The sequence below is a fragment of the Lontra canadensis genome, unplaced genomic scaffold, assembly GCF_010015895.1.
Source record: "Lontra canadensis isolate GAN:19392208 unplaced genomic scaffold, GSC_riverotter_1.0 scaffold67, whole genome shotgun sequence".
NCBI lineage: Eukaryota > Metazoa > Chordata > Mammalia > Carnivora > Mustelidae > Lontra > Lontra canadensis.
The window spans coordinates 8,897,007-8,969,095 of NW_022631061.1; the positions used below are offsets into that span (position 1 = coordinate 8,897,007).

Genomic DNA, 72,089 nt, shown 5'->3' on the forward strand with positions numbered 1-72,089 from the left:
GAGGAGAGATAAAGTGTTTCCCAGACAACTAAAAGCTAAAGGAGTTCATGATCACTAAACCAGTTCAATAAGAAATATTAAAAGAGAATCTTTGCATGGAAAGGAGAGACCAACAGTGCCAGTATAGAGGTAGGAAAGAAAGCAGTAAAAATGAATATTTCTGTAAAAATACAGTGAAGGAATTCACAAAAAAAGGACATAAATAAAATATGATAACATACCTAAAACATGGAGAGGAGAGGAGAAAAGAACAGGTTCAAACTTAAATGACCATGAACTTAGTATAGACTACTATATGCAGAAGAGGTTATTACAAACCTAGTGGTAATTGTATATTAAAAACCACTATGCAAAGATTAAAGAGGAAGAAATTCATATATATCACCAAAAATCAGCAAAACATGAAAGAGAGAAAGACAGAAACAGAAACAACCACAAAATATGTAATAAAATGGCAACAAATACATATCTATCAATAATTACTTTGAATGTAAATGGACTTAATGCTCCAATCAAAAGACACAGGGTGGGGGAATGGATAAAAAAATAAGACCCATCTATATGCTGCCTACAAGAGACCCATTTTAGATCTAAAGACACCTGCAGATCGAAAGTGAGAAGATGGAGAAACTTCTATCATGCCAGTGGATGTCAAAAGAAAGCTGAAGTAGCAGTGTTTATATTGGACAAAAGAAACTTTAAAACAAGAGACAAAAAGGACACTATATAATCATAATCTTCCAACAGAAGATATAATAATTCTAAATATTTATGCATCCCCACATAGGAGCACCTAAATACATAAAACAGTTAATAAAAAAATGAAAGGAACTAATTGGTAATAATACAATAATAGTAGGGAACTTGAATACCCCACTTATATCAATGGACAGAACATCAACAAATAAAAAATGGCTTTGAATGACACATTGGAACAGATGGATTTAACAGATATATTTGGAACACTCTATCCTAACGCAACAAAATACACATTTTTTTTAAGTGCACATGGAACATTCTCCAGAATTGATCACATATTAGTACACAAAGCAAACCTCAACAAATTCAAGATTGAAATCATATCATGCATATTTTCTAGCCACAACACTATGAAACTAGAAGTCAATCACCAGAGAAAATCTGTAAAGAGCACAATGCATGGAGGTTAAATAATATGCTATAAAACAATGAATGGGTCAATTAGTAAATAAAAGAAGAAATAAAAATGTACACATAAACAAATGAAAATGAAAACACAGTGGCCCAAAACCTTTGGGATGTAGCAAAAGAAATTTTAAGAGGGAAGTTTATAGTAACAGAAGCCTACCTCAAGAAGCCAGAAAAATCTCAAATGAACAACCTAACCTGCACTTATACAAGCTAGAAAAGAACAAGCAAAATCTAATACCAGCAGAAGGAAAGAAAGAAAAAGATTAGAGCAGAAATAAATGATAAAGAAATTAAAAAAATAATAGAGCAAACTAATGAAACCAGAAGCCAGTTCTTTGTTAAAAGCAATAAAATTGATAAACCTCATGCCAGACCTATCAAGAAGAAAAGAGAAAGGACTCAAATAAATAAGATCACAAATGAGTGAGGAGAAATAACAACCAACACCACAGGAATACAAACAATTATAAGACAATATTATGAAAAACTATATGGCAACAAATTGGATAACCTGCAAAAAGTGGATAAATTCCTAGAAACATATAAACTACCAAAATTGAAACAGGAAGAAATAGAAAATTTGTACAGACCAGCAGCCAGCAAGGAAATTGAGTCAATAATCAAAAAATTCCCAATGAACAAAAGTCTAGGACCAGATGGCTTCAGAGATGAGTTCTACCAAGCATGTAAAGAAGAGTTAATACATGTTCTTCTTAAATTATTCCAAAAAATAGAAAAGGAAGGAAAACTTCCAAATTCATTTTGAGGCCAGCATTACCCTGATACTGAAACCAAATAATGATATCACTGAAAAAGGAAACTACAGACCAACATCACTGATGAATATAGATTCAAAAATTTGTAATAAGATACTAGCAAACTGAATTCAACAATACATTAAAATAATCATTCACCACAATCAAATGGGATTTATTCCTTGGTTGCAGGGGTGGCTTAATATTCACCCAAATATTGATATTTGGATCCATTTATAATAAAAACCTACACTAAAATGGGTTTAGAGGGAACATATTTCAACATAATAAAGGGCATCTATGAAAAAACTACAACTAACATTATCCTTAATGGGGAGAAACTGAGAGCTTTTCCTTTAAGGTCAGGAGTAAGACAAGGATATCTACTCTTGTCACCTTTAATCAACACAGTACTGGATGTTCTAGCCATAGCCATCAGACCAGAAGGAAAAAAAAAAAAAAAAGGAATCCAAATCGGTAAGGAAGAAGTAAAACTTTCATTCTGTGCAGATGATATGATACTCTATATAAAAAACCCCAAAGACTCCACTAACAAACTTATAGAACTGACAAACAAATTAAATAATGTCACATACAAAATCAATATATGGAAATCTGTAGTATTTCTATACACCAATAATAAAGCAGCAGAAAGAGAAATCAAGGAATCAATCACATTTACAATCACACCAAAAATAATAAGATACTTAGGAATAAACCTAACCAAGGAGTTGAAAGACTTTTTCAGAGAGGTAATATATTCACGTGTACATTTTAAATTTTGAACTAAGAGTTACCTCCTATCCCCAGTTCCCCTTCCAGAGAAAGAGTATAAGCAGACCTAACCAAATGTGGTATGATTAAAAAAAAAAAAAAAAAAAAAAAAAAAAAAAAAGTGTTATTTAAAAAAAAAAAAAAAAAAAAATATATATATGGATTTGGTCTTTGTCCCCTCTCCCCGGTTCCTGGCCCAGACTTACTAAAATCCTTACAATGTTCTGAGTCACAGGAGTGAATTTTGTTACTCACCGTGAGTCCCTTTGAACCACAACTGAGTTCATGCTAATGAAGTAACTCCATGTGGGACCCCTCCTTACCCCAGAAAAACCAATCAGGAGCAGGAATTTTCAGCTTCCCCACCTCCTGCAGGGAGGAGAGGGGGTCAGGAAATCGGAGTAGTTCTGGATGGGTGGACACAGAGGTGCTGGGACGGTGGGCTGTCTAGAGAGGGCACAGAAGTTCTGTGTCCTTCCCTGCCATCCCTTCTCCTAGGCACATCTTTTATTTGGCTGCTTCAGAGTTGTGTCTTTTAAAATAAAACTCCTAAGTAAAGTAAAAAAACAAACAAAACAAAACAAAACAAAACAAAAAAACCCCTGTTCTCTGAAAAGTATTAAAAACTAATGAAGAAAATTCAAGACAACAGAAAGAAATGGAGGGACATTCCATGCTTATGGACCAGTAGAACAAAAATTATTAAAATGTCTATACTACTCCATCTATGGACTTAATGCAGTCCTTACCAAAACACCAACAGCACTTTTTTTTTTTACAGAATGAGAACAAACTCCTAAAATTTGTATGGAACCACAAAAATCCTGAATAGCCAAAAGCAGTCTTGAAAAAGAAAAACAAAGCTGGAGGCATCATACTTCCATACTTCAAATTATATTACAAAGCTGCAGTAATAAAAACAGTATGGTACTGGCACAAAAATAGATGCATAGATCAATGGAACAGAATAGAAAAATCCAGAAATAAACCCACAACGATATGGCCAACTAATCTTGACAAGGCAGAAAAGAATATGGAATGGAAAAAAGCCAGTATCTTCATCAAATAGTGTTGGGGAAATTGGACAGCAATATGCAAAAGAATGAAACTGGACCACTTTCTTATACCATACAAAAAATGAATTCAAAATGAATTAAAAACCTAAATTTGAGACCTAAAACCATAAAAATTCTAGAAGAGAACACAGCAGTAACTTTTTTGACATTAGTCATAGCAACTTTTTCTAGATATTTCTCTTGAGGCAAGGGAGACCAAAGCATAAGTAAACTATTGGGACTACATCAAAATAAGAAGCTTTTGCACAATTAAGAAAACAATCAACAAAACCAAAAGGTGACTTACTGAATGGGAGAAGATATTTGCAAATGACGTATCCAATAAAGGGGTACTATCCAAAATACATAAAGAACTTACAAAACTCCAAAAAATAACCAAATTAAAAAATGGGCAGAAGACATGAACAGACATTTCTCCAAAGAAGACATCCAGATAGCCAACAGACATGTGAAAATATGCTCATCATCACTCATCATCAGGGAAATGCCAATCAAAACTATGAGATATCACTTCATACCTGTGAGAATGGCTAAAATAAAAAATAAGAAAAGGCAGGTGTCAACAAGGATGTAGAGAGAAAGGAACACTTGTTGATGGGAAGGCAAGCTGATGCAGCCATTGTGGAAAACAGTGTGGAGGTTCCTCAGCAAGTTAAAAATAGAACTACCTTACAATCTAGTAATTGCAGTACTGGGTATTTACCCAAAGAATATAAAAACACTAAGTCAAAGGGATATATGCACCCCTGTGTTTGTAGCAGCTTTATGTACAATAGCCAAGATATGGAACTAGTCCCTGTGTCCATCGATTAATGAGTGGATAAAGAAGTGATATATGTATATCATCCATAAGTTATATATATATATATATATATATATATATATATATATATATCAGCCATAAAAAGAATGAAATCTTGCCATTTGCAATGATGTGGATGGAGCTAGAGAGTATAATGCTAAGTGAAATAAGTCAGATAGAGAAAGACAAATATCATATAATTCCACTCATACATGGAATTTAAGAAACAAAACAAACGAGCAAAGGAAAAAAACAAGAGAGAGAGTCAAAGCAAGAAACAGACTTTCAATTATAGAGAACTATCTGATGATTACCAGAGAGGTTGCGGGTGGTGGGATGGATGAAATAGGTGATGGAAATTAAGGAGTGCAGTTGTGATGAACACTGAGTGATGTACGGAAGTGTTGAATTACTATATTTTGCACCTGAAACTAATATTACACTGTCTGTTAACTAACTGGAATTAAAATAAAAATGAAGAAAATAAAAACATCTATTTCACTTATGGAGCCATTTTGTATGACATTTATACATAGGAGACTCTCAAGAATGATTTCCTCACTAAAAAAAAAAAAACAATAAAAACAAAAAAACCTCTCTTCCACTGAAATGTACTGGTATAACTAAAAAATTAGGAAAAATAAAGACTTTGGCATAAAAATGTTGGCATGAATTAACAATGCAAACAAAGGGCTTGTGGCTAGTGAAGGAAGAAGTGAAGTTTCCACAAGTTAGGATGGCATTGCTTAGAGCAGCTTCTGACTTTCTCATGCAGGAGTATTGGAAGTGAAGGTCAAGCAAGATGGAAGTGAGGAAAGGGCTATGCCTAAACAAAATCCTGAAAAATCCAATGCCTCTTCATGTAGTAGTGGCAGAAGCAGAGAAAGAGAGAAGATGTGGGCAGCCATGGAAGATGTAGAACCATACTTGAAATTAAAAACCTCTTTTCTGCCTTTCTATTTGCCCTTCAGGGTCAGGGAAAAAAGTTGATATTTGGAGCCTGCTGTTGGGGATGAAAGAGTAAGAAAAAAGATAAAAGGATCCTAAAAATACTTAATATCTATTAACATAGGAATAAATAGAAATAAGGGAGAAAAGGAGATCTAAGACTAGATCTTCTGAGGGAGGCAGGGAAAAGATGAGCTTAGAGCTTAGAGCTAGCTGGTAAATTCCCTTCACCAAACCATAGACTTGTAATGCAGGGGCCAAAAGACAACACAACTCCACCCCCTGCAAACCCCAATGTCCTCTCTTCCTTTTGGAGAATAGGAGCGGCTGATGGAAGAGTAAAAGTGAAACGCGGTCAGGGAAAAATTCAGGCTGACTTGATGGAGCTAAGTTTCTAGAGATTCATATTGAATTGGAGGAATTATTTGAATTTCAAATTATTCACACTGGATTAAGATAAACTCAAGATTAGGTAGAGAGAACTGGGGCAAAGAATATTTGACAGAATCTCTGAAGACAGAGAAGAACCCAGTCTTGCTAACAAAAAATACAGCCCCAATTGAAACTTAATTTTCTCCAAATCAAAGCAATAAGGCCTGATGTTATAGTAAATAAAACTGAAAGTTCAGTGTGGAAAGGAAGTCAAAAAGAGTTGATCCAGATCTTAGCAGACCAAACAAAAGATGTTGACTCAGTTGTTCAGTCACCCTCCTTGCATGAGCAACATACAAATAAAACAAAAACCATTTTCCCAGCCTGGGGTATATATAAATAAATTATTGTAAATCTATTGTGGACAAGGTGGGGGAAAAAGAAAGAAAACATCACTGAAGCCAAGAAATGGATTTAAAAAATTTATTTGAAAAGTAAGTAAGAGCCAGCAAAAAGAAGAAACATCTCCATGAAAGTATCTTATTATTAAAGAATTTACAAAGAATATGGACTTAACAAGACATTTTCAAAGATAAGAGCATAAATCAGACTCAGAATAAAAAAAGATTGTCCAGAATAGGAGTCACATCCTATTCCAGAACTAATAAAAAAATTGCAAGCAGAAAAGATATGACTTAAAGTTTTTTTTATAATAAAATACTTAAGGTAATGAAAATAAAGGTAAGAAAAACACATGAAGATTAAAGCAATTAAAGAGAACTTCATTAATAGAAAGGAGAGATAAAGATGATCCAACAAAAGGATAAATGATGTCCCTGAAGCAGAGAATTCAACAACTGGAACAGTGAATATATTCAAGGCATATTATGAAAGACTTTTTCTTTAATTGAACAGAAAACTGCCTCTGTAGATTGAAAGGAACACTATGTTCCAGGAAAAATTGATTACATTATGAAATCTACTTATATGGACTCTAAACCAATAAATTTTCATGGTAATGAACCTAATTTTGAAAATATATGTTCTCTTCTGCCATTTTATTGCTAGTACATTTAATTTGAAGAGAACACAAAATAAGACCCCACCCAAAACATTTTATAATTGATATTTGAGGCTAACTTGGATTTTCTAAAAATGTTAGAACTTGAGCTAGTTAATTCTAAGGGGAAAATCAATAAAATGTTAAATTGTTGTTAATATTTGATGTACAGATTTGGTGACCATATTTTCTGGACTTAAAGTGAGATGACACATGTGTCAGAAATATGTTCACATTTTTTTCTACCAGTTCTTTTTGGTCTTTGAACTTTTTTAACAGACCATTTTAAACAGGGGTTCATTAAAGTTTATTAAAGTTGAGGCAACTGTGGTATTTAGATATGCAAAGACAAGTAAATCATTGGCAGATTCAGTATTCAAAAGCTCCTTGCTAGATGCTTACTATGTACAAGGATTTGTGTCAGAATTTCTCACATTAGTTATCTCAAATTGTAATATGTGAGGCAACTCAGAAGAGGCAGTTGCAATGCTATGTGGTAAGCAGCATAGTGTGCTTGGTATAGGAGCACAGCTCTATAGGGCCAGGGTGTGCATTATTCTAGAGAAGTTGACTTTTAAGTAGGATCTGACTCAGGAGATGATTTCCATTATACCACATAGCTTCCTTTAAAAACTGAGCTTAAAAGGATAAAGGGGGGCACCTGGGTGGCTCAGTGTGTTAAGCCTCTGCCTTTGGGTCAGGTCATGGTCTCAGGGTCCTGGGGATGGAGCCCTGCATTGGGCTCTCTGCTCAGCAGGGAGCCTGCTTCCCCTTCTCCCTCTGCCTGCCTCTTTGCCTACTTGTGATCTCTCTGTAAATAAATAAATAATAATAAAATAATAAATAAATAAATAATCAAATAAATTTATTTAAATAAATAAATAAAATCTTAAAAAAATAAAGAAATAAAAGGATAAAGTTTTAATATTTAACTGAGGATTTGACTTTCGTTGTAACTTTCGATGTACTTCTGTATATCTGAAAAAAATAACAGAGTTCCACTTGTTTTACAAATAAACTCTAATTTAGATTTTTCTATATGTAGGACAAGCCTTTTTTTCCTCGTTTCTACGAGAAAAATTATTTTTTTTTTTTTTTTTTTTTTTTTTAGTTATAAAATTTAATTGTAAAGATCAAGCAGTGGTATTGGTCAAACCGATCCACATTAATAGCTTCCAAAGTGTGCAGATACTACTTCTTAAATAAAGGTGACAAATATCAATCAGATTCTTATAACACTGTTCAGGATCTAAATAAATGTGATTCTAGACATAATTCAATCTACAAGGCTAACTGAATGATAGTGCAATCATCAATAATTAAACCAAAGGCATAATCTTCCAAATCACTTTTAGTTAAACAGAATAAAGTCTAGCTTTTTTAAAGTCTAAAGCTATAAAAAACTCAAGGCAATCTAACTATTTTTCTACCTGAGATCAAAACAAGTTTCTTTTTTCCTATCTAAACATAATTCTTGACATTGAGGTAAATCTGAATTCACGTAATATATTTTGTCAAACTTTTCCAAAAAAATTTTAAGTCCTGCTTTAGAGAGAAATTCTCGTGTTACAATACATATTTACATATTTTTTTCCTCAAAGACTAATAACAAATTTACGAGGTTAATAGGCATGTAATGGGACCATGATACTACTAATGTAAAAATAAAAAGTCATTCATTTATACAAAGTGTTCCCGTATGGTGCAGTGTGAAATGGGATCACTGTCTATGTACATACATAAATCACCAAACGTTCAGAAACTAAGCCCACTTTGAAAAAGTCATTCTATTTTTTTTGGAGCAGAGGTTGCCAAGTTGTGACGTATAACAAAAATATTGTGTATAAAAGCTCCGAAACCAAGTAGTAGCCTAAACTGGCAATAACTCCAACTTAAATTGAAAAATTAAACCCAACTAGATCTTTACTGTGGCTATGCAACTTTTGCTTTGTGGCCTGCAGGTTTTACTGAGGTAACAACCTCTTATCTCTTGCCTCTCCTCCTTGTGCTCGCTCCCCCTGCCTCTAGCTTCCTTCTTCATGGCTGTCTTTGGCAATGCTTCCAAATCTTGAAAGCAAAAGAACCTGCTAAAGTAAATGAGGAGGATGAAAAGTGATACTTTATATCATGTATAAAAACCAATCTAAGACTATGAACCAAGGGACAAAAAATACTAGAAGGAAGTCTGAGCAGTAGTATACCCTCAAGGGAAAGAGATCATAAAAGAATAGGGGGTCTGTACTCCTGGCCCTTCTTGCACATTATCTCCTGATTGAGAAGAGCATGGAACCAAAATGTTAAACTCTGAAAAGGTAATAACTTTGAAGGAGGAGCTAGAGAAGTGAATACACGATAAAGAAGTACAGCAGCAGTGTTAGCTGTCAATGAGTTTCTTTGCTCTGGCATTGGCAACATCAATACGATCTTTGTTGGTGTCAGCCTTTTCTGTGATCCTGTCTATTTGTCGGTTTTGAGCCTCGATCTCATTGCCCATGTCCAGGGCCATGTTCTTTAGGTTTCCTAGGATACTGCCCACTTGAGTCAGGTTCTCTTCCATCTCATCTTCTCTGGCATCATTAGTTATACGTTTAATGTATCCACCGCTAGCTGCTCCAGTGGTTGTTTGTTGAGGCTGACCGTTTGTCACTCGGCCTGGCTGCTTAGATACTACATTGCTGGGAGAGTTGTCTCCACCATCTCCCCATGTTGCCTTGTAGGCCTTACCAGACTCAAAGTTCTTTGTCCTATTACATGGGCAGACGCAGAGGCCACAGCACTTGTTGAGTTCCGTTAAAGTCTTCTCAGCCTCTCTCATGTCTTTATTTATTTGGTCCATGCCTTCCTCTATGCGGTTTAGTTGTTCCCCTTGTTCATCCAGCATAGTGATAGTCTTGATTCCTGCATCCTGAGACTCAAGGGCTAAACCCAGGATTCTCCTTGTACTTTCCAGAGACTCATCAGTAACCTGGTGGGCTCTCAGTTGAATTTCTTCTGATGACAGATTATCCATGATGAATTAAAACTTTTGATAAGCACGAAAAGTGAAATGTGGATATTCAAGCAGTTCCGGCCACTCCTCTCGCGCCCCAGCCGCTCGGACACCCCCCACACTGGACCTGGAGCTGAATCCTCCCAGCGCCTGCGCCCAAGGAGACATATAATTAAGAATGATTTAATTATGGAGAAGTTACTGAAGATACCCCTACCCTGAGAACAATTTGTTCTCTCTATGATGCTCCTACAGTATACTGTTCATTATCCTTTTACAGTGCTTATAGATTGTGTTTAATTATGTATGCGCATACTGATTCATCCTTCATCCACCAAAGACTGTTATGTGCTTCCAAGGAAAGGGAGATACCATACTTAATTTTGTACCTTATCATGTAGTAGAGAGCCTAACACATAAGTGTTCTCAGACATCTTGCCAATACAAGCCTTAGGTGGCCAAAAGAGTGTCTTATCTTTCAATAACCATTAAAGTATAATATCTTAGACTAAAGAGATTACATTTCTGTAATACCTTCAGGTGACCAGAGAATTATTTTATATGTAAAGTAAAAAGAAAATCACAAAAAATAGTGATTTTTTTTTTTTTTTAAATTCAGTGGCAGGGGAAATGTTTCCCCATTGAAATGGAAACACAAGAAAGTTGTTTTCATTATATCTCAATTTTCTTCTTATTTAATGTAATGTAATTATTATTATTTCTTTCAGTAAGTTTTCTATCTTCCCTCCCCTCCTTTCAGTTTGGCCAGAGCCTCAGTTAAAGAGATCTTGTTTTGTTGAGAAGAAACCTGATAACCTCTCTGTTCAGCTGTTTTGAGCATGTAGGAGACCAAGCGGACATATCTGGATGATTAGATATAGGAATAGGAAGCCAACTTTCCAAAAAGCAGGGCAAAGAAGGAGGAAGAGGCTGTTTGTGCATCTACTATATATCTTCCGTAGCTCTCTGAGTCCTAGATAGACTCTGTAGTAAACTCCCAGTCACAGGCTTGGAGCATAGCTTCAAAAACACTTTTGAAATTAAGATTAAAGACTAACCAGGTGGGCAGAGTGCTGGGCAATCATATTTTCCTTTAGGCTGTTCTTTTGCAACTTTTTAAATTTTTAGACAAATCGTCTGCTCCAAACTTAAAATAGCAAAATGTCTGTGGAAAAAACATGTGCATACTAAGCCAATGGTAAGATAGAGCATGTGTTGCCCTGGGAATGCCAGCAGGTCTCATGTCCTATCAGTCTCATAATTAACTTTGTGATTTTATCTCATGCCAACTTGTGGTCTTTATCTTTCAGACTTGGAAATGAGATTTTGGCAGCACCAACATCAGATCTATATCACAGAAGAGTGTCTCAGAAACCAAGTTCAAAACACTGATATCTAAAACTAAAATGATAACTTAATAATTCACAAGGAGAAGAGAAAAAATCTCATGGGGAATAGAATATTTGTATTGACATCAGTGCTCTTTTCTTTCTGCCATCAGGAAACCTGGGTAATAAAAGTATAACCTAAGGTTGCTTCGTACAAAGACTCAGCATGAAGCGACATTGATTGTGGGCTTCTGCAATCCCAGGAGTGCCCCCACGGGATGGTGGTTATGAGGCTGTTCCTCTTTATCTATTTGTTAGCTGCACAATCATTTTATGCATTCTTCTGTATGCCCAATATTTCACAAAAGATGTTTAAAAAGGAGTATACACATATGAAATTATAAAGATACTGTTTATGTATGAAAAAACTATAAGGAAATACATTAACATAGTGAAACCATTGATTCCTGCTGGTATAATTTTCTTCTTTATAATTTTTACAGAGTCTTTACAATTATTATATGTTTTTTTTTTTTTTTTTTTTTTAATTTGACAGAGAGAGCACAAGTAGGCAGAAAGGCAAGCAGAGAGAGGGGGGAAGCAGGCTCCCCACTGAGCTGAGAGCCTGATGCGATGCAGGGTTGGATCCCAGGACCCTGAGATCATGACCTGAGCTGAAGGCAGAGGCCTAACCCAGTGAGCCACCCAGGTGCCCCTACATGTGGGTTTTTAAAAAATTATTTTGATATAGTTTAACTTCATTGGCTTCTTTTTAAAATTTTCAAATTTAAATCAATTTAATTAACATATGCTATATTATTAGTTTCAGAGGTAGAATTCGTGATTCATCAGTTGTATGCAACACCCAGTGCACTTTAGTTCATGTTCCCTCCTTAATATCCATCAAATTACCTCATCCCTCCCAGCCCCCTCCAGCAACCTTAGTTTTTTCCCTATAGTTAAGAGTCTCTTGTGGTTTGCCTTCCTCTCTGTTCATTTGTTTCTATTTGTAAAATCCTATTTTAGAAAGGGAAATGTGTCTAAAAGTTTTGAGCAAAGGAAGAAAATTTTATGAAATTTTGTATGCCTTTATATTGTACCAAAAACTCTCTCAAATATTTAAGATTCATTGAAGGCTTGAAGAATGAGAAATAATGAGTGTAAGCTTTACACTATTTTTCACTGCAATGAGCACTGCTAATTTTAGTTCTGTGTTTACCTAAATCATTTTTTCTCATTCATCAGTTTTTTTAAGGCTCACACTATGTCTCAAGTCAGGGAAACTATAATGAAAGGAAAGAAAATAATGGAATAGAATACATCGTTCAAACATCCCTTAAAATGCCAGAGCTTTTATTTTCAGCTTTTGAACATTTTCTTAATATTTCAGTGCTATGGGTAGAAGAGGAACTCACAAGCTAAGACAAATCAAGCCTACTAACTGGCAGCCAGGTCCTTTGCCTGGTGTGATTTCCATTTTTCCCTGGCTTATATTAACACAAATTATATTTATATATACTTCTTCCTTCAAATGGCACAGCTTCAGGCCTGCAGCTCTAAAAGTGGGAAGGATAAACAAAAAGCTAAGAAGAGATTCTTCAAAGTAGCTTTTGTGCTGGGTTGTACTCTTTCCTCCCAAGGAACAGCCTGTTTCCTGATGGTGGGAAGGTTCTGAGCCCTGCTGGGACTCTGCTTCACTGCATCTCAGGTTAGGCTGGCAGCAAATTCTCCACCTGCTGTGACTCCCCCAGACTGACAAGCAGTAGCACCAGCTGGTCTTCATAACAGGGTCTGACTGTTGGGAGAACTTCTGTCCTCCTACTTAGCTCACTTTTTTCTGGGGCAACCTAGGTTCTCAACAACTAGAGCAGGACTGATCCACAGTGAAGAAGGGGTGAGAAGTACAAAGTATCTAAGGATACCAAGTAGAAGAAGAAAGGAGGTCCTGATGAGTAGTTTGTCTCATCCCTGGCTCCCTTTCTTAAAGCAACAATTCTTCTCATTCTTTTAGTCTTTTTATGCTCACAGTCATTTTACATGAGCATAAGATATAAATGCTAACCATAGCTATAGATTATAATCTCTAAAACCAGAAAAAAAAACTTCTGACAAAAATAGCCCAGTACTTTTAATGATAAACATGATGATATTGCACTGTATGGTAATTTAGAATTAATGAATGCTAAGATGTTCATAAAAGCTACTGTAATTTCTGCTACTTTTTTTTCTTACATCTTTTAACCTTGTGACTTCTCTAACCTCTATTATTACCATAATCAATATTGATGTTATAGCTTGTGGCATTTAATTATCTTGTGTACAGAACACCACATCCTGCACAGGTAGTTTTCTTGGCTTTTACTTCTACTCCCAGCACATTTCAAGGCCTCATCCTGTATCCACATATTCGTTTTCTGTACTGGCCATTCTGCTCCATCTGAGAGCCTCTGTACCATGTAGGGAACTTTGGAGATGCTGAGTGATTTGGGTGAGGAGAAACATGAGGCTGTGGACTCCCTGACCAGAGAATGATAGTCTGATCACCTTGCTCAGGAGTAGTAAGAGAAGATTCAGGCAGAGTGATGGTATAGGAGAGAGGGTATTTTTGAGGAGGTTGAGTAGGGAAAATGGGCCTTCATGTTAGGAATATAGCATGAACAAAAAGACCAGGAGATGTAAGAGCTTTTCCTGTTCAGATGATATTGTGAATTGAACTCTGTTCCCCCGTAAAAGATATATTGCAGTTATAATGCCTAGTACTTTAGAATATGGCCTTATTTGGGGTCAGCTGGGTGGCTCAGTGGGTTAAGCATCTGCTTTCAGCTCAGGTCATGATCTCAGGGTCCTGGGATCGAGCCCCACATCTGGCTCTCTGCTCAGCAGGAAGCCTATTTTCTCCTCTCTCTCTGCCTGCCTCCCTGCCTACTTGTTATCTCTGTTTGTCAAATAAACAAACTCTTAAAAAAAAAAGAATATGACCTTATTTGGAGATAAGGTTTTTACACAGATAATCAAGTAAAAACGTGGTTCTTAGGGTGGGCTCTAATTTAGTATGACTGGCAGAGGGGAAATGATATGAAGAGACAAAACATGTGAAGGCAGGCAGAGATTGGAGTTATGCAGTCATAAGCCAAGGAACCTCTGGGGTTACCAGAAACTAGAAGAGACAAAGAGGAAGCTTTCCTAAGCATCTTCAGAACGAGTGTGTCCTTAGCGACACTTTGATTTCACACTTCTGGCTTCCAGGTCTCTGAAACAATATATTTCTGCTTTAATCCAGTCAGTTTATGGTACTTTGTTACAGCAGCTCCAGGAAATAAATACAGGTGGGTATAGGTGGGGTTCTAGTGCTGGAAGGTAAGGCATGCAGGATCAAAGTCATAAGGGCTTTGAATGACATGTTAAAGACATTATATTTTATCTTACAGACAAATATCAGATGAGAGAAAAAAGCTAAAGCAAAGGTTGGAGTTATTAAAGCTATTAAAGAAATGATAGCATCATCAGATAGATATATCCAAGGAAGTATATTTGAAGGTGCTCTGGCAAAAGTATGTTTTATAAATTGAAGTTTTCATCAGCATAGACATTCTGGCAACAGATGGTGAATTAGAAAGTGTATGTAATAGTGGAACAGAGCCTAGTTAGGGAGCTTTTGCCATTATTCAGATAGTGAGGAAGTGGCATTGTACTAAGGCAGTGGCTTTGAGAATGAGTGGGAAAAGGCAGTTTTCAGAGACATTATATAGGATGATCTAGAGAACTTGATGATGGATGGATGGTTCATTTAGAAAGAATTTAAACTGAAAATACCTCACATGAATGTATTGCATGGAGCACTGGGTGTTGTACATAAACAATGAATCTTGGAACATTTCATCAAAAACTAATGATGTATTTTACGGTGACTAAACACAATAAAAAAAGAGAAAGTGATAATGTCTTAGCTTAGATGTCATGACGGAAAGAAGTAAATAAAACATTATTATGGTGGTAGAAAAAAAATCATGTCAATGGGGTTAGTTGGTTGTGTTTATAACCATTTTTTTTAAAATTTTTAAATTTTTAAAAATTTTCAATGTACCAGAATTCTTGTTTATGTACCACACCCAATGCTCCATGTAATAAGTGCCCTCCACAATACCCACCACCAGGCTCACCCAACCTCCTACCCCCGCCCCTTCAAAATGCTTAGATTGTTTTTCAGAGTCCATAGTCTCTCATGGTTCATCTCCCTCTCCAATTTCCCCCAACTCCCTTCTCCTCTCCATCTCCCCATGTCCTCTGTGTTATTTCTTATGCTCCACAAATTAGTGAAACCATATGATAACTGACTCTCTCTCCTTGACTTATTTCACTCAGCATAATCTCTTCCAGTCCTGTCCATGTTGATACAAAAGTTGGGTATTCAACCTTTCTGATGGAGGCATAATACTCCATAGTGTATATGGACCACATCTTCCTTATCCATTCGTCTGTTGAAGGGCATCTTGGTTCTTTCCACAGTTTGGCGACCATGGCCATTGCTGCTATAAACATTGGGATACAGATGGCCTTTCTTTTAACTACATCTGTATCTTTGGGGTAAATACCCAATAGTGCAACTGTAGGATCATAGGGAAGCTCTATTTTTAATTTCTTAAGGAATCTGCACACTGTTTTCCAAAATGGCTGCACCAGCTTTCATTCCCACCAATAGTGTAAGAGGGTTCCCCTTTCTCCACATCCTCTCCAACAACAAACATATGTTGTTTACTCTCTTGTTAATTTTGGCCATTCTAACTGGTGTAAGGTGGTATCTTAATGTGTTTTTTTTCTTTTTTTTTTTTTTAAAGATTTTTATTTATTTATTTGACAGAGAGAGAAAGATATCACAAGTAGGTGAGAGGCAGGCAGAGAGAGAGGCAGAAGCAGGCTCCCTGCTGAGCAGAGAGCCTGATGTAGGGCTTGATCCCAGAACCCTGGGATCATGACCTGAGCCGAAGGCAGAGGCTTAACCTCAATGTGGTTTTGATTTGAATTTCCCTGATGGCTAGTGATGACCAACATTTTTTCATGTGTCTGATAGTCATTTTTATGTCTTCATTGGAGAAGTGTCTGTTCATGTCTTCTGCCCATTTTTTGACATGATTATCTTTTTTTCTGTGTTGAGTTTGAGAAGTTCTTTATAGATCCTGGATATCAGCCTTTTGTCTGTACTGTCATTTGCGAATATCTTCTCCCATTCCGTGGGTTTGCCTCTTTGTTTTGTTGACTGTTTCCTTTGCTGTGCAGAAGCTTTTGATCTTGGTGAAGTCCCAAAAATTCATTTTTGCTTTTGTTTCCTTTGCCTTTAGAGACATATCTTGAAAAAGTTGCTGTGATATCAGAGAGGTTACTGCCTATGTTCTTTAGGATTCTGATGGATTCCTGCCTCATGTTGAGGTCTTTTATCCAGTTCGAGTTTATCTTTGTGTATGGTGTAAGACAATGGTCACATCAATGAAACTAGAAGCTGGTTTTTTGAAAGAATCAATAAGATCGATAAACCATTGGCCAAACTAATCCAAAAGAAAAGAGAGAAGACCCAAATTAATAAAATTATGAATGAAAAGGGAGAGATCACAACTAACACCAAGGAAATAGAAACAAATCATCAGAAATTATTATCAATAGTTATATGCCAATAAGTTAAGTAACCTAGATGAAATGGATGCATTCCTGGAAAACTATGAACTTCCAAAATTGAACCTGAATAAACCCATATCTAGCAATGAGATTGAAGCAGTGATCAAAAACCTCCCAAAAAACAAGAGCCCAGGACCTGATGGATTCCCTGGGGAATTCTATCAGACTTTTAAAGAAGAAATAACACCTATTCTCCTGAAGCTGTTTCAAAAAATTGAAGCAGAAAGAAAACTTCCAGACTCTTTTTATGAAGCCATCATTACCCTGATCCCCAAACCAAGCAAAGACCCCACCAAAAAGGAGAATTTTCAGACCAATATCACTGATGAATATGGATGCTAAGATTCTTAACAAGATCCTAGCAAATAGGATCCAATAGCACATTAAAAAGATTATCCACCATGACCAGGTAGGACTCATCCCTGGGTTGCAAGGATGGTTCAACATTCGCAAATCAATCAATGTGATAGAAAAAATCAATAAGAGAAGAGAGAAGAACCACATGGTCCTCTCAATTGATGCAGAAAAAGCATTTGACAAAATCCAGCATCTGTTCCTGATTAAAATGCTTCAAAGTATAGGTATAGAGGGAACATTCCTCAACTTCACAGTCTATCTATGAAAAACCCACAGCAAGTATCATCCTCAATGGGAAAAAGCTCACAGCGTTCCTGTTGAGATCAGGAACACCACAAGGATGCCCACTCTCACCACTCTTGTTCAACGTAGTATTAGAAGTCCTAGCAACAGCAATCAGACAACAAAGAGAAATAAAAGGTATTCAAATTGGCAATGAAGAAGTCAAACTCTCTCTCTTCACAGATGACATGATACTTTATATGGAAAATCCAAAAGACTCTACCCCCAAACTACTAGAACTCATACAGCAATTCAGTAATGTGGCAGGATACAAAGTCAATGTACCAAAATCAGTGGCTTTCTTATACACTAACAGTGAAAATACAGAAAGGGAAATTAGAGAATTGATTCCATTTACTATAACACCAAGAACCATAAGATACCTGGGAAGAAACCTAACCAAAGAAGTAAAGGATCTGTACTCGAGGAACTACAGAACACTCATGAAAGAAATAGAAGAAGACACAAAAAGATGGAAGACCATTCTATGCTCATGGATTGGAAAAATAAACATTGTTAAAATGTCTATACTGCCTAGAGCAATCTATATTTTCAATGCCATTCTGATCAAAATTCCACTGGCATTTTTCAAAGAGCTGGAGCAAATAATCCTAAAATTTGTATGGAATCAGAAGAGACCCCGAATTGCTAAGGAAATGTTGAAAAAGGAAAACAAAACTGGGGGCATCATGTTGCCTGATTTCAGGCTTTACTACAAAGCTGTGATCACCAAGACAGCATGGTACTGGCATAAAAACAGACACACAGACCAGTGGAACAGAGTAGAGAGCCCAGATAATGGACCCTTAACTCTATTGTCAAATAATCTTCGACAAAGCAGGAAAAAATATGCAGTGGAAAAAAGACAGTCTCTTCAATAAATGGTGCTGGGAAAATTGGACAGCTCTATATAGAAGAATGAAACTTGACCATTCTCTTACACCATACACATAGATAAACATAACCATGTTTTTATTGATGTTTTGTTCTATTGATACTGTGAGTTGCTGAGAATACATGTTGGAATCTCTACTACAGATTTGGGTTTGTGAATTTGCCTTTTTATTGTCATCAGCTCTTCTTTATGGAGTTTGAAACTCTGAATAGTTGCATGCACATTAAAGTTTGTTGTATCTTATGGATAAATTAACCCTTTTATCATAAAAAAAAAGAAAAAAGAAAATAACCACATGTCTTAGCTACAGCATAGTGATTAACCAGAATAGTGCTCAAGGAAGAAGAAATATGTTTGGAGACTAGCTAATGAATTCAATGTTGGAGTGCCTGAGGGACATGGTGACCTTTAACTGGCCATTTGAAAACTTGAATTTAGGAGAGGCTAAATTCAGACCTTCTAGTTCCTAATCCAAGGCACTTAAAGCTTATCACACTGGGTGTGAGAGTTACTGCTGGACTTCTATGGTGGAAAGTATATAATAAATACTTCCTTGTGGGCTCCAATATTACAATGAAAGTATTAATATATTGTCATCTTGCAGTTATTTAAAGAGCATAGATTTTTCCTAAACATGAAATACTTTTGGATGGACATTATGGGATATAAAGCACATTTTAAAAGTTCTATATTTTTTTTCTCTGATGTCCTTCAGACATGTGATAAATAAAAGTGAGGAACTAAAAGTAATTATTTCTGTGAAAGCAGAACTACAATGAGTAATAAGGCAAATGTAAGTGGGTTTTTTTTTTTTTTTGGGTGAGGGGGAGGTGTTAAAAGAAATTTTTGAACTTGAAAACTATGAAGACCTATATAAGAATAGGAAAAATATTGCTAGGCAAATTCCCAAGTACACTGGATTTACAGAATTCTGGAACCTTAAGAGAACATCTATTGATATTGGACACTGCTTAAATTCTCATTTATAAAATAATCTTAAATTCATATAATTCACCCCATTATTCATTTAAAAACTAACCAAATCATGAATGCAGTTGAGCAAGTTAAATTGTCTAGGACATAGTATAGATTAATGGCATTCTTTAGAAAAACACTAAAAGAATGTAATATTTTACTCTGCTTTAACATGTAAATAAATAAATACTGGGTAAAACAGCTGCTTTAACATGTAAATAAATAAGCAAATACTGTGGTTTCCTTTATTGCCTTTTGCCCTTGGCTGAAGTACCCTTCCACTTGAAGGATGACTGAAGAAATAGGCAGTCTCTGACATCCAAAATAGGACATTACAAAAAGCAACTAGCCTTGCAAGTTAGATTACTCTCTTGAGGCAGGCTGTTAAAATTCTTTTTTTCTCTCCTTTGGGATCATCAGCAACAAAGCCTGGAGAATACAGGCTTATAGAATTCCATTTCCATACGGAGATGATATTATTCTGCCTATGGCAGTAAAGCCATGAAACCTCTGCCCAGTGGGAGGAGGTGGACACAGAGGAAGTAAAACAAATGACAATCTGCTTTCCATCATGAAAGAATTGGTGGGTAAAGAGGAGAGACCAATCAGGCAGACATATGTTCTGATTTTCTATCTCCAAACTTTGGCCTTGAAAAAGAGCAGCTCATTAATTGAGTGGAGGTAACAAGTTAGGGGGAAATTTCCTTGACCCTCACCACTTCCACCCTGCTTCCAGACTCTCCCCTTTACCCCCCACCCCCCACCCCACCTCCTTTGCCAACCATAGTTTCCATTTAGAATTCTGGAAAGCCGCAGCCTTTGGATGGAGCCATACTGACTGGGTGATTCTATAGGAAAGTAAAGGGAGTGCCTGAGGCTGTTTTCCTCATTTGGTTTTGGTTTCCTGGAGACAGAAGAGAGTCTTCCCTGGGTGGATCTTGTCAGAGAGAATCGCCTTAGCCGGGGAAAGTAAATGGCCAAGGGAGAGACAGAGAGAGTGAACTTGCTAAGAGAATTCCTTTGCCCAGAAAGCAGCTGTTTTGGGCTCATTCATGTGTTTAAAAACACAGATTTGTTTTGATCTTTTAAGAGTTGCCATTGGGGAAACTAATATACCATAAAAGTGGGCAAGGATGTAAATAAACAATTTGTAAAAGCAACCAAAATAAACTTCACTGTAGAGCTATTAAGAAAAAGAAGTATCTGGGAATACCCAGGTACCTGTATGAGAACGAATGAACCTTGCATAGTGTGTACATATAATTTGGTCTAAAGCGGTGGTCCTCAACTGGAGGGGGGGCAGATTTTTCCCCCTCCCCCTCCTCGCCTGTTCTCCCTGGACATTTCACAACATATGGAAACATTTTTGGTTGTCATAACCAAAGAGAGAGGGTGGTACGGAGAGTGTTGTTACCGGAATCTGGGGGTTACAGACCAAGGATATTGCTAAATATCTTACACTGCACAGGACTGTCTCTCACAGCAAAGAATTATCTTTTGCCATTTGTCAACGGTGCTGTGGTTGAGAAATTCTTTTTAGTTTTTTATTTTATTTTATTTTTTTTTAATTTTATTTTTTATAAACATGTATTTTTATCCCCAGGGGTACAGGTCTGTGAATCGCCAGGTTTACACACTTCACAGCACTCACCATAGCACATACCCTCCCCAATGTCCATAACTCCACCCCCCCTCCTAACCCCCCTCCCCCCAGCAACCCTCAGTTTGTTTTGTGAGATTAAGAGTCACTTATGGTTTATCTCCCTCCCAATCCCATCTTGTTTCATTTACTCTTCTCCTACCCCCTTAACCCCCCATGTTGCATCTCCTCTCCCTCATATCAGGGAGATCATATGATAGTTGTCTTTCTCCAATTGACTTATTTCGCTAAGCGTGATACCCTCTAGTAGTGATCTGAAGGGGCACGAGCACCCGAATGTTTATAGCAGCAATGTCTACAATAGCCAAACTATGGAAAGAACCTAGATGTCCATCAACAGACGAATGGATAAAGAAGATGTGGTATATATACACAATGGAATACTATGCAGCCATCAAAAGAAATGAATCTTGCCATTTGCGACGACGTGGAGAAATCCTTTTTAAAGAAATCATTTAGTGCTTGAGGAAGCAGTGACCCAAATAGGTGACATAATGTGGTAGTTGTGAGAATGAGGATAATCTATTTGGAAGCGTACCTAAGTTGAAGGCTATGTGAACTGATGAGTGTCCTTTTTTCTTATTTTTTTAAAGATTTTATTTATTTGTTTGACAGAGAGAGACACAACGAGAGAGGGAACACAAGCAGGGGAAGCTGGAGAGGGAGAAGCTGGCTTCCCACATGGCGGGGAGCCTGATGTGGGACTCAATCTCAGGACCCTGGGATTATGACCTGAGCCGAAGACAGACGCTTACCCACTGAGCCACCCAGATGCCCAGATGAGTGTCCTTTTTGGGAGACATAGCCTTAGGTAGAAATTTTAAAGAATAAAAAGGCCAAATCCTTCCTAAAGTGAAATCGTGTATATTTATTTATGTTAAACACCTGCTTTAGGATTGCTGTAACAGACCAAACAAGACCTGTAGTCAGTCACACTGCCTCTTTTGGAGAACCCTCAGAATAGTTCCCACATCCATATTCTTTATGTACATGTTGCTCTGCTCTTAGTCTGTTTGGACTCCTATAATAAAATATCATAAGCTGGGTAGCTTTATAAATAATACAAATTTGTTCCTCATGCTTCTGGAGACTGGAGGTCTAAGATCAGGATGCCACATGGTCAAATGAGGGTCCTTTTCTGCATTTCAGACTTCTCATTGTATCTTTACATGGTGGGCTCTGTTGGGCTTCTTTTATAATGGTACTAATGTCCTTTATGAGGGCTCTGCTCTCGTGAGCTAATCTCCTCCCAGAGCCCCCCCTCCAAATGCTATCACACTGGGGATTAGGTTTCAGTATTTCATTATTAGGTTTAGGTGGGGTAGGCACATAAACACTCAGACTATAGCAGCTCTATTCCCTGAGAATCTCCTCTCTCTACCCTCCCCACTACTGGCCTCTGTTAAATTCCACCAGACATGAATACATAACTCTGTAAGTTTTCTAGCTGTAACATTTCCAGGAGCCAAAATGTGATCTTTGATCACTGGTAGATGACAGCCTAATCAGATTCATTAATGGGAAAGTTTGAATTTTGTACCTGTATAGTGAGACTTGATTAGCAACTATGAAGAAGAGCAATTAGAATCTTTTTCTCTATGTCAAATTAAACTGAAGTGATTAGGAACGGGTCAAAATCTACTATCAGCATGGTTCAGTTCTCAACCACAGGTTAGCAGAGGTAGAAGTCATGGGAAAACTTCCCAAGATCCAGAGTAGCACCACTCGGCGGGGAAGAGAACCAAAAAGAGAGGCAGTAACAGTGTCTTATGGACAGGTTTGGAGCTCAAAGCTTGTTGCCCTTTGCTTTCTCTTGAGGTGTTCTTGGGGTGGGTAGATAAAGACAGGCATGGTCAATAAGTAGTTGCTGAAGCTTCAGCCTAGAAGGTCTGTGATAGTGACTTTGGCAGTAGGTAGGCCACTGGTTGCTCTGGGGAGTCTGCCTTGCTCCAAAGCATATGTACCTTTTCCTAGACTACACTGTGGGAAAATACTTCAGAAAAGTACATCCTAGGTACTGAGGGCTTGGAGGCAACTGGTTCCTTATTCAATGGGTGATATAGTTCTTTGGTTTTCATAAACATTATTAAACCTCTCAGACTATGGACTATTGCTAATAGTTATAGAATATTGTTGATAACTTTCAACTTTAATCTAAATTCTAGATGGCATCATTATCATTTACTGAATGTTTCCTATGTGACAAGCAGGGTTCTAAATTCTTTCAATGTATCAACTCGGTTCATTCTGATACAGAGCCTGTGAAGTTAGGACTGTTTTTTATCCCCATTTATTCCACAAGCTTTAGAACTGAAGTAAAGACATTCTACAACTTGCTTATGGCCACAGGGCTAGCAAGCAGCTGACTAGCATAACCTCCAGGCAAAATCTCCAGAGCTTCCTATCTCAGCTCTATTTCCTCCCTAAGGGCAGCATCTTAGTATTCATATTCAGCTCGTCCCATCGGGTATAGAGGTATCCACTCCATCTCACAGAAGCTGGTTAGCATGCATATTTTACCTTTCAAGTCAGGGAATAGAGCCTCTTCCTACCACCCAGTGCGTGTTCAGAGGATATCCTCAATGGTTGCTAAAGCTCAGCCTGTGGATGGCTCTTTCCACAGTAACTGGGTAAATTACTTTGTGAATAAGGAGAAGTTCTTACTCAAAAGGTGACATTGGCTAACTAGCTAGGACTGTGCTACAATAGGACCTCTAAACATTTGAACAGTCACAACAGCAGCAATTCTTATTGGTCACTTGCCATTACCTCCTAAGGCAACATCCCATTCTTGGAACTCTCTTAGCTTGCAGGCTGCTGGCACTTAGATTCCTTCTTCCTCCTGCCTTTCTTCCATTCCTTTCTAAGCAATCCTCACTTCTGCTTTCTTCATGGGTTTGTTTCCCTATTTCTTTTCTTTTCACTGACCTGGATATCTGGTCTGGAATGTCTGTGATCTCCAATTTAAAATTCTTCCAAAAATAATTTCAGTAAAAAACCTGATTTCCCCTCTTTTTAGGTAGAGAGAATTCCTCTTTAGAAACACAGTATCTGGGGGCTGCCTGGGTGGCTCAGTGGGTTAGGCCTCTGCCTTTGGCTCAGGTCATGATCTCAGGGTCCTGGGATCAAGTCCCGCATCGGTCTCTCTGCTGGGCAGGGAGCCTGCTTCCTCCTCTCTCTCTCTCTACTTGTGATCTCTCTCAGTCAAATAAATAAAATCTTAAAAAAAAGAAAAGAAAAGAAAAGAAAAGAAACACAATATCTGGTTCTCATTCCCTGGATCTGAGGGCAAAGTTTCCAAATCCATTAAGGGGAAGGTTGCCTTGCCCATTACCCCAAATAATGAATATATGGACTGCAACTGAGGTTTTATATGTAAAAATAGGTTAAATATTTTTGTTTTGTTATAACTGGTTGATAGAAAGTTATACAGAATCTTAAACTCCTTTACATCTCTTAATAGGGTATTATCAAAGAAGTTCAAATCGTCCTTATTCTACTATACTCTAAGAAAAAATATGGTGAAGAAATTTAAGACATGCCATCCCAGAATATGCCACTTGGCATACTGATTATTCTAGCTAAAGTCACTTGAAAATCTAGTGTAAGAAGGATGTTCTGGCCTCCCCTTTCCTTCCTGAAAACAGGAGATGAAATTCCCATGTGAAAGATGCCCTCCCAGTAGGAAAGAGACATTCTTACCATTAGAGATAGGAATCTAGATGAAGAGGAATTTGTACAAACAGACCTTGTTAAAATAACTCTTGTTTTCCTCCAGTCTTCCCATATATTTTAGTTAATTTTCTACAAGGGCCACTCTTTGTTCTATCTGGTATATAAGCACTTAGGCCTAGCCACTTCTTTGGATCTTTATTTTTCTTGTAAAGACTCTCGTATACATATAAAAACCACTAAGTAAAATTTGTATGTTTTTGTATGTTTTTCTTCTGTTTAATTCTAAGTCCCAGCTAAAGACCCTAACAAGGTCTAGAAAAGAAAATTTTCCTCCCCCAACACTGGAACATACCTGGGTGGTAGAAAATAAGTTTAATCAGATGGTTTGGGATTCAAATCTTGATTCTAACAGCTGAGATTTATAGCTCTTGAATAAGTAACCTGAAGTTTTCTAAGTGTCTACTTACAACACTGATTATGATTATGTGGTGGGGACTGTTGGGGTTGGAAAGCAGGAGGATACTTTCTCCTTCCTCTAAGAAATCCTTCCAGTGAAAGGAGCTTTATTAGCATATGGCTTCTCCTGCCCTAAGCACCGTTCTAGGGAAGGAGTGGTTTATGATGGGTAAATTGAAGCGAGGAACTGGGCATGCTTAAGTCAAGCCATCCTTCTGTCCAATCCCACTCCTTTGACTGTGGGTCAATCTGACTAATTCTATGGCTCAACAATACCTAGCCATGTCCTCTCGCATAGCCTTTGTCAGTAATGAGGTGATAATTCAATCTCTTTCTGTCTTCACTGTTTGCTTTTTTTTTTTTTTTTAAAGATTTTATTTTATTGAGAGAGAGTATGAGCGGTGGGGAGGCAGAGGGAGAGGGAGAAGCAGACTCCCTACTGAGCAGGGAACTAAATGCAGGGCTGGATCCCAGGACCCTGAGATCATGACCTGACCCACAGGCAGATGCTTGACTGACTGAGCTACTCAGGCATCCCTTAACTATTTGCTTTTTAATGGGCTCTGATCCTTGGCCAGGAAAGGGGGAAATATTTATGGGGTCTCTAAAATTCTAAGAGAGATAATATACTTATAAGTGACCATTTTTAAAAAGTGTTTTACAAATGTTAGTTCTCTTTCTCTCTGCCTTTCCGTTGACTATTTTTTTTTTCTATAGGAAGTTTTACTATCAGTGATTCCTGACCTATATCTAAACCAGTCTGTTCTACCACAGACTGTTTCCTCTTATTCAGTTTTCAGAGGAAATAAATTGTTGATGGAAGGAAAACAGCTGGTTGCAATTTCTTTGAAGTCTTTTAATCAGAAAATTCCCTGGTTTATTTTATTTGGCTTCTTACTAGGGCATGGCTGTTTAGATTAAACATTTAAATATCTTTCTTAAAACTTCTCCCAACGATTTACAACCCAAAGAGTGTGAACTTATAAACTAGACTGTTAGTGGAGATGAAAGGTAAACCTTAAATATAACTAAATTAAAGATCCTCCAATGTATTTAAACTGAGTCATTATATAACTTAGGAAACTAGAAATATTTGTCCTAGGGGACCATTGTACTAATGATATATTTCTGCATTTGAATATACTACATTAAAGGAGGGAGCAAGTGAATAGGTTATTACTGTATCACTGGGAATTTTGTTTCCAGAATTTTTCACATTTTTGTGACTTATACTGCTTTGGTTTAAGTTTTTGTCTTAAATGCTTATCACTTTTATAATATTTATTCAAGCATAGTCTGACTTTCTCTGTTTAGGTCAAGAGAAGTGATAGGAGAAGCCCTACAATTGAGAATTTGATTCCTTATTTGGATTTATCAAGCTGACCATAGCTGCTCACATTTACTGCAACTATTAGTACCCAGTTTACTTTTGGCAGATACAAACTCATTGAGAAAAGAGCAGAAAAAAATGAAGTCACAGAGGGACACCAAGTGCTAAAAATTAATATGTTCTAATGTTCTCTTCTTCCATTTACTTTTAGTTCTCCAGCCTATTCTCCATAGTTCACAAAGTGATTTTTCTAAACATTAATCTGTTTATTTCATTCTGGCATAAAACTCTTTAGTGACTTCCTGTCTCCCACAGGGTCAAGTTCCAGTTTGTGAGCTTTGCATACAAAACTATGCAGGGACTGACCTCTCATCAGCACACTCTTTCCAAACTCTAGATTATCAAAGTATTTATACTTCCCAGTGTTAGTTGTGAAGAAGGCAAACATCATTGGTTCCTTTAGTTAGCAGGATTTTATGGTGAAGATGTGTGGGAAAGTATGGGAAGTCTCATAGTCTCTTATCCAGCCTTATGGGGAACAGGGACTGTTGACCCAGACCAGCCCAGCTCACTCAATAGCAATCCAATTGTCAGCTCCTCAGAAAAGGGCAGTGAGACCTCTCTTCTAGGGTCTATCATCTGGTCTCAGTTGCTCTATGCTTTTCTTTCCACCTGCTTTTTCTTCCTGCTCTTTTTCTGGCTTCCTCTGCTAGGGTCTCTTTGTGTTGCTCCATCATTGTCTGCACATGAGCAGCAGAAAAAGCAATGAAGGAGTCATAACTGGGCATCCTTTCCTGAGCAACTTGGACAAGGGCCTTCTGCAAAAGATCTCTGGATGTGATTACTCTATAATGGGACTCAAAAGAAGGGGTTGATTTCCCTTCCAAGGAACTCATGATCAGGTACTGAGTCATGGGCATCCTTATAGACAGTCTGTTAGGGTTCACATGAGGATGTCTCTGTGACTAACACAGATAGCCAGTCCCTCCTTCTCTTCCACTGAGTCTGAGATGAATAGGACAGCTCCAAAAACCTTTACCCAGAACTCTTAGCTTTACAAATGAGCAGGAGTAGGGATTAGGTTGAGTTGTTTCAGCCCCTCCAGGGGACATTGGGGATGTGGGGAATTGAACTTCTTGGGCCTTTCAGATGCTGATTCACAGGTGACTGTGATCCCCACAATCCTTGGTACCTGGATGAGGTGAAACAGATAATAGTTTACGGTTTTAGTCTCACTGAGACCTTTGCCCAGGGCTTGACTATGTATGGTTACTTTTGGGTCCCTATAAATCTCCATTGTTATGGCTGATACTACCTAATGTATTATTGGTTTAGATATATTATTTATGTGCACTTAGGTTCACCTTCACCTCCAACCTCTAATGGGAATTACTTCAATTAGGGCTATATTAGTGGGGCATGTAGAAGATCCTATACCCACCTGACTACCAGCGCCTGATGCCATTGTCTCCCCAAAACAGTATCAGCTGCCAGGGGGAGAAGAAGAAATAATGACCCTGTCGCCATGCTTAAGAAAGCCTAAGTGAAACTATTTCTCCATTTGAATGTCCCATCTGGCCTGTGTGCAAGACCTTGGGAGCTAGAGAATCATCACTGAGGGGGCTCGATACTACAGCACTGCCCTTGGCACTGGTGAGCTGGTATTGTGACTCCCTGTAGGCTATAGCTCAAGCCAAGGGAACTTGGTATGTGGCAGCTGATATCTAAAATGCATTTCTCAGCATCACTTTCCATCTAGATCAATTTGCCTTTATTGGAAGAGTTGTAATATACCTTTAATGTCCTTCCACAAGGCTCTTAAATTCCTTGGCTACCCCAATGAACAGGTATACTGTGATATGGAAAAAGTCCCACTCCCTGAGGGAGCACTGAACTTCCACTATATTGGCCTCCTGATGAGTCCAGACAAGGGCACTGGATACCCTGAGATCACACTGAAACACATGCACAACATAGCTGAGCCATTAACACTGAAAAAGTACAAGGACCTAGTATACTCAAGTAAAATTCCTGAGGATGATCTGGGAAGGGGTACCATACTTCATTCCAGAGAAGACAGTTTTGGCCATCTCTGCCCCGACAAATATGAAAGGGTCCTAGTTATCGGAGGTTCTAGTTGACTATTGAAGCTCTTACACAGCCCACAAGAGGTCTTGATGACACGTCTCTAGATCATGTTGGGCCTCTTGTTCAGTCCAAAGGGTTCTGCCTGAATTTGACTGCATTTGACCCTTTTTAGGTGGTTGGCCTAAACATTTCAGTATGTTCCACTGACTCAGGCCACACTTTCTGGTCTTGTAAGGTGACATATTTTTTCTGTTTGGGTACCTTGAGACCACTGCTTTTTATAATGGTTCTGGAATTTGGCCCACGGTACATATCAGTGCCAACAGTGGGGCATATGATGGACTCTTTTTTTAAAAGATTTTACCTATTTATTTGACAGAGATCACAAGTAGGCAGAGAGGCAAGCAGAGAGAGAGGGGGAAGCAGGCTTCCCATTGAGGGAGAGCCCGATGTGGGGCTCAATCCCAGGACCCTGGGATCATGACCCAATCCGAAGACGGAGGCTTTAACCCACTGAGCCACCCAGGCACCCCTATGATGGACTCTTTATGCTGCATAAAACTCCCAAGCTATAAGGGTGGTTGAGCATTATAATGGATAATTAACGGACAGGCTTAAGTGTCTGATGGATAGGGACTAGATAGCCCCTGCCAGGATTATATAACTCAAGCAAGCATTGCATGTTTAAACAGGCTGTGCATCCCCTTTATTCAACTGTACATTTGTATTTTATAATTTGATAACTCAGTCTCCATTGGGACCCTCTCAGGGCCTTCTACCTCCTTCAATTCTTTCTTGAAAGATCAGGATGGCTATTAAACAACAAGGGGTGGAAGTCAGTAACCTTATTCATTTATTTCCCAGGTGCAGAGAATGTTTTTTATTTGTTTGTTTGTTTCCTACATACCTAAAAAAATAATGAGGTCTTGAGTTTAATATTTTCTTTAAAGTACCCCTGCCCTTGGCTCCAGGTAGCCCCATGAGATGAAAAACAGTTTATAAAATAGAAATTGTTACCAAACCAAGAGAGAATCCAATCCAGAAGATTTAGATTCACTACCCTGAGGGTTGGATCAAGAACACTATCCTTGCCTATGGTAAAGGGCAGATTGCCTACATCAGAGCTGATAGGGAGAAGTCCTCTCAGCTGATAGGATATTAATTCTTTAGGATCCAAAATATCCCAGGGCAGGGAAGGAGATGGATACATAACCTCTCTTCTCTCTTTCTCTTTCTCAAGGTAGCCTGTATGACTCCTGCTTCACCAAATTCATTGATATGCCTGTCATAAGCATTTGCCACCAATCTGAATTTGGTGAACTATTATTGGATATGTAACCTCTCACCTGATCTTACAGATAAACATCTGGTTGCTGTACTGCTAAATACTGCAAGTGGACATTTCTCTGTGGATCTTTCTGGTACTTTAAATACTCAACTGTATTAAACTAGACTTGATGCATTGTTGCAATTGGATTCTGACACTGCATGAGTGAAATGACTTTCTAAATGTCAACTCTCTCCCATTAAAGTTGGGGGAAACTGGAACATCTGTAGGAAAGTGTGCCAAATTTACTGTCAGGGGTATTTTAGTATGATGATGGTGTCCTCTTCCCCTATGTTCTTCTCCACCATTACTCTGGGGAGTCACCAGGTAGCATTTTTTACTCTGCTCCTGTGTATACTCTGGGTAATTATTCCCACTGTCTGAGCCATCCAATTAGAAATGTTATACATAGCTTTTTCTTCATTTTGATGATTTTAGCTGTTATTTCTTTATTTTCTATTTCATTTTTTTCCATTCTTATCTTTATTATTTCCTGCCATCTGCTTGGTTTGAGTTTAGTTTTTTTTATTATTAGTTTTTTTTAATTTTTTATAGTTTTTTAGTTTTTTTATATTTTTAAATTTTTATTAACATATAATGTATAATTTGCTTCGGGGGTACAGGTCTGTGAATCATCAGGCTTACACATTTCACAGCACTCACCATAGCACATACCATTCCCAATGTCCATAACCCCACCACCCTCTCCCTACCCCCCTCCCTCTGGCAACCCTCAGTTTGTTTTGTGAGATTGAGAGTCTTATGGTTTTTCTCCCTCCCAATCCCATCTTGTTTCACTTTTTCCTTCCCTACCCCCAAAAGCCCCCCGCCCTGCCTCTCAAATTCCTCCTATCAGAGAGATCATATGATAATTGTCTTTCTCTGATTAACTTATTTCACTTAGCATAATACCCTCTAGTACCATCCACATTGTTGTTAATAGCAATATTTCATTTCTTTTGATGGCTGCATAGTATTCCATTGTATATGTATACCACATCTTCTTTATCCATTCATCTGTTGATGGACATCTAGGTTCCTTCCATAGTTTGGCTATTGTGGACATTGCTGCTATAAACATTTGGGCGCACATGCCTCTTCAGATCACTACATTTGTATTTTTAGGATAAATACCCAGTAGTGCAATTGCTGGGTAGTAGGGTAGCTCTATTTTCAACTTTTTGTGTCCATACTGTTTTCCAGAATGGTTGCACCAGCTTGCATTCCCACCAACAGTGTAGGAGGGTTCCCCTTTCTCCGCATCCTTGCCAACATCTGTCATTTCCTGACTTGTCAGCCAGAAATATTCTTAACATATCAAAACATCATGATATATATGAAATAAAAAAACATAGACAGTACATCTGCAATTCACATGGCCTTCTAAATTCCCAGATAACTTTGCAGCTTTTCATAGCCTACTATAGATATCGCATTCCTCAGCTTTTCCTTTTGATTTTTTTTTTTGGTCAGCCTCTTTGTTGCCTCAACTGTTATTTCCACCTTATTCAGCTATGATGTTAGACAATTGCTTGTGATTATTGTCAGTAAAGGCCCTGGAGAAAGCCTGTTTGCAGTGAACAAGCTCTCAGTTATGTCACATAGAGATGAATCCTGCAAGTGAGGGCTTCTAGGGAGCTACCAGAAAAGTCCAATAATGACAACTTTCTGGGAATTGGGATATTTTAGGAGCTCCAAACCTATACTTCCCTCTCCAATGGCTGCTAAGTTTATGGTTTTTTCAGCTACCATATATTGTGAGGCTGTGATTTTCATGGTTACTGGGAAACTGGAGAGAGAAGAATAAGAATAGGGTGAGTTAAAATGCTATAATGTTTGCTGTGCTTTCTTCCTTTTCCCCGAATATTCAGTCTTCTCCCCTGAATAAATTCTCCTAATGTTGTTGCAAGCTTCCAGTTAATTTCTAGGGTTCTGAAAATTTTGATTTAAAAAAAAATTCTATTCTACTTTAAAAATATTTTATTTATTTATTTGACAAAGAGAGAGAGAGCACAAGCAGGCAGAGCAGCAGGCAGAGGGGGTGGGGAGGGGTGGGGGAAGCAGAGTCCCCGCCAAGCAGAGAGCCCGATGTGAGGCTCGATCCCAGGACTTTGAGATCATGACCTGAGCCGAAGGCAGAGGCTTAACCCACTGAGACACCCAGGCACCCCTTCTATTCTCACTGCTTTTAGGGAGGAACAGATTTTTTGAGACTCTATACTTGGCCATTTTGGGAGTGCTGTTCATCAGATTTTTAAAAAAAGATTTTATTTATTTGAGAGAAAGAGAATGAGAGCTAGCAAGCATGAGAGGGGAAGGTCAGAGGAAGAAGCAGACCCTCCCTCATGCTGAGCAGGGAGCCCAATGTGGTACTCAATCCTGGGACTCCAGGATCATGACCTCAGCTGAAGGCGGTTGCTCAACCAACTGAGCCATCCAGGTGCCCCGAGGTTTTTTTTTTTTTCCCCCATAGTCTGAATGTGTTCTTTTTAGAGCTATCACATCTTTCAGATGATGATATAGGGAAAGAAGGACGGCTTTCCCCCTGCAGTTTACATATTGTTTACATACTGTTGAATTGACCATTTCCAGGAATTACTCTGAACTCTATGATAACTTATATCAAGTTTGAAACTGGACCTACTCTTGGCAAGTTCACAAGGTAATAGGCATGAGGTGATCTATTTTTACTCCAGTGCAACATGCATAGCTTTTCTTCAATTTTCGCTCCTAAAGATAAAAAATAGCCAGCCTCATAAAGCAGTACTTCCTGATTCTTCAGTGGGAGATGGAACCCCCTTTCAATACCACAGTTCTCTGATTTACTTTCCCTACATAATATGCATTTTACCAGCCTTTAAGAGATAACTTAGTTTCCAACTCAAATGAGGGACTCAAATGGTGAATATATAAAGTAAGGTGAATAAAAAGGTGGGAAGTACCAACGAAAGTAAGAGGAGCAAAACACATTGAGATAATTTAGATTTCTGTGATGTCTCTTAAGTCATGCTCTTTAGATCATTGCTTATTACAGTATGTTTAAGGCTAATTAAGTCTATATAAAATCACTCTCTCTCTTAACCTAGGATATAATTTATTCTTTCCAAATAGAAGTCTAGAATACTTTCAAAAGTGAACCAATCCAAATGCCAAATTATTGCATTAGCCGAATTTGAATTAAAACTTCTCTAGGTAACCACATTGTGGAATTGCCAATGAAAGCAGCAGGAAGTGCCAAGCTCTTTAAGAGGATCTCAGGCATATTTAGACTTGCTTGGCATTGGTATTTGTTCCTAATCACTCCAGGAAGTGTTGTGGTGGAAAATAAATCTGAAAAGAAGTGTGCCAGAAAAGCCAAGGGAACCTCTGGGAACAATCAAAACACAGGCTAAGCCTTATGGTTCCTGATATACCTTCAGGACACTGTGTGCTGCTTCTCTGAGCTATCATTTCACAAAAGAAGAGGCCTGCTTTCTTTTACTTCAGCTTTTATGTTGGTTTGAATCCATAGATTATCTCTCACAGCATTTAAAATGCCTCATGTGCAATGCCTACAAGGGAGTGATTATCACTGTGTTATTCTGATCTGTGCAGTGTCAAAGGAAAATTTCTCTAATTTTGGTAGAAGTCCCATGTTTGGGCTTGATGAAGGACATATACACAATGATTTTAAGGGTGAACAAAGAGCAGTTAGTGATAAACTAGTCATATAGCTGTTAGGCCTCTAAATTTTTCCCTGAAAAATTGCCTTGAAGTTTAAACAAATCCTTTAAAATTTATTCTAGAAAAGCTGTTATGATATCAAATAAATCATTTTATTTTATTTAGTATGACTGACAGTCCCATAGGCTTTTTTTTTTTTTTACTTTTGTTTACAAAATTCATTATTTAAAAGCTATGATTATCTTGGTATCTATACACTAATAATGGCTGCTGAGTAGCAGAATGAAATAAGTCAGTCATACTTGGTTTAAAATATCATTCTACCTCTCCTTCTTATGACTCCTTAAACAAATTTCTTAACTATCTGAGCCTTAATTTTTCTTCTTACAATGTAGTTAAGTACTAAATTATATTAAATGAAATTGTTTGTGAATGTATTAGCTCTTTCCTGGCACAGAGTGGGCACTTTATAAAAGTTATTTGGAATTTGAATCTAATCTCTATTGGTCATCCATCCTCACCTCCATGCATCATTTAAATAGCAGTGGAAATCTTATTCTGAATCACCTTTGTAATCACAGGGTTACAAAATGACCTTACTTGTCACCAGTTATGTTTAGGAAGCATACTTCTTCCTCCAGCCCTTTAAAAAAGGAAGAAGAGTAGAAACGAGCATATGCCCAATATATGCTAAGTTTTATGGTTAGGAAGATAAATATTTGTTGGTATCTAACTGGTATTGTTGACAAGTTCCTGGATCATGGTAGGTTATTCCACATATAGTCTACCTGAGTGGCCAAGGGTCAGGATCCTTGTTGATGGTGGAGGAACCTCATATCCATAGGCTTCATATTTCTATATAGAAGGAGTTCCATGAGAATAAAACTCGTGTTTTATCCTCCCCTCATCCTTAGTGCACCTAAGGTAAGGAGATTGGTAAGCTTGGAAAGATTAGCAAGGTTGGAAAGAAGAATTTTGCATGTTTAATCTAATTCTCCCCCCACCTCCACCACTTCCCAATTTGCCTGCAGAAAGCATACATTCTGCCATGACCTTCCATTCCAGACTCTGCCCTTGTTGGGGAGGTCTGCAGGCTTTAGCATGTCCTATGCCAGGATGGTAACTCTACTTAATTTGGGAATCTAGTATTAGGAAACTCAAGATTACTGAATACCCAAACCACATCTCCCAATAAAATTGGTGTTTTGTTTTCTTCCTTCCTTCTATCACATGATCATTACTGAAGTTGGAAGGGAAAAATTGATTTCATTTATTAGCTTTCTAAAACTCCAGTATACATTTGACCCCCAAACTGCTGATGTGCTAACCTCTATCTGTATAATAGCAGAATCTCAATCTATCACTCTCAATACATTGCTCAGTTATCTCCATACATTTCTAAGCTGGTGCTCAAAATGTCCATATTCTAGATGTATTTGTCACTTGGTGACAGTCTTTGTATTCTTATGTTCTAGCTCAAAAATATATAGAATTACTGCCTGAGAAGGCTCACTTGCCACTTTACATGATGAAAACACTAGTTTACTCTAAGAAAAATATCTGCAGTGGTTCTTAAGCTATAGCCCTTTAGCTGCCAGAGTATTGTAAGGTTTTGGGCAGTACTGGGAAGAATGACCTCTTCAATTTTATGTCTCAACATTTAAAAAATTGAAGTCTCAAAGAACCTCTTCTTGCGTCCAATAATTTACAGACTCTTTTATACAAAAGAGTTTAACCATTTTTGGACCCCACCCCACTAATCATAGGGGTTTAAACATAGAACAAAAGTTCTTTTTGGAGCAAACATGATAGTATCTTTGCCATCCTTCTTTCTTAGTATTAGACTTCAACCACAAACTCCATCCTATTCTACTTACAAAAAAGGAACTTCCTATGTATAATACTGCACAGGGATACCTGAGAAGTAGGTGTTGGATTGAGGGTTGATGGATGCTGGTCTGGTGATGTAACATAGGAGCTCCATTTTAGCTAACCATAGATGATGTTGTTTTTGTTATTTGTTTTCACTGTTCCTCTAAATACTATTGGATATTTACTACTATTATTGAAGACAGGTTGTATTTGTATCTCTATAACCTGAAGTATGTTTTTATTTATGGATACAAAGATGTGTAATATTATGTACCATTTCTTAGCCAAGAGCACTTCCGTGAAAATTATCCTATGAAAATTATAATGTTTATTTCATGAAATGGTAGCTGGTTAGAGAGCCACAAAACATGTCTTTGCTCTCCTATTTAGGTGCAGGTGTTTGGACGCAGCCCAAGCCTCAGATTTTGTGATCCAAAAAGAATTAGACCTAAAATTGCCTCTTCTTTTTCCCTTAGGCTGACTTTATTTAATTCATGAAATTGGTCTCTTGTGAGTCTGAGAACTTGTTTTAAGGTGGGGTGTGTATGCACATGGGAGTTAAGAATGAGATATATGAGTAGAGCTGTGAAGAGATAGAGTGACCTAAATGTCTGGAAAGTAGTTTCTATGCTTGAGTTTCTTATTGCCATGAAAAATAGATAAAATTGTCAGTACAAATTAACCTTGCGCAACCTTCAGCTACATATGAATTAAGTAATTTTCAAGTAAAATGAAAAACTCAAGAGATAAAAATCTCATACTAAAGCATGCCAACTTTTAGCTCAAAGTATTCTTTTACAATTGCTTGCATGTTTTACATTAGAAATATCCTAGAAAAAATTACTAGAAATTAAAAAAAATACAGAAATATGTTCTTTACCATGGATATACATGCAGTGTTATGAGTCTAACGTTTATTTAGCTCCCCACAACCCTCTGTTTTTTTTTTTTTTTTGTTTTGTTTTGTTTTGTTTTTTTTTAAGCCTAGAATTTCAGTAGGGACAATGAAAAGCCCTTATAAATAAAAGTCAGTATCTACAGTCATGAAAAAGGAGGAGAAGGCAAATACTAGTTGATAATTAGGGTTTTGAGGTGATTCTCCAATATGATGTCATAAAGCAACTTAGAAATATATGGACACACCATTGGTGTTTTTACAGCTGGTGTTTGAACTAGTAAATATTAAGTAAGTCCCTATTATGAGCAAGTTACTCTGCTGAGCACTATGGCAGATGCAAAGATGCCAAAATGTAGTCAATGTCTTTAAGATCACAATCTAGAACAGGTAGTCATAAGTGAACCATTGAATTAAGAGATGCATGTAAGTTGTATTCTATTATATTATAGGTTTATGAGTTACTTCAAAGTTGCACATTAGTAATTGACAAATGAGTAGTAAAACTAGCAAGTGCTTAAGAGGAGATGTAAGTGAGAAAGACAATACTGCCTTCTGGAGTAAGTGAAGGTAATTCTAATAAGAGCCAACACTATTCAGTACTTACAATTTGTTGGGCAATGTTCTAAGGACTTTGCATATATTAACTCATTTTACACAAATTATAACCTCTATCATTTCATTTTGCATATGAAGAAATTGAGGCCAAGAGGTTGAGTAACTTGCCTAAGGTAGTGGGGGAAACAGAATTTGAACTATGCTCTATCATTCCACATGCTATGCCCTTTATAGTTCTGAATGAGGGATTTTGTTCACTAATCCTTCATATTCATGTGACCTGGATACATATAAGTACTTTGCTTTTAAAACAACTATGAGTATGAAATACATGGGACAAATAATATGTTATCTAAGTTGGTTTTAAATGTATGTTTCTTTTCAAATCCATGGGTGACCAGAGTTGTTTGATCATTTATGACTATTGTTCCATTCTTTTCCCCTTTTTTATAGTTAAGAGGTACTGGGGAGGAAAGTGCTTGAGTAATCTCTTGGTTTGGATAATTAGACCTTAGGCATATCTCAACAACAAAAGACAATCACTAAATTGTTAAACTTAGTACAAGACATACTTTGCCTTTCCTGAGATGGAGGGAGAAGAAAATGAGAAGAAAGAGGAGGTCAGTGAAAAGCAAGAGAAATTAGCAGGTTGGGAGACTAGATGAGTGCTGGCAAGAGAAGGGATGAAGTCAAGACCTCCAAATTCAACTCCTGTCAGAGAAATTTTGAGAAAAATGGTATCTGAAAAATAAATTTTAAAATTGGAGCTATGCCATACTCTTTGAATCTTTTGAAATCTGTAATCTCTATTTCTTATAATGATCAGTGTGAATATGATTTTGAAAAAGGTAATATTTGTTTTAATTTTTTTGAAACCAGTAAAATGTATGAGTTCACAATTTTGTTGACACAGTGAAACACTGAGACAGCACATGTAGAAGTAGAAGATAAAGGTAGAAAGGGATCATGGGGATATTTAATGCTTCTACAAGCTGTAGGAATTTTAAGTCCAAGTCATTCACTCTAGAAGGGCAGGGAATTGTGAGTTCAAGTCATTCAATCTAGAAGGACAGGGAACAATAATTTCAACTGATGCAGCACAATTAAAAGAGATTATCTGGGCACCTGGGTGGCTCAGTGGGTTAAATGTCTGCCTTTGATTCAAGTCATCATCTTGGTATCAGTTGGGCTCCCTGCTCAGCAGAGACCCTGCTTCTCCCTCTCCCTCTGTTCCTTCCTCTGCTTATGCTCTCTCACTCTTTGTCAAATAAACGAATAAAATCTTTTTTTAAAAAAGAGATTATAAATTTAAGTTTGTTAACAATTTTCTTTTCAGTTACAATTTTTAGACCATGAAGTTCCCTACTTTGCTTGAGAATAATATAGTTTTCCTCATAAACCTCTTTCAAATTGCCATGACCTTCAGCCATCTTATGATTACACTCAAATTCTTTTTAAAAGGTCTTTTTTACTTGACTATAGTAGAGATGTTATTGATTTACAGTTACAGGCAACCTAGATCTATCCTTACTGTGACTATGAATGTGGTATTTTAATCCCAGACACCCTTTCTTTCTCTCTCTCTCTCTTTTTTTTTTTTTTTTGGTAACACCAGTCAGAACCTCTGCTTTAGCATTCGTCATATGAATGCTAAAATTGTTCTCATTTTTTAATGAATTCCGTGGAGGCTGAATTGATCACTTTCATGTTTAAGCTTTCCTTTCTCTATCAAAAAATTTTTTCATAGGTCTAGTCAGAATTGCCAAGTGTCTTTTCAGGCTCCATTAGTATGTCTCTTCATTATTATTTATTTATTTATTATTTATTTATTTTCTTTTTCAAGTTTTTATTTAAATTCTAGTTAGTTGACATCTAGTGTAATATTAGTTTCAAGAGTAGAATTTAGTGATTCATCAGCTTACATATAATAGCTGGTGTTCATCATAACCAGTGCCCTCCTTAAGACCCATCACCTGTTTAGCTAATCCCCCACCCACCTCCCTCTGTCAACCCTCAGTTTATTCTCTATTGTTAAGAGTCCCTTTGGGTTTGTTTCCCTCTCTCTCTCTCTTTTTCCCCTCTTCCCATATGTTCATCTGTTTTGTTTCTTAAATTCCACATATGAGTGAAATCATATGGTGTTTGTCTTTCTCTGGCTGACCTTTTCACTGAGCATAACATGCTCTAGCTCTATCCACATCATTGCAATGGCAAGATTTCATTCTTTTGATGGCTGAGTAGTATTCCATTGCACGTGTGTGAGTGTGTGTGTGTGTGTGTGTGTGTGTGTACCACATCTTTATCCACTCATCAGTTAATGGACACTTGGACTCTTTCCATAGTTTAGCTATTGTTGGTAATGCTCTTATTTTTATTTTTTAAAAAAGATTTATTTATTTATTTATTTATTGGACAGACAGAGACCACAGATAGGCAGAGAGGCAGGCAGAGAGAGAGGAAGGGAAGCAGGTTCCCTGCTGAGCAGAGAGCCCCATGCAAGCTTGATCCCAGGACCCTGGGATCATGACCTGAGCAGAAGGCAGAGGCTTTAGCCCATTGAGCCACCCAGGTGTCCTGGTAACTCTCTTAATTTTAAATCGTGAATCTTCTTTATGGTTCTCACCCAAGAGAAGGGAGTTCTAAGCAGCCTCATTTCTTACTTTCTCACATATTCAATGCAGTTGTGGTCAGGAGGAAAAAGCTTTGTACTGAGATTTGAGGCATAGATTCAGGTTCTGGCTTCAGTTTCTGCTCTCCAAAATATAGTCTGAACTCCTATTCTGGTGAGGATTAAACAAAATAGCTTGGGACAGCACTGTAAATTATAAATGACTATAGAAATTATAGAAATTATTTTAAAAGAAGAAGAAAATTATTTCAGCCAAAAATGTTCTGGATTGAAACAAATAAGCTTTCTCTTTTTCCTCCCTCTTTACCTCCCTCTTTTAATTGAAAAATGAATACTGGGGGAAATCTTAGCTCCTTGGTAAATTGACCTGGGGAGCAGTTTTTCATCCTTTGCCTCTTATGAGAAAGCTTAGAATCTTTGAATTTTTACTGATATGATTGAAAAAAATAGGGTTGCAAAATGAGGTGGTGTTGAATTCCAAAAAAGCATGAGAAAGCACAGCAGAAGATAACTGAACTTTGCTGGAGTTAACAGCTCACAGTAATTTTTTACTCTTTCCTTACTTTTTGAGATGTATATAAAATGTCATTTTACATAAATTAATGTGAATTATATTTATTTAGAAAAGCTATGCTGTTCTAGTTATAAGAATTTATCTGTCAGGAAATGTATATATATGTTTTGGAAATTGGATGTTAATAACTGCCATTAGTCATAGAAATATTAGTGCATGTGATATAACTTTTATATATGTGTATAATCTTTGAAGTTCACAGAATTAAAAAAATTAATTTTTCTTTACACATTTAGGAATCTTCTGGCATCTTTAACTGTTCTGTGAAGTCTGCTACAATATATTGTAAGTAAAGTGATTTTCTACTTTTGGGGGGAGAATATTTTGCTTTGCATGTGCCACATACATCATCTTCATGCTTTCCAGTTTCAGATAGAAAGGGTAAATGTCACATAATTTTAAAGTAGATACAAAGACAACCCTCAATTATTCATAGCAATGAAGAGAAGTAATACGGGATGTTGTGGCAAGTGCAGGTTTAGATATGTTGAATCCATTTGTTCTCTTTATGAAATCTTTCTTAATGGGGACATAATTTCAAGAAGTGCTTATATAGAACCTTTTTTTTTTTTTTTAAAGATTTTATTTATTTATTTGAGAGAGAGAGAGAGAGAGCATGAGAGGGGAGAAGGTCAGAGGGAGAAGCAGACTCCCTGTGGAGTTGGGAGCCCGATGTGGGTCTTGATTCTGGGACTCCAGGATCATGACCTGAGCTGAAGGCAGTCGCTTAACCAACTGAGCCACCCAGGTGCCCCTTATATAGCACCTTTAAAGTTATTTAAAATAAGTCAACAAAAGTAGATGTAACAATTATATGAATAAATATTTAAGTTTTAGGTATGAAAAATATACTTGTCACTATGCAAAATGTATAGCAACACTATTCCTAACTACTGACTTTGCAGTTGAGGAATAAAAAGGTTGAAGGGAGATGGCAGAATGTGGTAGGATGCATTTGTGCTTTAGGTAATATTTTATTTCATTTTTTTTTTTCACTTTGTGGATCTTTGAGCCCAGGTTTCTTTTTCTCTAGCATAAAAGGGAAAATATTTAGACATATGGGTCACAAAAGCCATTTATGCTCAAAATATCTCCTCAACTCCATGATCAAAATACCTCTGGCATTACGAGTTTCTGGAAAAACCCAGAGTGTATTTTTCTGATTAGACCTGGGACAGTGTCCCAGTGGTCCTGTCATCCTTCGCTCCACCTGGCTTAGGCACTTTCTCTGTACAGTGTGTGCAGTACTGTTTGGCTGCTGCTTCATTACTAAGTAGTGTCAGTTGCACTGCAGGGGGCCTGGACCCACGGAATACCATCTGAGTGGAGTTTTCCACTCGATGTTTGGTTTGGCCTCGTCCACGTGATGTCTTGCCAGACCTGTGAACTCCTGTCTGAATTCACTCATTCCTGGATGGGAAATAATCCTCATGCTGTTGTCAGAGAACCCTGATCTTTCACTGTAAACCTGGTGGGATGTCTGCTGGCCAGACCAAAGTATCAGGAAGCCAGACTTTTCTCTATGAAGGACGTGTCTGTAGTGGATGGTACTTGTTCTAGTGAAAGAATTTAGAGTTGTGGTGTTGGCCAGGTTTATCCACTTAAAAAAATTGAGAATCTCATAAATGTAGCACTGAAAACCCTCCATTTAAAATAATGGAGGCAATGACTGTTCCAGGTCCTCTGCCAAGGTAAAACAACGTATGGTACAGGATGTTATCTTAGAAACAGAATTTTGTGTTTAGGTCTACAGTCTTAGAAAGTTAGCAAAGTGTTATATTATAAAGCAAACATGGCACATGGGCAGCTGTGCCAAGGGTGTGGTGATCCCGTTCCAGGCATCACACTGAAGCTTTATCCAACTCTCTTGCACCTGTGAGGTTGAATTGGTTTTTTATTTTATTCCTGTGTCAGGATCTACCCCCGTCACCCTTTTTTTGGATGTACTGTGTCTATGGCAAATGAAGTCCATAAATTAAATAAGTAGATATTTATTTCCTTAACTAACATGGTACTGGGCATATAATTTATCGTTGTTTAAAGTTAAGTACACAGATCATATTGTACAACTCCATAAATTTTCACAGAGTGAACATACTCATATTACTACTACTCATGACAAGAAATAAAACAATTTTCAGTACCCCAGGAGCTCCTCCTGTGTCCTTCACAGTCACTACCCTCTCCTCTACTCCATAAATATTTTCCGTCCAGTCTTTTGAACTTTATAGAGATGGAATCATATAGTACAATGTTTTGGGGAGACCAGTTTTGTTTAAAATTAAGTTTATTTGATATACCCATTTTATTGTAAATAGCAGCAGTTTTAAATTTTTCATTATAGATAGCCTTCTGTTGTATGTGTATAGCAAAATTATTGATTTATTCTACGCTGAGTGGATATTTGGGTGATTCCCAGTTTTGACTATTATAACTAATGCTGCTGTGATTATGTATGCATAGTTTTTAATGAACATTTACATGCATTTCTGTTAGGTATTGAATTAAAGTAGAATTTCTGGGTCATAGGATGTGTATTTTACAATAACAAAGGATATTACTGAAGTTTTCCGAGTGGTTGTGTCAGACTGTGCTTCAATAAGCTATATATGAGAACTCCAGTTTCTCTTGGTCATACATATGTCTTACTATTGTCAACCTTTCTAATTTTAGCTATTCATACTTGTGAAGTGATATCTTGTTGCATTTCTCTCATTAGAAATTAATGCATCGCCCTGTTTGCAGCACACAAAAAAATACGTTTGTAGTTGCAACATCCAAATTATGTTTGGATAATACATAATTATCGATATTAATACATACTTATCCATAATCTATCCATAATTATCCAATTATGTATCTATTAATACATAATTATCCATAATTATAATTATGTAATTATGTAATACATAATTATGTAATACATATAATACATATAATATATGATATATAAACAATATATAATATATAATAATGTAATACATATAATATGTATAATATAATACATATAATGTTATCCATATTAATATTATGGATAATATTATGGATATATATATAATATCCATATTGATGGATATAATATATAATTATATATATATTAATTTAATGTGGTTGTGTGCTTTTTCATATCTTTAATGATAATTTTTATGTGCCTCATACCCTTTTTAATGATTCTTCAAGTTTTCTCTGGGTTTATCTTTTTCTTATTGATTTATGTGTTCTCAGATTATGTGGAATGAAATCCTTTGTTGATTATGTGTTCTTTTATTTTTCCTTTTGTCATAATGATGTGTTTTGATTAAGAGATGATTAATTTGTTTGTGTGTATCCATCGTGCTTAAGAAATCTTCCTGTATTTCAAAGTCATGAATGCTATTTGAGCTTATAGAAGCTTTACTTTTTTTATCTTTTACATCTTTATTTCTCTACTTTAAAAATTTCCTTTTTTTGTTTTTCAGCAGTTTTGCTATGTTTTTGTTTGTTTTATTTTGTGTTTATCTTGCTTGGATTTCATGGAGGTTCTTAAATTTGTGGATTGATGTCTGTTTTTGTAATATTGTTAGGCAACATCATATAAGATTTTGCCTCACTATCTCCTCTCCTTTTAGGTCTTCAGTAATTTGTCCAATAGATCTTTCATATACCTTTATTTTTCATCTTTTCCTCTCTCTGTTCTTTAGTCTGCATGTTTTAAATTGAACTAACTTCCATTTCTAATTCTCTTATCTCCTGTTTAATGTCTATAAATTTCTTAATTTTGGTAATTGTCTTTTTCAGTTTAGAATTTTTGATTGGTTTCGGTTTCCGGTCAGTTTCTCCATTTTCCCATCTATTTTCTGAAATCATTAATCACAGTTATTTTGAAGAACAGTTATAGTGTGAGAACCCTGAAGATTGCATCACCTTGAATCTGTTTCTTTTTTTTAAATTTTTTTCTTGTTTTCTGGGCATCTCACTCTCTCTTCTCGCATGCTTAATAATTATAAAAAATTAAATGTCAGGTAGCATATATGAAAAATCATAGAGATAAATTTATGAAGTTCTACTTGATGTTGTCTTTGTCCAGAGAGAATTTAATATTAATTTACTCTGCACTTAGAGCAGGAACAGATGACCTTTACCTGGTCTTGAATTGAACTGGTCAACACTGGATTTTTATGAGAGCTTTGCCCTTAATTCTAAAGTCTGGCCCTTTCAGAGTCCTTTTGGAGGTCTGGGCCTTTTATCAGGGGCTGTCAGATTTGCCAGCCTCTGAACTTCAGTTTTTATCTCCTTACTGTCATTAGACTGTTCAATACTCAATTCAGGTTTTTAGCATTTGGCCATTATTTCTGCTTTGCCTCTTTCTCCTGCCCTTCTTGTAGCCTAACATATCTTGAAAGGAAAAACACTACAATATTTACCTCCCTTCTCTCCAGAATCTTGGATAGTCAAATTATTCTATTTTCAAACACTTTTTTTCTTTCCCCAGCTATTCTATTTATCTCAGATTAATCCTGTAGGAATTTTGCTCTGCAGCAAGCCGCTCCACCAACACCAGGAGCAGGAAATCCTGTAGGCTTTATCTTTGAGAGGCGTCTACTAGGTTTATTTTTGTATTCCCAGTGACTTCTACAATCCTCAATACATGAATATGCTCAGAAATTTCTTCAATGAATAAAACTACGCAAGAGAAACAAAAACAGGCCCATTTTAAGGGGACATTTTTGGCTTAATGAAATAGCTAAGAGTTAGTCAAGATTCTTTAAAGCCTAGTCTAATTCCAACATATTTCATAGAATCTTTCTTCACAACTCGAGTTCTCTTTTATCTTCCCCCACCCTGGTAAAACATTTGGAACCCATTCTACAATTTATCTCCTAGTCTTATATTGTCTTAATAGTATGTTTGATGTTATAAAGCAGGCAAATATGTCTGTGATATTAACATTAGGTAAGCTCTACAAGACAGGCTCTGTTACATTTCTGCTACATCCTGGTGCTAAAGATACTGATGTGATAATTCTTTGAAATGTAAGACAGTCAAAATGGAAGTGCTACATTCTACACTTGAGGGATTCATATAATATATATTGCAGTATATATTTTTTAAGTGAAAATTTCAAATGTGGAGGCGCCTGGGTGGCTCAGTCTGTTAAGTCTCTGACTTTGGCTCAGGTCATGATCTCCGAGTCCTGGGATTGAGCCCCATGTCTGGCTCCCTGCTCAGTGGGAAGTCTGCTTCTTCCTCTCCCTCTGCTCCTCCTCCTGCTCATTCTTTAAAAAAAAAAAAATTCAAATGTGTACATTTAGTAGATTTTGTATAGGTTTTGATGTGTAGATTTTTTGGGGTAGATTTTGTAGATTATTTCTGTAGTGCATGAAGAGCACTATGTTTTTGAGTTAGTGTCCCGATGCTCTATTGGTGTCATTCACATTTGCCACCATGACATGATTATAGGAGGACAGAATCATTATTGTTGTAAGGAGATCTGTTTACTGTGTGCTTAATATGTGATAGATGGCATGACAATTATTTTATAGGAATTATCTCATTTAATCTTCATTATAACCCAATTCAAAGTTATGATTTTTATTCCAGTTTTTAGGTAAGGGAACTGAGGCAGAAAAAAGTTAAATCACTTTCCCAAGGTTACAGAGCTAGCAAGTGGAAAAGTGCTTGGATCGTGCTTGTGGTAGTATAAGGCCCTAACAAAGTATGTTACACTATTCTACTTTCCATTGAAAATCCTCCAGTCCCTTGTCCTGGTAATGAAGGGGAAACAGAGAGAGAGGTATGATTCAATTTATTTTCTCATTGCCTCAGTACAGTAACAGTGAAGAGGAGGGGAAGGAATGCTTATTTTGAAGTTTTCTTTCATCTTAGGGATATATAATTATCTGTAGGAAAGACGCTTTACAATAAGCATGAAGATTTGGTTCAACAATTTGTTTCTCTCATATCCTGAGTTCTTTTGTTTCTTCATTTTTTGCTGGAAAACTGTTATACTCAGGAAATTTATAACATAATGCTGAAAGTGCCAAGGAAGAATGGTAAAAGAATCAAATGGGAGGGGGTGCCTGGGTGGCTCAGTTAAGCCTCTGATGCTTGATTTCAGTTTGGGTCATGATCTCAGGGCCCTGAGATTGAGCCCTGTGTTGGGCTCTGTACTCCAGTCTGGGGGAGACTCTCTCCCTTTGCTTCTCCCCACATTCTCTCTCTCTCAAATCAGTAAATAAATATATTAAAAAAAGAATCAAGTGGGGTAAAGATGTCAGTGACAGACTAAAACATTATGCTTCTTTAGTTGAGAAGAATAAAAGTTGAGTGGATGTCTTTAAAGTCTAGAAAATTACAGTTTTTTTAAATTAAAAACAGTATTTGAAAGAAAAATGTTGGTGATATTTGAAGTGTTTAAAAGAGGGAAAAATCATGGGTTTTCATTAGGAAGAATTGAGAACCAGTTAACCAGATTGAAGTGATAGAGAAGTCTGTATTCACAGAAATTCAAAATTAGAAAAGTGAAGATTGTGATGGGTTCTGCTTTTATTGGATTGATTATAATAGTGGAGGAGCATCTCTGTTTCAGAATTATGGAGATAAATAATGTCCTGAGGATAATTTCTCCATCTTCCAGGAGCGAGATCCCGCCAACATCAAATGGGGTGATCTGGTGCTGAGTATGTTGTGGAGTCCACTGGGGTCTTCACCACCGTGGAGAAGGCTGGGGCTCACTTGAAGGGTGGGGCCAAGAGGGTCATCATCTCCGCTTCTTCTGCTGATGCCCCCATGTTCGTGATGGGTGTGAACCATGAGAAGTATGACAACTCCCTCAAGATTGTCAACAATGCCTCCTGTACCACCAACTGCTTGGCTCCTCTGGCCAAGGTCATCCATGACAACTTCAGCATTGTGCAGGGACTCATGACCACCATCCATGCCATCACTGCCACCCAGAAGACTGTGGACGGCCCCTCTGGGAAGCTGTGGTATGATGGCCGAGGGGCTGCCCAGAACATCATCCCTGCTTCCACTGGTGCGGCCAAGGCTGTATGCAAGGTCATCCCTGAGCTGAATGGGAAGATCACTGGCATGGCCTTCCATGTCCCCACCCCCAACATGTCTGTTGTGGATCTGACCTGCCGCCTGGAGAAAGCTGCCAAATATGATGACATAAGAAGGTGGTGAAGCAGGCATCAGAGGGCCCCCTTAGGGCATCCTGGGGTACACTGAGGACCAGGTTGTCTCCTGCGACTTCAACAGTGACACCCACTCCTCTACCTTCGATGCTGGGGCTGGCATTGCTCTCAATGACCACTTTGTCAAGCTCATTTCCTGGTATGACAATGAATTTGGCTACAGCAACAGGGTGGTGGACCTTATGGTCCACATGGCCTCCAAGGAGTAAGAGCCCCCTGAACCACCAGCCCCAGCCAGAGCAAGAGGAAGAGAGAGGCCCTCAGCTGCTGGGGAATTCCTGTCCCAACTTATCTCCCAAAACACTGAGAATCTCCCATCCTCCACTATTTCCATCCCAGACCCCCTGAAGAAGGGGAGGGGCTTGGGGAGCCGTACCTTGTCATGTACCATCAATAAAATATACTGTACCCAAAAAAAACCCCAAAAAACCCCAAAAAACAAAACAAAACAAAACAAAACAAACCTTACAAACAGATACAGTTATTATACACATAATTTGGATGTTGCAACTAGAAACGTATATTTTCTGTGCTGCATGCAAACAGGGTGATGCATACTTCCATGCAGCTGCTGGTTATAAAGTGTAGGCATTTCAGGAGCATGGATTTGTTTTTTTTTTTTTTGCATTTTTTAAAAAAAAATTTCTTTTCAGCATAACAGAATTCATTGTTTTTGCACCACACCCAATGCTCCATGCAATATGTGCCCTCCTTAATACCCTCTACCTGGCTCCCCGAACCTCTCACCCCCCGCCCCTTCAAAACCCTCAGATTGTTTTTCAGAGTCCATAGTCTCTCATGGTTCATCTCCCCTTCCAATTTTCCTCGACTCCCATCTCCTCTCCATCTCCCTATGTCCTCCATGTTATTTGTTATGTTCCGCAAATAAGTGAAACCATATGATACTTGACTCTCTCTGTTTGACTTATTTCACTCAGCATAATCTCTTCCAGTCCCATCCATGTTGCTACAAAAGTTGGGTATTCATCCTTTCTGATGGAGGCATAATACTCCATAGTGTATATGGACCACATCTTCCTTATCCATTCGTCCGTTGAAGTGCATCTTGGTTCTTTCCACAGTTTGGTGACCGTGGCCATTGCTGCTATAAACATTGGGGTACAGATGGCCCTTCTTTTCGCTACATCTGTATCTTTGGGGTAAATACCCAGTAGAGGAGCATGGATTTTAATTCATCTTCTGTGACGCTAGGTTAACCTCATTCTTCTAAAATGTTTCTTCATTCGATGCAGTTATGGTAAGATTCAATAGTGGATATAAAAATAATGGTAATTTTGAAAAGTTAGAAAAGTTAAAAAGTTCTCTCACACAAAAGTTAGATCAGGCATGTTATTGTAGTTTTGTTTTATAAAACATTTAGGACTCAAGGCGTTTTCTAGCTTATTGTTTTTCTGTGATAGCCTCTATTTCCAAGGTCACCTCCTAGTCCACGACAGCTTCTTCCCCCATTAGCCAGCATGTTGAGAGAGGACAGAGGAGAAAGGAGACATCACATGCCAGTTACCTTTTAAGGAAAGTTTTCAAAAGTTGCCTCAATAAACTTGTGCTTTTACCTTATTGACTTGAAGAACCAGATCACTTGGTCAAATCTACTCCTACAAAGGAGTCTTTATTTTGGGTTGTCAAATGCCCACTTAAAAACCAGGTGTTCTGTGGGTGAAGAACAGAATAATTTTTGGAGGACAATTAGCATTCTCAAGAATATAGGGTTTCTAGGATCATAAGTATTCTGGTTGCCCTTTTATAGGTAAATTTAGTTTTCAGTTGCCTTATGGTTCTTCTAACAAACATAGTAATCTGGGCTGCATAGAAATAGAAATGGAAGTGGAAATGAGTAGAAATGTTGCATGCTTTGGTTTTCAACATAATGTAGCTAACTGTTTTAGAATCAACATCTTCACCATGAATTATAGATATAGGTAGGTAAAGAGCTGTCCTCTGCCTACTCTGGTTTTTGTATTTTGCGAAGTACAAGAAGTTCAGGATTGTTTCAAGTCATTTAACACATATTCAAATGTTTTCTGAAAACATTTAAGTCATTCTTCTAAGATACATGAGAAACTAATGAAAGAATGTGTCTTGTCTTCCTAATTGGAAGACAAAATTGGAATTCCTTAAATTCTTTAAGGTAAATATTTGATCAAAATCATCATTATAATTACCTGCTATGTTATAGTCACTGTGTAAGTGTTTGACACACAAATTTTATCTTCTAATACTCTCAACAGTCCTGGAAAGTAGGTATTTTTGTGTACATCTAAGCATACTGATTCTTAGAGAGTTAAGAGACTTATCCCAAATCTCAAAAGTCATGTCAAGGTTGGGGATTAAAATTCAGCTCAAAATCTGTACTTTTAATCACTCTACTGCACTGATTTTAATCTTCTTCCCTCTCCTAAAATTAATTAACATTGGTTAAAAAGAAAAGAGATAGTTTTCCATTAAAGATAAATATGCATTTTTTGCTTGAAATATTATACTGTTGCCTATATACACAAATAATACACAGACACACACAGACACAGACACACACACACATACCCCATATGGGTCATTGCAATATGAAGCATTTTTTCTGAGCATCTGAGTTATTGCAAAAAACTGTCTTTTGGGTATGTTGATAAGGCCAGATTTATAAGGTTATAAGTTTCATAGATGACAACTTTTAGATCTTCAGTTATTACCCATGGATTTTGGGGCTTTGTGAAAATACACAGTACAGGAAATTTCTGCAAATTTAGCAGAAATCAACTTTATGGGATACATTGGGTAGAAAAATTAATGGAGAGTATAAAGCCACTGCAGAGTCCTTGGATTACTGGTGGATTTGAAAATGAACAGGTATTTGCAAGAACAGTAGTTTGACTGCTTATTATACTTTGTGCTCTTCTCTGATCACATTACATGATGTAAACCAATGAATCAGAAATTGGATCTGTGTGGGGAGATGTGGATGACCACAATTCCCTACTAGTCACTGCTTCTACAGATGAGGTATTCCAACATTCCAGGAATCATTTTGGAAATCAACCAGAACTCAAACTTTGTTAGTAAAGTTTGCTAAAATGCTTCAGATAGAGCATATAGTGCTGATCTGATGCCAGCCCCAGCAATTTCTGCAAATAACCTCTAAATAACCTTCTGGATTGGAGTCCTTTATTTTACACAGTTCTGCTTACCATCTTCACTTCAAAAATGCCACATATCTCCATGATGTCAGTATTTGTTCTCAGGGAACATGACCCTCTTAAATTCTACTGTCTGTATGCCTCTAAGAACTGGTCTCATCCATGTTGTCTCTGTTATGTATGCCTGCATTAATAAAGCAGAACTGATAGAGCTAGTGGGATTTACTCATAAATAAGGGATATTATTGAGAGTATTCTCTAGTCTTATAATACGTGGTAGTTTCTAAGATTTTTTTTTCATTAGATATAACAGCTTTTGATTTATATATAAATTGATTTTCTCTTAGTGTGTTTGTTGGACTGTTAGCACCAAATCACCCAAGGTGCTTACTAAAAAAGTAGGAACTTAGGCACCATTCAGAACACCATTCTGAGAGCAGAATGTCTGAGAATAGTTCTCAGAATCTGTATTTTATTTTATTTTATTTATTTATTTTTTTCAAAGATTTTATTTATTTATTTGACACACACAGAGAGAGAGATCACAAGTAGGCAGAGAGGCAGAGAGAGGGGGAAGCAGGCTCCCTGCTGAGCAGAGAGCCCGATGTGGGGCTCTATCCCAGGACCCTGAGATCATGACCTGAGCTGAAGGCAGAGGCTTAACCCACTGAGCCACCCAGGTGCCCCAGAATCTGCATTTTAAAGAAATTTCCCAGGTGATTTGATGACATAAAAGTCTATAAACTGCTACCTTGTAAGAATAAGTACATGTGTCAAGGTGTTTGACATACTGTGCTTAGAGCTGACATTATTCCTTTTTATTTTATAGAAATTCCTTCCTTTTCTCCTTATCTTCATTTTTTCCCTCTCCCCAAATATAACAGAAATTTTTGGAAAAATCTGTGACCATAGGAAATTTCAATATCTATTCTATAGCTATCTTTTGATATTCAATACATATTAGATCTGGGGCTGTTCATATATAATGGGATGTTTAAATGATTTGAAACTTAGGACACTGCCAGTTTTCTCTGTTCTGTGAGATCTAACCTTTTAGTTTTCCTTGGAACCACCATTTCCCTCTTCTCAGAAAGGAGGAATTTTTATTTATATTTTAAAAAATAAATGTCATGTTTTTGGGTTACATGATGGCTTTCACACTTGTCTAGTTACATGACAAGCATAACGTTCTAAAAATTTTTACTACTAGAAAATATAACAAATTCAAAATAGTTATGTATCATATATAAAAATTATATAGTAGTTTATGTTGACTGTTAACCTGCTTTAATGAAGAACTCAAGTTTTGGATTATAATATTTTGATAGTAGAATGCTTCCTTTAGATTCTTGTGGTTTGAGATTCAAAGGAGAGAAACAGGGGAAAAGACATTAGTTGTCAATAAGTTTCTATGATTCATCAGTGTTACCTATGAAAGAAGAAAGCATTCAGGATGGTATTCATACTTTTTTGCAATGCTCAATAACAACATTGCCATGTTAATATCTAAAAGTAGCTCTAACAAAAATAATTTGGATATGTTGCCTGAATCTGACATAATATGGAAGCTGTTTTTGTGAGACAGTTACCATAAATACTGGCCTAGACAATCTGTATATCACATTTCCCAGGCTGTGATCATGGTCTCAGAGTGAGTGTATGATCCAAGCTAATAAGATCAGAATGCATCCCAGAGGTCTTGGGGACCTATTGGAGAAGAGGCTCTCTTTTTCTACTGTAAAGATGTGAAATCATGGTTGTTACGCAATTTTGTCTCCGAAAGTTGAGAGCCAGTTTGGATAGTGCAGCCAACCTAGAGAAGGGGAGCCAAAAGACGAAGACAAAGGAACCAGTTTTGGTTGAAAACATTTAAATTCCTGCATCAAAAATCACTTGAAGGCAAACCTATGCCTGAGGTTTTCAGTTATATGAGCTAATACATTGACTTTTGTTTGTTTGTTTAAGTCAGGGTGTGTGTGTGTGTGTGTGTTCCGACTGGCAAGTGAAAGAGTCCTAACTGATTTACTTTCTACCAGTGCTTATCAGATTTCATTATTACTGCTTAGGTAGGATGTGACTTCCTTTCTAGACTGTTACCTCCATGAGGATAGGCCTTGTCTCTCTGCTGTTGTGTACCTAGTACCTACCACAATTCTAGCATAGAGTAAGCATGTGATAAACATTTTAAAATGTGAATATACAATTTATTATACTTCTTGATATGGCTAATATTACACTTTTGTGTTATAACAATTTGTTCCTCTATATTCTTTAAAAAAACACCCCTACATCCCAAATCATTTTCTCTATCTTTCGTACTGATCATGATATGTCTTGCCACCAACATTGTTTTCTTTTCTACCTTACTATAGCACTAAAATAAATCAAAGCAAGTCGTGTTTGTCTATTATTTTTTAACCAATTATTCCCTGCCTTTTTAGCCATTCCTTTGTGTCCATACATTTTATTTATATTTCAAATGCAGCAGATTTTACAGTGTATTATAATTATTAGTTTATGCTTTGCTTTTCTTTGTTCCTGAGATTATGTATTCTTTGAAAATAGAAACTAAATCTTTTTTTCATTTTATATTGCCAATGACTCATAGCATTTTACGTTCTTTTTTTTTTTTTAAAGATTTTATTTATTTACTTGACAGACAGAGATCACAAGTAGGCAGAGAGGCAGGCAGAGAGAGGAGGAAGCAGGCTCCCCACTGAGCAGAGAGCTGGATATGGGGCTCGATCCCAGGACCCTGAGATCATGACCTGAGCCGAAGGCAGAGGCTTAACCCACTGAGCCACCCAGGCACCCCTTCATTCGTGTTTTTAAAATACAGGCATTTTTCTTTAGTTTCTGGTTCTACTCTCTTTAGTGTTTTATGCTATTATAAACATACCTGAACTGAATATTCCTGGAATTTTTGTATTCCCATATGAGGGTTGTCATCTATGTGGTTAACTCATCAATTTGCATATTGGGTATTCACTGCAAAAGGGACTCCAGCGATGGTCAAATTACTGTGGAGGGAGGCTTGAAAAAAATTAGATTTTAACAGTAACCATTCATAAGTACCAATTTTGACAGTTACTTGGAAATAATATTTAGCCCATATGAAAATGGAAATACAAAACCCAAGAACTAAACTGTAAAAGCAGAGACCCTTGAGAATGTCCAACATAAGGAAAGAGCCCTTGTGTTGAAAATATTTTGGACTACCTAGGCTTTCAAAAATACTTCATTAATAGTGAGGTTCTAGTGGTAGTGACTATTTGATTGCATATTGAATGGTCATTCCCCAGCCCTTCTTTCTTGACAGAGAACACACATCTGTTCAGAGAATGCACAGGTAATGCATTTCGAAGGTATGTGTGTAGGAAGGTAGTTTCTTTTTCCAGCAGTGGAGAGGACATGTTTTGAGCCATTGTGGGAATGTCATACTTCCCTGACAATGACTGTTCTAATGATGAGCATGTAACCCAGCCCAGACCAGTGAGATATAGAGGGAATTCCACCTGAAAATAATGGGAAAAGATTTCTTTCCTAAGAGAGAGAGACAAAAATAGAGAGAGAGAGAGAGAGAGAGAATTCACCAACCCTTTGCAATATGTCATAGATTCCAAGGTGAATATTAAAGATTAAGGAAAAAGAGAAATAGGTAAATATTAAAACAAAAGCTATCAAAAAGGGATTTTTTAATAAATTGGGAACTATTCAGTGGTGGCACTTGGCTATAGCTCTAAGATAGCTAGCCCTAGGAAATAATAGACTATTGCTCAACTTGTTATCAGAAAGTCCTCACCCTGAGATGTAACCAGTTCAAGAGAATTTATGAACTTAGATATTGGTAATGTCTACATAATATAACTGAAAGAAGAAAGATGTGGTAATATTAAGTATAAACAGATGGGATATGATTTTTTTTTTTTATCCCAGATCAAGGGGATAGAAAGTAAAAGTATGTTCTATGTTCAGTCTTACACAAGGAAAAAATAACCTGAGCTGCTGACATGAAGATCCTGGTTGGTTTGGCACTTACATACATTCCCTAGAGTGAGAAAGGTAGAAGCTAAAGATAGCTTAATAAAAAAGATATTCTTCATTTTAGTTTACCCTGACTTGGTTATCATTAAGCAGAAGTCTGAGTTAGATTTCTTAGTTAGTATCTTCATTCCGGAATGGTGACTGATACAGGTGGTGAGTCCATAGATATTGACTGACTGTAAAATAGTAGGCCTTTTGCTTGCTATATATACTTCCTATTGATTAAGTTATCATGAAAGCTCTTCCTTACAGTCCGTTTTAGAGCTATAAACTGATGCTCTCATATACTTCATTGCTTCTTTCAGTCATTATTTACTGATCTCAGAGCTCTAGAATGAGCAATAGACAAGCAGTCAAACGCTTGACTGATGGCTTTCAGAAGGATTTGAAACAATTCTAGTTACCCCTCAGAACAATTTAAATTCTAAGCCCACGGGGTATGGGTTTTATCCAACTTTTCTTTTGAGCACAATAGGATTATTTAACTAAGGGTTGGAATGAAACATTCAGTCCTTTTACACACTGGTGTCCTTGTAGATGTTGGGAAAATATTGAAGTGTCTGTAAAAATAGTTAAAACATACTCTGAAAAAAAAAAAAAATCCCACACAGTTCATTCTCCTTTTGAAAACAAAAACAAAAACAAAACCCACCAATGCATGACTGCCAGAAATCAATTCACATTGATTTTGTCATCTTATTTCTCCCTTCTCTTCCCTCCCCTCCCCTTCCCTCTTCTCTCCTCTCCTCTCCTTCCCTTTCCTTTCTTTCCCTTTCCTTTAAGTCATTGTTGGAGTTCCTTAATAGTAGGATTGTTTATTGTGTTTTGGATAGCTCCTTATGCATTACCAAGTGTTCCAGTGGGGGTAATATATTTTATTTAATATTTTTTCCCCCAGTGAAAAATCAAATAAATATTTGCATTATTTTATCTAAATCTGACTTCCCATTGGTGATTCAAGAATGTAATTTATCTTTTCTTAGTGAAAATAGTTCTTTCAATTCTATCAATACCCACTCTGTTTTGTGTCTTTAAAGATTCGTAGCTATCCAAAAGGTCCCTTGAAGGAAACATTAATATTAAAAATACATATTGGATTTTTTAATTCAATTTTTTGGACTTTAAGTAAAACTTTAAACTCTTAAATGGTTTGTTACAACCTTTCTTGATAATAAATGCACCGTAAAAACTGTCCCAAATATAATCTCTCAGTGTTTTTTTTGTTTTCGTTTTCTGTGGGTTGTTTTTTTTTTTTTTTTGCTGCATACTGATTCTTTCCTCTTATTATTTTTATTTATTTATTTTTAAAGATTTTATTTATTTATTTGACACAGAGAAAGAGGTCACAAGTAGGCAGAGAGGCAGGCAGAGAGAGAGGGGGAAGCAGGCTCCCCACTGAGCAGAGAGCCCAATGCTGGGCTCAATCCCAGGGCCCTGAGATCATGACCTGAGCTGAAGGCAGAGGCTTAACCCACTGAGCCACCCAGGCACCCCGTCTTTCCTCTTATTAATGGAAGATGTATCTTTATTCTTTTATTGTGTAGCATAATTATTCCTCTCTTTTGGTATTACTTAACATATGTATTTATTCTTCTCCATTTTTTTGATCCATCTCCTTTTCAATATCAGAGATCATTTCCTTACTTGCTGTAATGTACTCCTAAATACTCAGACAATAGCTTTAATATGGTTTTTAGTTTTCTTTTGGCCAATATGTACAATAGGTACTGTTAATTTGTACGATATGGTCAGTTACTTTTATTTGATGGAGTATCTTGGTTATAAAAGGGCTGTGATTATATGCCCTGTAGAGATTTCAGGTGAAGTTGGGCAGTTCTAGTTGTGCCAAGGAAGGGTTTTAAGGGTTTGAATGGGAAATCTTATGAAATAGTTTCTTTATATAACAATGGCAACTTATTGAGTATTTACTCTTTGTCAGACACAAAGCAAAGTACATTATTTAAGATAAGCAATATCTTTTATCTTTTCAAAAGATTTTACTTATGTATTTGACAGAGAGACACAGTGAGAGAGGAAACATAAGCAGGGGGAGTAGAAGAGGAAGAAGCAGGCTTCCCACTGAGCAGGGAGCCTGAAGCAGAACTCAATCCCAGGACCCCAGGATCATGAATGGAGCCGGAGGCAGACACTTAATGACTGAGCCACCCAGGTGGCCCTAAGATAATCAATATCTTAAGAAAGTTCAATGAGTAAGATAATAAAATTGCAGTGAAGATTTTCCTGTTAGGTGAGTATTATTTTCCTTCCCTCCTCCCTCCCTCCTTTTCTTCCTTCCTCCTTTTCTTCTTTCCTTCCTTCCTTCCTTCAAGGGAGGAGGACTGTTTTTATCTGAAGCAGAGATGTTATAAAATGCTATAGTAGTTTCAGGTGTACAACATAGTAAAGCAACAATTCTATACACTATGTGTTCCTCACCACAGTAAGTATAGTTACCGTCTTTCACCATACAACATTGAGTAGTATTGTTTTCAAACTAAAATGAACTGGAGAGGAGAAGTGAGTTGGGGAAAATCAGAGGCGGAGACAAACCATCAGAGACTGTGGACTCTGAGAAACAAACTGAGCGTTTTAGAGGGGAGAGTGTTGGGGGATTGGGTAAGCCTGGTCGTGGGTATCAAGGAGGGCAACTATTGCATGGAGCACTGGGTGTGGTGCATAAACAATGAATTTTGGAACACACACACACAAAATTAAATTAAATTAAAAAGAAACCAGTAAAAAAATAAAATAAAATGAAGGAACTGGAAGAGCACACAGTTAATGGACTCAACATTCCCCTCAGCTTGACTAAACTTTGGACAGGTTTCTTCCTGACTCTAGGTCTTGGCCTCCTTTTCTCTTAGAGCATTTTTGTTATAAAACTCATAAATTCTTTCTCTACTTCTCTGAGATGTACGTTTTTACAAAAGCTTCTTGCCAGTTTTACAACCCAAAGAATGGGTTTCTCATGGACTTGTGAAGCATCTCTTTAAAATATAATCATCACAGAAAATAGCACACTATTCCCACTTTCTGTGGTAAAGTCAGATCTAACTTTAGCGGTTTTATTTATTTACTTCAAAAATAAAAATTAAATCATAAACATATAGATCAAGATTTCCTTGGAACACAAGTTCATATAAAAATGAACAAGTAAAAGGATTATAGAGTTACGAATATTTGAAAACTGAAAACAAAACTCTAAATGCCTTCAGGCTGTTTATCCCTATATATTTTCTAATGTGGATTTTAATGATTGAACAGTGAATTTCTCAACATGTACCAGTCATACAAATAAATGACAATAGACCTTATAGAGGATTTTCTGTCTGAAATCTTATTTTTATTTTTTATTTTTATTAACATATAATATATTATTTGCTCCAAGGGTACAAGTCTGTGAATCATCAGGCTTACACATTTCACAACACTCATCATACCACATACTCTCCCAATGTCTATAACCCAGCACCCTATCCCTAACACCCAACCACTCCCCCTAGCAAACCTCAGTTTGTTTTGTGAGATTAGGAGTCTCTTATGGTTTATCTCCCTCCTGATCCCATCTTGTTTCATTTATTCTTTTCCTACCCCCTAAGCCCCCTACATTGCATCTATACTTCCTCATATCAGGGAGAGCATATGAGAGTTGTCTTTCTCTGATTAACTTATTTCGCTAAGCATAATACCCTCTAGTTCCATCCACATCATCGCAAATGACAAGATTTCATTTCTTTTGATGGCTGCATAGCATTACATTTTATATATATACCACATCTTCTTTATCCATTCATCTGTTGATGGACATCTAGGTTCTTTCCATAGTTTGGCTATAGTGGACATGAAATCATTTAATATATCTTGAATGAACTGAATGAAAATGATATTACCTAAAGCATAGTGACCTTGTCTTTATGTTTCCTATTAGAGATAGTGCATATGTTCATTATAGGTTTTGTTTTGTTTTTTAGCAATGACAGAGAATAAAGCAGTTGTTGGTTTAAACAATTAGAACTGAATGAGATTTTTTTTTAAATAGAAAGATGTTACTGAATATATTAAGTATGAGAAATAAAACAAATGTCTCAGTTATCCTTATATACTATTATTTCCTTTTTAAAATACTTAATTTTCATTGAACACTTTTAGATTTATAACAAAATTGAGAGGGAGGTACAGAGACTTGCACTATATTCCCTCCCATTCATAGTCTTTCCCATTATCAACATCACTCACTAGACTGGTACATTTTTTTTACCAAGGATGAAACTACACTGATGCTTTGTAATCACCCAAAGTCCATAGTTGACATTATGGTTCATTCTTAGTGTTGTACATTATTTGGATTTGGACAAATATATAATGACATACATCAATCATAGTAATATTGTACAGAGTATTGTCACTGCCCTAAAAATCCTCTGTGCTCCAATTCATCTCTCCCCTCCCACTGTTGGCAACCAGTGGTCTTTTTATTTTTTCCATAGTTTTGCCTTTTCCAGAATGTCATATTCTTGGAATCATATAATATGTAGCCATTTCAGATTATCTTCTTTCCCTTAGTAATATGTATTTAAGATTTCCCTATGTGTTTCTGGGGCTTAATAGCTTACTTCTTTTTGGTGCTTAATGATATTCCATTATCTGTAAGTGCCATAGTTTATTTATCCATTCACCTACTGAAAGATGTCTTGGTTGTTTACAAGTTTTGGCAGTTATGATAAAGCTGCTATAAGCATCCTTGTGTAAATTGTGGGGACATAAGTTTTCAACTCCTCTGAGTAAATGCCAGCGTATTTGGTTGCTGGACATTTTTTTTTTAAGATTTTATTTATTTATTTGACAGACAGAGATCACAAGTAGGCAGAGAGGCCCGCAGAGAGAGAGGAGGAAGCAGGCTCCCCACTGAGCAGAGAGCCCGAGGCAGGGCTCGATCACAGGACCCTGGGATCATGACCTGAGCCGAAGGCAGAGGCCTTAACCCACTGAGCCACCCAGGCATCCTGATTCCTGGACATTTTTGATAGTGAAAAAGACTACTAACTGATTAGAGGCTAAGAAAATAGACAAACTTGAACTGTCCCAGGTGTGAATGGTCACCCTAGATTTGAGAATCTAGAGTTTAATGGAAAGATTAAGCCTAAAGATATAAGTGTGGAAGTCATCAAAGTATAGAGTGTTTAGCAGTGGGACCAGATGAGATCACATAGGAGTGAGTATATATAAAAATGAAAAGAAGTCAGGAGACCGATAACTGAACTCTGGCTACAAAGTTTCAGTGTTGAGAATAAATTTATAAAAAAAAAAAGAAATAAGGATGATTGTGAAAGAGATCTAAGATAGAGAACATTATATAAAATCAGGAAATGGTGAAATTAAATCTAGAATAAAAATCTGTCTTTTTACTTTTTACTTTTACTTAAGTTACTTATATTACTGCAACTAATTACTATAAGAGAAACATGAACAACATATTTAGAACAAGAATTCTCAAGTATATTTTGTTTTCTAGTTGATTTTAAATTTTGTAATCAAAGTACATTTTGGTAAAAAATAAAATACTACTATATAAAAACATAAATGAGAATCCCCCTTCTCTACTACTTTGTATGACTTAAGCTTGCTCTACAAGGCAATTATTTTCAACGTTTTCTCAGGCCTTTATATTTCTAAATGTTAAGTGTAATGTGAATAGTAATGGTATCTACCTCTTAGGGATGTTGGAAAGAGTAGACTGTAAGAGCTACGTGTGTTGTTATTGTTACTTTTTATCTTTAACTTACTGTTATGGAAGAAGAGGACTTGACGTTGTTGATATTTCTCTACAAACATTTCTTCCCTCCATCTTCTCAAAATATTTATATTGTGGTTTTAAAGTAAATCAATATTTAGTGTTAAGAATAGTATAACTCAGGGACTTAGTTAAGCAGCTGCCTTTGGCTTGGGTCAGGATCCTGGGGTCCTAGGATTGAGCCCCATGTTGGGCTCCCCACTCATCCCTCTCTTTCTGTCCCCTACCTTCCATTTGTGCTTTCTCTCTCAATCGCTCTCTCTCAAATAAATAAATAAAATCTTAAAAAACGAATAGTACAACTCTAAATATACATATGTAAACCACATATTATAACACTATCACTCTTTTTTCTTATATATCATTTTGTTTTTCCTGCACTTATTACCTCAGTTTTTTGTTTGCTTAGTTTTCCATATTACTCTCTAAATCGCAAACTCATCGCAATAGAACCAAAGGCAGCAGGATATTTATTCATTGTCTTTAAAGAATCTTTAAATAAACAACTGTTTACATTTTAGGGCAGTCAAATTTGTAGTTTTCTTTCTCCAAAAGCACTTCTATATCTTTTAAAAATACATCCTTACCCTACCAACCTCCCAATACAAAGATAAAGTCTTATGTTTTTTATAATATTTTTAAATTTTGCTGTTTAATTTTAAATTTATAACCTATATGGAATTGGCATTTTGGTTTAATATTAGATAAGGATCAATTTCTGTTTTATACAAATAAGCAATTGTACCAGCATCATTTATTGCATAGCACTGCATTTCCCTACTGATTTACTGTGCTGGTTGTCATAAATCAAACTCTCACTTTTTTTTTTCATTACTGATGTAGGAAAGATGTTAGGGTTCAGAGCCAATGGCCAAGAAAGAATTGTAGACGTATTTTTGGTACAAAAAGGTGATTTTATTAGAGCAGGGGGACAGGACCCATAGGCAGAAAGAGCTTCACTGGGGTCATGAGGAGTGGCCCTTTATATACTTTCAAGCTGGGAGAGGGTTAGGGATAGTGTAACTCTCTGAGGAATTTTGGAAGCAAGGTTTCCAGGACCTTGAGGGAGCTAGCTACTGTCAGGAAAAGGTCATTTATTGCCATCTAATAAAACCTGAGTCATGAGACCTTTCAGATGTATATTGGTGAGTCATATGCTTGAGGGATGATTGCCAATATGTGTATCTTGGGGGGTACAGATGAAGTTTCCAAAAGAATTTTTATATGTTAAAGTAGACTTACAGGATCCTGGGGTTGGGCTAAGATTGCCTTTTGCCTTTAGCAAAGTATTAACATCAAGACAGTTGAGTTCCTAGAGGAATGTCATTCTGCAAGTTTTAAGGACTTGTCAGTGGGCTGTAGAAAGTAAGGAAATTTAATAATGTTTCTTCTGCCTTTGCTTCCCACATCAACTATCCCATTTAAAATTTTTAATAGTTCTTTCTTATTATTGAATATTTTAAAACATTTTTGTGGCATTCTATCCTTTCATAGATGCAATGTCTTTTCTTATCTGAGGATCATAGCTAAGTTTTGAAAAAAATAATTTTTCTTCTGCTTTCTGCAGCATCCTTTCTTCCTCAATCTGGTGAATATTCTTCAAGTTGGATGGTGTCCTAAAAATTGAGTTGTTGTAGGCTGTCCATTTATACTTAAGAATGAGGCATTACAAAGATTATTGGAAGCCATGTGAGTTGGTGCATCTACTGGTGAGCTATATTGTAGGGCTGTCAAGTGGATACCCCCAAATATTTGTGTCTGTGATTCTCTTCCCTTGCGTTGATCATTTTCTTTAGAATCTTCAAATTTCCTGCCTGGTGAGTACAAGGACACTTACATTCTTACTACTTAGTATATTAACTTTTAGTTAATCTCCTTGGTTTTGCTTTGGCATTTCTCCTTTGAATTTAGCTCTGCCGTCTTTAGCTCAGAGCTTCTCTAGAGAGTACATCTCACATTTTTTAACCAGGGCAGCAGAGGGATGCCTGGTCTTGCAGGATTGTGAAAGGACTTGGGAGTCTATTTGATTTTTAAAACAAGTTTTTCTGGTGTTAGGCACAACCCACACACCTCAGAACACCTGATGTTTGCAGGGCTTGCTGCAGCACATATCGTCAGCCTTCCCTTTGGGCTTTCTCAGATTAGCTACATTAGGTAGCACTCCCCCATTAGTTTTTCAACTTCAAACTTGTTTCTTTCACTTATTTGCTATCTTCTTATCACCCATTCTTTTTTTTTTTAAACCTTGTAATCTGATCCCTTTAACAAGTTTCTTGGTTCTCTGTTAGTATGATTTTGATATGAAGCAGAGATAAATATGTATGTTCAATCTACCATTTTTACTTGGAATTTATTTCCTTTTAAAAAATTTATCTTAAACTTCTTCCATAAGGTTTTAGACTCAGGGATGCATTTCATATTTTTGTTCTGTGACCTACTAATGCATGGAACTGAAATTAGTATGACTTCTCTTTTCAGTAAACAGGAATATGATCATAACCTATATAGTTCCCTGCTACATCCAATCACCTACTGTGCAGAATTGCTACTGGAAATAATTTAGGCACTGTGAGAATTGAACATCTTCATGAACTTATTTTATATTTTATGTTTGAAAAGTGAGATTAGTTTTCTTTATATGTCAATGTGTGTTTGCAGGTATAAAAGTATTTTCAGTTCATTTAATTTCCACTGATACTAGAAAAATGCTCTTGACATCTATTTTTCCATCAAAGCAAAAACATAACACCATGAGCATTTGACTGCTTGGTAAATGGACTGGATACACCTAATTTTCAGTGGGATCTTAATAACAGTTAAATAATAATATCAGTTGGATTAAAAATGACTATGGATTTGGCTGAAGAAAATGTTACAGAAGTATTTTCATGCATTAAAAAAATCCTTGTTAGGTTTAACAAAATGTACAGTTGAAAAACTATGGTTTTCATCAAGGGAAATGAAGGGAATATGTTATGTATTCAGCCATTCCAAAAGACTGCATATTTGAGAGCTTCAAAGATCTGTTTGGCACTGTGCCATAGTTGATTTAGCATACAAGAATGTTTTCTAGTTCTGGCATACTTGCTTTCATTATTCTTCTGTATCTCCCCATATAAGTCTATTGAACTGCAAAGAGCAAGTTAAAAAAAGTAATCGGTGTAACAAACCAACACAGACATCCTAATTCATTTAAATTTGCTTTCACAGTGTGGGCTCAGTTTTTCCCAAGTTTGAAGAACTTAACAGGTTCAAAATACATTAATGTTGTGTCAGTAAATTTGCCTTTTTAGTATTCCTTTTGACAAAGCTACTGATGATAGTAAATGATATTAAATTCAATTCAACAGAATTAGATTTATTTATTAGATGCATCCATGTTCCAAACTCAGCCTATTCAGAGGATGAAAGACAGAAGAGTAGCAATAATGGAAAACTTTACTCTTTGAATGGCAATGCCAAACATTCAGTCTCTTGTGGTTGTTCTCTGGAGGAAATGCCTTCCCATTTTTATATATTTAGATCCAAGTGGACATTTATGCTCATTGTATCAATCATAGACTTCAGTACCCAGAAGCAAAGTAGTTCCTATCCCTGACAGGATATTAAAACTGGGAGATAGGTTTGTGAATTATCTCAGATGATCAATTATTTAGTCTCATGGCAGTCTTAATTGTGGAACACAATTCTACATATAAACTAAGCCAAAAAGGCCACTAAGAAGTCATAGTTCTTTGCCCTTCATCTGCTTTTGGAAGATTAAGCACCAATACTTCATGGATAAATGAACAAAATGTATTTGCTAACTTTGATACATGTTTTACTAATGCCTATAATAAATAGGAATTTCAGAATCAAAACAGAAAAGTGATTCACTGGTAGACACTATTTTAGATGACATACACCCTAACTTGAAATCCTACCACTTGGGAGGCAAATGTTGTTCGTAATACTGAAAAAGATCTACGAAGCCATATCCTTAAGTAGACTACGAAGAATAGAATGTAGAAGGGAAAAATACATACATATGCATATTATTTTATTGTAAATAACTTCCACTAGGTTCCTTATGCTTCTTTTTCTCCTATTATATGTTCTGTAAGGGAAAATACTATATCCTATTCATTTTTGTAGGATCTTTCAATTAAAATCACGAACTTGCAATGTTAGAAAATAGTGCTGAAATAAACATTATGTTGATTATAGCCTTTATCAATCATCCATAGTTTACCAAAGTCCACAGTTTACATTACTGTTTATTCTTGATGTTGTAGATTCTATGACTTTGGGCAAATAAATGTATAATAACATATCCATCATTATATATCATCTTGAGTATTTTCACTGCCCTAAAAATCCTCTATGCTCCTACTATTCATCCCTTCCCATGCTATCGCCCTGGAAACCACTGATCTTTTTATTGTCTCCATAGTTTTGCCTTTTCCAGAATGTCATATAGTTGGAATCATATTTGTACAGCATAATTTCTTCATGTATTTTTTTATGAATATATAATAAGAATTTGTCACAATGTTAATCCCATGAATTTCTTTCTGGAATAATCTTGTTTACCTTACCTCTTTCTCAATGTCATTGATGGATAAATCTTGATAGAGAAAGGAATATTTAACCTTTTTGTTTGAGAGTTCTTGAACTAGAAAACAATTGCTCTTAAAATACATTAATTAATATCCTCTCTTTATAAAATGTTATTTATAATTTTCCTTTTAGCATACTGAAACAAAATTCATAGGTAACATAGCCAGCCTACACACATAATTTAAGCATTATCAATAAAATTACCTGGGCTAAGCTTTAATATAAAGAGAAGCAGAAGGAATCTAATTTATAATAAAATAATATGTATTTTAGTTTAAAATGTTGATCATAACTACACAGGAAGTGGTAATGAAATATAAAATGTTTCTGATATTTAAAGTGGATATGTTTAAGATAAATGAAATCACAAGCCCATCTGTATAAGAAGATACAGGAAAATTAAAGAACAAAGATATGAATACATACTAAATAAAAACTGTTGAAATAAGTAATACATACTTACTTGTATATAATAAGAAAAAATGGGAAATAATCTTTGAAGAATCATTGGTAACACACCAAGACTAACTGCAAACTACAGAACTAAAGTAAATAAAAAGTATAATATTCTTGAAACCAAGCTGAGCCTTATTTATAAGTGTAATATCACAATGATTCCCTTAATATTACATAGGACAAAGTAGTGACTCTCCTATATAACATTCCTTCTAATTTGAACTCCCACTCAGGAGGCATCCATTTAGTCACTATACTTAAAAGATTGTGGAAGACATATCCTTTGACACCCAAGTAGAAATAGAAGATACAGGGGTGACTGGGTGGCTCAGCTGGTTAAGTGTCCAATTCTTGATTTTGGTTCAGGTAATGATCTCAGGGTTGTGGGATTGAGTTCCATGTCAGACTCCATGCTCAGTGCAAATTCTGCTTGTCCCTCTTTCTCTGCCAACCCCACCCCCCCACTAACTAACTAACTAAATAAAATCTTTAAAAAAGAAAAAAAAATAGGGGATGCATTGGAAAAATTAGCAGCAATACAAGAAGCTATTAAAAGTTACATAGTAAACCTCTGGGACAGCATCAGAAATAAAAACAATAAGGAACCCAACATAGATTTCTAATCATTGTAAATTTTGTAAACAAAATTTAAAATAATATAAAAATATAGGGTGACTTTAACGTCATATATTTTAACCTGCACTTGCTAATGAAATTCAACAAGATCCTTATATTTCTTGTGCTTTGCTAGTTTAATATTATTTGCCTGATGTCTCTTAAAAGAGATACAAGTCTACTTTTATATATATATATGCAATTGTTTCATTGTTTTGCATAAACTGCACCACTGCTCTTAAATCTTCTCTATCTAGATAATTTCAGTAGGGTGTGATTGTATGTGGGTGTGTGTGTACATGTGGGTGCCTGGGCAACACTTTCAGCATTTTCAACAAAAACATTTCCCAAAAGAATTAAGTTAAAGTATGCATAAGTAATTAATAATGTTGGCTCTTTGGTTAGAAATGTACGGCATCTTTTCCCATTTTGTGAAATATTCCATTGAACAACATGACTAATCCTCAATAAAGTCTTCCAGTTTGACTTTGATGGGTAACATGAAGGAAAAAAGCCCCCAGATGTGGAATTCTTTTCATAAAAACCTTATTACAATCCAAAAAGAGGGTGAAAATAGTTTTTGTATGTTTTTAAAGGCATGTATTTCTGAATTCTAAGGAAAATATTCATGATAGTGTACTTTGGAGAGCACACTTCATTTAGAAAAATTTAGTTTTTAATTTTTCAGATAGCTCACTACATGAAAAAGTTTAGGAAAACCTAATTTTACTGAACTGAGATAGAGCATTGCTTAAGTCCCTGGAACATGTTGCATGGAGGCAGGGCACATTGACATACAGATATACATATCTGTATATTATTGCTTATAGTAGTAGTGGTAATGGTAGTAGTAGGAAGGGTGGAGTTATAAATGAAAATTAGCTGTCTTTATTAGAAGTGAGATGTGGGTAAGAATTATAACATGGAATACAATATTGGGTTCAAAGGATGGAAGAAAGTTCTTAACTGGGAGGGTTTCTTTCCACCTCCTCCCCAGCTTTATTGAGATATAATTAACATATAAAATTGTATAAATTTAAGATGTACAAAGTGTTGATTTGATTTCGTATACATATATTACAAAATGATTATCATCATAGTGTTAGCTAACACCTCCATAATGTCACATAATTACCATTTCTTTTTCGGGTGAAAGCATTTAAGATCTACTTTGAAAGTGATTCTTTTTTTTTTTTTTGAAGATTTTATTTATTCATTTGACAAAGAGAGAGAGAGATCGAGTACACAACAGGAAAAGCTACAGAGGGAAAGGGAGAAACAGCCTCTCTGCTGAGTGGGGAGCCAAATATGGGGCTCGATCTGAGGATCCTGGGATCATGACCTGAGCCGAAGGCAGAGGCTTACCAAACTGAGCCACCCAGGTGCCCCCTGAGAGTGATTTCTCGAACCATCATTCACTCACGAAACAATTTTTACCATATTTTTTCTTTGATTCAGAATTTTTCTGGTATGAATTTAATCTTCATAAATGTTTCTAAATGAACTATACAAATTACAGTCTTATTGTTGTATTATTTGTAGGAAGTGGGTTAAAGCTAATCTATTATAGAATAAAAAGTAGTCTCAGTGAAAGATGTGAGCAGGGTTTTTTTAACCTAGTTGATAAATCAACAGCCTTTTTAGGAGCATAATTTCTTATAAGTTTGTACCTTTTACATTGCATAGATCTTTAAACCCTTGAGATTAAGGGAGGTCATGGGAGAAGTGGCTAGCAGCAGTTGAAATAGACGTCTGTGTTAGTAATGTCAAATTTCCACAGTTTATAGCTAACGAAGTTACGGACCGCAATCTGATTGACATATATCCCTGTTTCCTTCCCTAAAGCTAATGCATTTTTTTTCTGCATGATTTATAATTCCTGCATGATTTATAATTTCTACATGATTTATAATTATCTTTATAATTTTAATATATGGAAAAATATCTGTTGATTACATATATGAACATGCACAGGTATTACAATGGTTAATTTGGAATAGACCATTTGCTTCTCAATTTATTTAAGTGGAATTAATATACATAAATCCCCTCATGTGAAGAATTACTAAGCCAAAAAGATCTAGAAAAAGTAAGACAGAATCAACTCCAATTTTTCTAGAAAAGTAAGAACCAACTCCAATTTTCTCTCTATGTGTTGTACACATAGACAACTCAATTCTGATTCAATTGCTTTTTCCTTCATGTGTAAAGGAGCTATTATGTTAGGTTATAAAGAGTGGATGCCTAACTTTTACTTTAGCTTTTTACTGACCCTGAAGAAAACTATTAATATTTTTAAATTATTGGCAAGTATTGTCAAGGGATTTGGAATTTTTAAATATGAAGGAAGTCTTGAGGGAAAATTTAAACAACATTTATTTAAACTATGGAATTTCTTAGCTTAACAAAATTGTGAGTTGGAAAAGTTTGTCCTTAGAGAAAAAGCCTATTACCTTTATTTTCCCTGTAGAGTTCCCTGTTCTCCCTTCACCCATTTCAATGATGCAGTTCTTTCTTATTTCCTGGATAGCCACCATCATCAAAATCTGTACTCAATTGTACACTAAGGTGTGTCACACTCATAATGGTATAAAGTTTACTTCTTTCCAGAGTGCTCCCATGTTAATAAGTGTAGCCAAACTCTGTGGGTTTCTTCTATGAGCTGTAGAAAAAGTAAGAGTACTTGAAGCCAGCAAAGCTAAAAAAAACTGTCCATGGAACCTAAGTCTTAAGCAATTTTCTTTTTTTTCCCTAAGTTTTTATTTAAATTCCAGTTAGTTAACATATAGTGTAATATTGGTTTTAGGAATAGAATTTAATGATTCATCATTTACATGTAACACCAGTGCTCATCACAAGTGACCTCCTCAATACTTGCCATCCATTTAATCCATCCCCCCACCCACCTACCATCCAGCAACCCTGTTTGTTCTCTATAGTTAAGAGTCTCTTAAAGGTTTGCCTCCCTCTTTCTCTTTTTTTTTCCTTCCTATATGTTTATCTGTTTTGTTTCTTAAATGCCACATATGAGTGAATTCATATGGTATTTGTCCTTCTCTGACTGACTTATTTCACTTAGCATAATACTATCTAGCTTCATCCATGTCATTGCAAATGGCAGGATTTAATTCTTTTTTGATGACCAACAATATTCCATTGTAGATATATACCAATTCTCCTTTATCTATTCATAAGTGTTTAGACGTTTGAGCTCTTTCCACGATTTGGGTATTGTTGATGCTGCTGCTATAAACATCAGGGTGTATGCATTCCTTGGAATCAGTATTTTTGTATCCTTTGGGTAAATACCTAATAGTGCAATTTCTGGGTCATAAGGTAGTTCTATTTTTAACTTTTTAAGGAAGCTCCATACTGTTTTCCAGAGTGGCTGCACCAGTCTGTACTCCCACCAATGGTACAAGAGAGTTTCCCTTTCTCCACATCTTGCCAACATCTATTGTTTCCTGTGTTGTTAATTTTCGACATTCTGACCAGTGTGAGGTGGTATCTCATTGTGGTTTTGATTTGCATTTCCCTGATGATGAGTGATGTGATGTTAAGTTTCTTTTCATGTGTCTGTTAGCCATTTGCATGTCTTCTTTGGAAAAATGTCTATTCATATTTTCTGTCCATTTCCTAACAGATTATTTGGTTTTTGGATGTTGGTTTTGATAAGTTCTTTATGGATCTTGTATACCAACCCTTTATCAGGTATGTCATTTGCAAATATCTTCTCCCATTCTGTAGGCTACCTTTAAGTTTTACTGATTGTCTCCTCCACTGTGCAGAAGATTTTTATCTTGATGGAAGTCCCAATAGTTCATTTTTACTTTTGTTTCCCTTGCCTCAGGAGACATATGTAGTAAGAAGTTGCTACAGCTGAGGTCAAAGACATTGCTGCCTATGTTCTTCTCTAGGATTTTGGTGGTTCCCTTGTCTCACAGTTAGGTCTTTCATCCATTTTGAATTTATTTTAATGTATGGTATGAGAATGTGGTCCAGTTTCATCCTTTTACATATTGCTGTCCAGTTTTTCCAACACCATTTGTTGAAGGGACTTTCTTCTGTCAGGTATTCTTTCCTGCTTTGTTGAAGATGAGTTGACCATATAGGTGTGGGTTCATTTCTGGGTTTCCTTTTCTGTTCCACTGATGTATGTGTCTGTTTTTGTGACAGTACCATACTGTCTTAATGACTACAAGTTTATAATATATCTTGAAGTCTGGAATTATAATGCCTCCAGCTTTGTTTTTCTTTTTCAAGATTGCTTTGGCTCTTAGGGGTTTTATGTGGTTCCAAAAATTTTAGGATTATTTGTTCTAGCTCTGTGAAAATGCTATTGGTATTTTAATAGGGATTGCATTAAATGTGTAGACTGATTTGGGTAGAGTAGTGTTTTAACAATATTTCTCCTTCCAATCCATGAGCATGAGATGTTTTTCCATTTCATTGTGTCCTCTTTGATTTCTTTCATAAGTGTTCTGTAGTTTTCAAAGTACAGATGTTTTACCTCTTTGGTTAGGTTTATTCCTAGATACCTTATGATATTTGGTGCAATTATACATGGAAATGATTCCTTGACTTCTCTTTTGGCTCCTTTATTGTTGGTGTACAGAAATGTAACAGATTTCTATATGTTGATTTTGTATCCTGTGACTTTTCTGAATTCATGTTATCAGTTCTAGCAATTTTTGGGGGGAGTCTTTCAGGTTTTCTAGTTAGGGTATCCTGTCATCTGCGAAGAGTAGAAGTTTGACTTCTTCTTTGCCATTTGGATGGGTTTTTTTTTCTTTTTGTTTTCTGACTGCTGAGGCTAAGACTTCCAGTATATATTAAATAACAGGAGTGAGAGTGGGCATCCTTGTCTTGTAATTGACCATAAAAGAAAACCTCTCAGTTTTTCCCCACTGGAAATGATATTAGCTGTGAGGGTTTCACATATGGCCTTTATGATATTGAGGTATATTTGCTTTATCCTCCCTTTGTTGAGGGTTTTTATCAAGAGTAGATGCTCTACTTTGTTGAATGCTTTTTCTGCATCTATTGAGAGCACAATATGGCTCTTTCTTGGGGAGGATGATCATGTGGTTCCTATCCTTTCTTTTATTAATGTGGTGTATCACATTGATTTATTTGCAAATATTGAACCATCCTTGCAGCCCCGGAATAAATCCCACTTGATTGTGATGAATAATTCTTTCATTATTCTGTTGGATTTGATTTGCTAGTATCTTCTTGAGAATTTTTGCATCCATGTTCATCAGGGATATTGGCCTGTAATTCTCTTTAATGGAGTCTTTGGTTTTGGAATCAAGGTAATCTTGGCCTTATAGAAGGAAGTTGGAAGTTTTCCTTCCATTTTTTTTTTTTTGTTGTTGTTGGAACAGTTTCATAATAGGTATTAATTCTTCCTTAAATGTTTGGTAGAATTCCCCTGGGAAGCCATCTGGCCCTGGGCTCTTGTTTGTTGGGAAATATTTTGATTACCGATTCAACTTCTTTTCTGATTATGGGTCTGCTCAAATATTCTATTTCTTCTGGTTTCAGTTTTGGTAATTTATATGTTTCTAGGAATTTATTCATTTCTCCCAGATTGCCTAATTTGTTGGCATGTAATTTTTTGTAATATTCTCTTAAAATTTGTATTTTGTGGTGTTGGTTGTGATCTCTTCTCCCTCATTCATGATATTATTTATTTGAGTCCTTTCTCTTTTCTTTTTGATAAGTATGGCTAGGGGTTTATCAGTTTTATTAATTCTTTTGAGGAACCAGCTCCTACTTTCATTGATCTATTCTAATGTGGTTTTGGTTGTTGTTTCTATATCATTTATTTCTGCTCTAATCTTTATTATTTCCCTTATGTTGACTTTACTCTTTATTTGCTGTTCCTTTTTTAGTTCCTTTAGTTGTAAGGTTAAGTTGTATGTTTGGGATTTCTCTTGCTTCAAGTTGGTTTTTATTGTTATGCCCTCTTATGACCACTTTTGCTGCATCCCAAAGGTTTTGGATTGCTGTGTTTTCATTTTCATTTGCTTCTGTGTATTTTTTGTTTCTTTTTTAATGGGTTAACCCATTCATTG

General features: G+C 36.4%; 1 protein-coding gene and 1 pseudogene across 1 annotated transcript; one reads left to right on the plus strand and one right to left on the minus strand.

The window, feature by feature from the left end:
- Window positions 1-8,642: 8,642 nt before the first annotated feature.
- LOC116880738 (synaptosomal-associated protein 23) lies at window positions 8,643-10,096 on the minus strand. Its single transcript, XM_032880105.1, has one exon. It carries the CDS (start codon window positions 9,965-9,967, stop codon window positions 9,332-9,334), a length of 636 nt encoding a protein of 211 aa, XP_032735996.1. The 5' UTR covers window positions 9,968-10,096; the 3' UTR covers window positions 8,643-9,331.
- Window positions 10,097-22,800: 12,704 nt separating this feature from the next.
- On the plus strand, window positions 22,801-47,668 carry LOC116880677 (annotated as a pseudogene).
- Window positions 47,669-72,089: the final 24,421 nt, after the last annotated feature.

Bases quoted from the DNA above. Each gene is read 5' to 3' on its own strand.
- LOC116880738 (XM_032880105.1), bottom strand. From the start codon at position 9,967: ATGGATAATCTGTCATCAGAAGAAATTCAACTGAGAGCCCACCAGGTT.